At 44.9% G+C, this 69,190-nt stretch overlaps 6 protein-coding genes across 11 annotated transcripts in view; 1 reads left to right on the plus strand and 5 right to left on the minus strand.

Moving 5' to 3' along the window:
* Positions 1 to 365: 365 nt before the first annotated feature.
* On the minus strand, positions 366 to 9,840 carry LOC143315984 (calcitonin gene-related peptide type 1 receptor-like). Of its 2 annotated transcripts, none has more exons than XM_076723628.1 (13): positions 9,697 to 9,840; positions 6,123 to 6,198; positions 5,257 to 5,407; positions 5,030 to 5,140; positions 4,734 to 4,846; positions 4,556 to 4,647; positions 4,132 to 4,258; positions 3,892 to 4,045; positions 3,751 to 3,811; positions 3,571 to 3,637; positions 2,894 to 3,112; positions 2,546 to 2,587; positions 366 to 2,340 (listed from the first exon to the last, which is right to left on the minus strand). In XM_076723628.1, exons 2-13 carry the CDS (start codon positions 6,186 to 6,188, stop codon positions 2,134 to 2,136), a joined length of 1,410 nt encoding a protein of 469 aa, XP_076579743.1. In that variant the 5' UTR covers positions 6,189 to 6,198; positions 9,697 to 9,840; the 3' UTR covers positions 366 to 2,133. The 2 variants fall into 2 exon arrangements, with proteins under 2 accessions (XP_076579743.1, XP_076579742.1); XM_076723627.1 differs by having other exon boundaries at positions 5,030 to 5,143.
* Positions 9,841 to 11,653: 1,813 nt separating this feature from the next.
* Positions 11,654 to 13,091, plus strand: zswim2 (zinc finger, SWIM-type containing 2). The gene is given in 6 exon segments (XM_076722983.1): positions 11,654 to 11,779; positions 11,781 to 11,804; positions 11,853 to 11,907; positions 12,268 to 12,502; positions 12,864 to 12,979; positions 12,982 to 13,091. Coding segments are annotated over 6 exon segments (666 nt in total).
* A 688-nt stretch (positions 13,092 to 13,779) lies between these two features.
* Positions 13,780 to 22,251, minus strand: fam171b (family with sequence similarity 171 member B). 2 transcript variants are annotated; one of them, XM_076723646.1, is made up of 8 exons: positions 21,559 to 22,251; positions 20,412 to 20,645; positions 19,122 to 19,214; positions 18,729 to 18,887; positions 18,440 to 18,610; positions 18,174 to 18,290; positions 17,941 to 18,064; positions 13,780 to 17,793 (listed from the first exon to the last, which is right to left on the minus strand). In XM_076723646.1, exons 1-8 carry the CDS (start codon positions 21,770 to 21,772, stop codon positions 16,470 to 16,472), a joined length of 2,436 nt encoding a protein of 811 aa, XP_076579761.1. In that variant the 5' UTR covers positions 21,773 to 22,251; the 3' UTR covers positions 13,780 to 16,469. The 2 variants fall into 2 exon arrangements, with proteins under 2 accessions (XP_076579761.1, XP_076579762.1); XM_076723647.1 differs by having other exon boundaries at positions 18,729 to 18,883; positions 19,118 to 19,214; positions 21,559 to 21,916.
* Positions 22,252 to 25,632: 3,381 nt separating this feature from the next.
* Positions 25,633 to 38,946, minus strand: LOC143315898 (SLAIN motif-containing protein 1-like). Of its 4 annotated transcripts, none has more exons than XM_076723454.1 (10): positions 38,358 to 38,945; positions 36,686 to 36,822; positions 32,307 to 32,450; positions 32,105 to 32,218; positions 30,257 to 30,406; positions 29,282 to 29,653; positions 28,686 to 28,697; positions 27,984 to 28,133; positions 27,550 to 27,883; positions 25,633 to 26,766 (listed from the first exon to the last, which is right to left on the minus strand). In XM_076723454.1, the coding sequence occupies exons 1-10, from the start codon at positions 38,780 to 38,782 to the stop codon at positions 26,691 to 26,693; spliced, it is 1,914 nt and encodes a 637-aa protein (XP_076579569.1). In that variant the 5' UTR covers positions 38,783 to 38,945; the 3' UTR covers positions 25,633 to 26,690. The 4 variants fall into 4 exon arrangements, with proteins under 4 accessions (XP_076579569.1, XP_076579571.1, XP_076579570.1 ...); XM_076723456.1 differs by lacking the exon at positions 28,686 to 28,697 and adding an exon at positions 29,735 to 29,777 and having other exon boundaries at positions 27,984 to 28,030; XM_076723455.1 differs by lacking the exon at positions 28,686 to 28,697 and having other exon boundaries at positions 38,358 to 38,944.
* Positions 38,947 to 39,557: 611 nt separating this feature from the next.
* mrps9 (mitochondrial ribosomal protein S9) lies at positions 39,558 to 47,544 on the minus strand. Its single transcript, XM_076724150.1, has 11 exons — positions 47,427 to 47,544; positions 46,918 to 47,100; positions 44,937 to 44,999; positions 44,501 to 44,531; positions 44,329 to 44,408; positions 41,988 to 42,073; positions 41,820 to 41,895; positions 41,551 to 41,719; positions 41,333 to 41,441; positions 40,452 to 40,621; positions 39,558 to 39,936 (listed from the first exon to the last, which is right to left on the minus strand). The coding sequence occupies exons 1-11, from the start codon at positions 47,523 to 47,525 to the stop codon at positions 39,845 to 39,847; spliced, it is 1,158 nt and encodes a 385-aa protein (XP_076580265.1). The 5' UTR covers positions 47,526 to 47,544; the 3' UTR covers positions 39,558 to 39,844.
* A 19,784-nt stretch (positions 47,545 to 67,328) lies between these two features.
* The window catches only part of pou3f3b (POU class 3 homeobox 3b), a 3,458-nt gene continuing 1,596 nt past the window's right edge, over positions 67,329 to 69,190 (minus strand). Inside the window, exons 1-2 of the mRNA XM_076723984.1 lie at positions 68,902 to 69,190; positions 67,329 to 68,531 (exon numbers count right to left, since the gene is read on the minus strand). The exon at positions 68,902 to 69,190 is cut by the window's right edge and continues 1,596 nt beyond it. Coding sequence (XP_076580099.1) covers positions 68,433 to 68,531; positions 68,902 to 69,190 — 388 coding nt within the window. The 3' untranslated portion in view covers positions 67,329 to 68,432. The remainder of the gene's footprint in view (positions 68,532 to 68,901) is intronic.

Genomic DNA, 69,190 nt, shown 5'->3' on the forward strand with positions numbered 1-69,190 from the left:
ATAAATGATGCACTGAAGAGGATGGATATAGCACCTTTCCTTTGGGACTTCCTAATTGTACCTGCTCACATATATGCTTTGGACGAGGAACAGACAGTAACACGCCCTGCTTTGTCTGGAAACAATATTCATTTCAGTGGGAGACATTTTCTAAGGTCAGACAAGGAAATCCCACCCTTAATTAAATGTGGGAAAGAAAATACACTTACATATTTTCTTTCATTTGTCTTTCAGGGGAATGGAGCGGGAATGGTGAAAAAGAAACAGGCACAAATAAAGCAGCTCTTACTTCTGAATCTCATTTTAAAACAGCTTGTTTTTATTTACAGCATTATTACTTCAGTATGAACCATCATTGTCTGGATTTATTGACAAAACTATGTTACAAAAATGAAAATAAGATTCAGACTGAGACTGAAATAATCTTCAAACATGAGGAGACCTGTAAAACAGCCCAAACATGGGAAAACACACATCTGTTTTGACATCTGGGATAATATATTCAAAACTCAAGGTTCACTTACTGGGTTTTTGTAGGCCTTTGGCCTTCTTCAGCAAAGGGAATTAAAGGATTTATAACATAAATGAGCGTGTAATTCCTGTTTTGGAAGGCTGAAACCAGCAGCCCTCTGACAGGAAAGTTTTATCTGTAAGCGGAGGTGACGCATATCGAGGATTTACTGAACGCATTATGACTACAGCTAATACTTATCAGTGTAAAAGGTGTCAAATCAGTGAATCAGAATAAGTCAGTTCCTGCTGAATTTCTTTTGTAGACACCAAACTCTTTAGATAATTCATCTAAAAACACGTAACCTGGCATTTTCCCTCTTTATACTGTTAAGTAACCAGCTGCAGTTTGTGGACTTATAAGTAATATACAATGCTGTGTTCCTAGTTGACTTGAAAATTATACAAAGGACTAAAATGTCTAAATACAAAATTCATATTCTGTGCCTTGATATATGTCATATTCATACACATTCAAATATATGTACAAACATGCACTTTTCAGTCATATTTTCCTCTGTGACTATCTCACAATCATCTCTCCAGCATTTTGGAATATTCAGATGAGAAGCGACAAACACAGTGAGCCAAACGGCGCACAAGCTTAAAAGATACTGCAGCTATTGTCGAGCCAGATGTGACAATGTAAGCTTATGTTTCTGACATTTTATTGTGAAACTCATTATTTGTTTTTAACTTAGCTAAAGGAAATAATACATAAATAGAAAACTTTCTTCATTCACCCAAAATTCTGGCCTTGTGTGCCTTTAATTCAAGAATAGCTAAAGCAGGAGGACATTTAGCGAAGCGAGCTAGCTGTTTATTTCCCCTTTTTGAGTGTGTGTGTTTGTACTTTTTTCGTTATTCATGTCTAATTCTGTATGGTACTAACCACAGAAATCATTGTACTTTGTTCTTTTACATTCTTGAGGCATAAAGTTTGCACGTCTCGGCAGAAAGAGGCTAACTGCCCTCCGTTAGACCAGCTCCCGCTTTACTATTCAGGTTAGCCACTAGGCTAATGCCCAGAAACTTAAAGAAATTCTGCCACAGAGTTATGTGCCTACAACTGAATTTTGAGAGATGGTTAAACGGGGCTTTTGAGCATTTCCTTTCCACAGCACCCTTGCCAATAACTACCTATTTTTAAATTGTGTCAATACTCTCAAAATGCCCAGAAAAAAGAATCAGAGCTTCTCTCTTTGCAAAATCATATCATTCAGCTGAATAGAGCAGCTTCTTGTTCACCAAGGTCTCATCAAGTTCATTCCACACGATACAAAAAAACATTCATTCCTTGTGTTAATGTTTTACATTGAGGCTGGTCGATTCATTGGAGTTTTCCTTATATCCAGCAACAGCCCATCTGAATATTCGTGGGACGGAAATAATGATGAATAATCAGCGTCTTCACTCTCAAGCTCCTTCTGCTTTTGGAATATTCGTGAAAAAAAAGTCAATTATTTGAGTTTTTTTTGGCTGGGAGATGGAAAAAAAAACATGAAATGAAAGAAAAGTTTGTACTCAGTCGCCATGAACAGTCGCATAACTCCAAGAAAACATCAATCTTCGTAACATCTCGGAGGAGTCAAAGGTCGTAGTGCCGAATATGGAGGGCCAACCTCACACGAAGGGGCTGTCCGATCTGAATATGTCTGAGTAGCTCTTGCCGTTCATGTGCTCGGTGTGGCTTTCAATGCTGTAGCAGCGGTGGACCTCTGTGAGCGAAGACGCCACGTAGGAGGCTGACCGGAAGAAGTCAGCATTGGCGAACGTGCCGGCGAACTGCATCCGCTGCTGGTTCCAGTGTCTCCGCAGAACGCTCTGGACCTGCAAGAGGAAACACAAAGATGATCTTATTTCAAGGAAGACTGCAACTAAATGAGAAAAGATTGTATGTATGATTTGTGTTTGTCCTAAGTTGTCTGTGATCCAGCTGTGATGCATCAACTCTATCACCTAAAACTCAAATTCAACATCTCGCCTCCAAATATGATTGACGGCAATAAGTAGCCGAGTCAACCTCACGACTCACCTCCCCGTTGAAGAAGCAGAATATTGTCGAAACCAAGAGACCCTGCGTGTGAAAAACAATAGTGAGAAAATACACGACATTCGGAAATCCTTTAAGCTCAAACAGCTGCAGCAGAGCGGCAAAAATTATAGTTCACAGTGCCACATGTTCATGTTCTTATTCCAGAAATATTTGTAATATTTGCAACCACCACTGAAAAAATGATTTTGCCACTGGACAGTTATGCAACCAGTTTGCACATGCAGTAGTGAAAGTAGTGACTTTAAATGGACAAAACCAATAGAATTGTAGTATTTTAGTGTGTTTTCGCAGCTTTTTAGTGGCAGCGTTGCACATGTATGTGCTGACCTGGTAGTGCATGAGGATTTCCATGATGTACAGGTAGATCTCAGAGACCCAGTGATCTTGGGGCTTGTAGGGGAGCAGGACAAACTGGATGCCGAGCAGGGGGATGAGGATGAGGGTGGCCCTCACAGCCCTCATGTAGAGGCTGGACTCGGCCTGGTGCGTCACCCTCAGCTTGGTGATGAGAACCCGAACAATGTTCAGCAGGAAGAAAAGATTCACCTGGAATCAACATCATTTGGTCTTGGTGAGGACAGCCAGCCATTTCAAATCAAAAGCCTGCAGTCAAAATGAAATCACCAATGTGGAAGAAGTACTCAGAATACTTTTTTACTCAGTTACAAGTAAAAGTCTTGCATTCAGATCTTATGCAAGTAAGAGTACCTGAGTATGAGCATCAAAATACACTTAAAGTACCAAAACTTAAAGTACTCATTATGCAGAATGGTCCATTCAGAATCATATACTGTATATTATATCACTGCATTATAATCAATGATGCATTAATGTTGCAGGTGGGGCAAAAACGTACTTATTTGCATTACAGTACTACAGTCATGTGATACCAAGGGTCTGCTGACAACCATTGACCAAATTTTAAATATAGTAATTTAACTTTATGCTCCATTGTGGTCTCTTTAAAAGTAAATCTGGATTTCCCACAGGGGTTCAGTTCTTACCACCAAAGCAGCGCAGATGGGGCCATGGATAATGTACAGCAGGGAAGTGTCTGAGCTGACCCAGCATCTGTGAACGCATGCATCAGATCATCTTATTGCACGGAATGGAAACACGTGACTGAGGTTCAGTGATATCTTTAGACACGGTCATGCATGGAGGTGATGATCAAAAAGACCCACTTGTCGTTGTAGTAGCAGTGGCGCGCTATTGAATGTAGCACCGCTGGCACGAGTGGAAAACCTGCACAATCAATATGGAAAGTTTCAATTTGAGTGTGAGACAGTTAAGTGTGTATCGTGGAATATTTGCTCCTTACTTACCCCAACCCAGCAGATAATACCACATGAGATGTTGTTTTTCTGCAAACACTGCCACGACAATCAGAGTGTGCAGGTAGATGCCTTCGCAAAGCATCCAGAAGTAGTTACAGCTCAGCAGATACAGGTGGATGAACATGAGCAGCTTACAGCTCGCCTGGAAGGGAGAAGCAGTGTGAGAGGTCGCGGCTTTAATCGAAACTGATGAGCAGTGTCTTAATGTAAAGAGCGGCAGTGACTCACAGAATCGTTGTACGTGTGGCCCTGTTTCTTCACCACTGTCGTCAGCCAGACGACGGTGATGACTGAGTTCAGCACGAAGGAGAGGAAGAGGTTTTTGTGGAGGGTTATCCTCTGACAGCTCAGACTCCTGAGGGCAGCGGAAGGCACACATTAGACTCGCATTCTGACAAATCGGTGGACGGATTCGGTCATTTTTGCAAGATGAGCCGTGGAATTACCATTGGATTCAACAAGTAGCTCAAAACTTTCATTTGATTAAATTTAATTCAGTTATATTAGCCCCCTGAAGAAACGTTGAGTATCTGAACACAGAACTTAATTCATGGAAAAGAAATTAACATTCATGACTCCAGGCTCCAGATTTGAAAGCAGGAGCATGTAAACACTGACTTTTGTTTAAACATAAAAAGGGAACCACACTCACTTAAAATGGAAGAATATTCCTAATGATATCAGCAATGATACCAGTGACAGGCCGTGACCAATCATGACCAAGTAGAAGTGAGTCATCGCCGCCTGCAAGACAACCAAATCAATACAACTTTACAATCCAAACTATCTCATACGGTGTCTCGTTATAACCTAATGTTTTTAATTCTTACTGTTCCATGATTTGTGGTGTTGGCTTTGCAGTTTGTGAAGTTCGTCCATATCCTGTTGCTCTCTGGGTGGCGTCCCCAGTCGCCCGACTCTGTGCAGACTTTGGATGCCACCGCTGTCAAGAGATTTGTCAACTTATATTAAAGTTATAGATGAGTATTCTGGGAAATACTCTCATTCATTTCCACCGATTTCACATTCCTATTCCCGTGTGGACATGACACCAAAATATTCAAGGTTAATGAAGTTAGCGATGGTTGATGAACTGACAGACATCATAGAGGGCAAAGAAATTTACCGTGAGGGTCAAAATCGTTATAATAGTCTGGACAGCTCTGCTCGGTGGTTATCCCGGCTTCAGTTTCATCCCAGCACAGCCACCCGTCCCACGTCGTGTTGCACTCTTTCCCTGCTGACATCAAAGAACACACACACACAGTCACACGCTGCACTGGATGCACTGGAAAATGATAAAAAAAGGACAACCCCTCCACTGAGCCTTCACGGCCTTTCTAATCTTCTCACCTGCTGTTTTTGTTTTGCGGTGGGATTCTTTCACGATCCGCTGGAAACATTCGTACTGGGCCATGGCGATTTGGTTCCGTGTGGCCTGATGTTCACCCCGGTGATTCAGATGCTCCTGATAGTCGTCTTCAGGGCTTGCAGCCAGGAGCAGCTGAGATGATTGACAGGAACATGCATGAGACTGCAACTGCCAAGCAAGTTACTTAATTCCAAGCATATTCCAGTCCTTTTAAAGGGGAACTCGACTCAATATTTCACAGATGGTAGTATAATGTCCCCTGTGGCTCTGAGAGAGGTCTGAAGTTGCATTATGGGAAGTGTAGGATCAGGTTTGACCCAATCAAAGCCTAAAACTTGATATATCTCAGCCTCTGCTGATTGGATTTTGACCATTATTTCTTAAAGACTGAATCATGTTAGTACCCCTTTAAGGAGGTTCAGAGTGCTTGACGAATCAAAGAAAGAGTTTTAAATGACAGGAAGGGACTTGATCATTTACAGGTGCTGCACAGATGTAATTATGGGCTTAAATATTCTAAGAACAGGAGATCCATCAATGTGTGGCCAAAATACAGGAATCACAGAAACCCAAACAACAAAAAAAATATGTAATAGAATAAAATATCCTGCTTGTATTGACCACAATTTTATTAGAAATCCTGCAAAGAAACCTGTTGTTGTAATCATCAATGCCCTGTGGCAACAGCTGGGATCATTTCCAGCTTTAAACTGTGGATTTTATGCTTGTCATGCTTTAGAAGACAACAACAATAATGATAAATGATCAAAAGGCTGTTTGTCTGGAATCACATGAAAGTGACATATTTAGGTAAAAAAAAAAAACACATTTCAGAGGCCACAGCTACCTTATTGAGGCAGAAGAGGACCAGGAAAAACACGAGGCCGTTCAGATCCATCTGTGCTCTGATCATCACGGGGAATCTGAGGAAAGTTGACAACATATTAAAATGTATTAATCAGTTTCGCTGCAGTGAAACAATAAACACCGTATATGAATGTATGAAACCAGAAGTGCAGTCCAGCTGACTCCTATTTTTGTTTCATTTGAAGCTATTTTTGTGCGATTTGGAGGAACAGGTAAAAATGTTAGCACTATCCCAAATAGTTTCCCCCAGAGCACAATTAAAAAAAAAAAAAAAAAAAAAGAAGCTTCCTGAGCCGCAGCAGCTGCCAAAGTGATCCAGCACACGATGTGTTGACAGGCGCTGGATCCAAACTCAAGTTCACATGCTCAGCGCTGTCACGCCCATGCTGTCCGATCAAGGCTTTAAAATCATTTATTGCTTTTTGTTTTTTTGTGTGTGTCAAGTGTAATTTATCAATTTGTGCTTGCAAATTATGAAAGAAAATGCAGTGTGGTTCATTCTGTGTTCCTCAATTGGAACTCAGCAGCATTTTATTTTTACATTTGAGGTTTCGAACGGAAATGAAAATATAGTGGATGTAGGGTCAGTTTCACTCGAACTTGCATTTACTTTAAACAATATCCAGCTCCCTTGCCTTTGCCCTCATCAAAACTCATGTAAACAAGAGGACAAGCCCGTGTTTTTCATTTGTAATGGCAGGACTCCCCTTTTTGGACGTCAGGGTTACAGATTTGGCCTTTTGCTTCCTCTGCTCTCCACAGCTTCCTTCCTGCATGCTTATTATGCATGTTGAGCAAGTTTAACCAAGGTTTAGCTTGAAGACATCAACACGGCAAATGCAGCGAGGGGCATGTGCTAAAAACCCACTCAGATACAGCAAACAGATGCTTTCATTCGCTAATGAAAGGCTTCATGTGCTGATGCAAATGTTAAAATATTAAAATGGGGGGTGCAAGTAGCAACTTCCTCAACATTTGAATACTACACATTCGAATAGATGAGCGGAAACAGGAGTTATTTCATCATGAAGTGCACTTTCCAGACCGCAGATAACATGTCCTGCTTTGGTGCAAGTGGTGTGATGCTTAATGTGAAAGCAGTGGAAATTATGACAGATCTACCTGTAACGGTGATAAAAATACTAAAATTGATTCACAGCAGCATAAATAGAGATTGTGTCGGCATGAGTCATGATCATGATCTGAAGTTTTATTTTGGGGAACATTAGTGACTCATGATGAGCTACGCCCAACTGGTGATTTGTTCTTTGTTAACAGGGATGATGGCCCAATGGGAGCGCCATCATAGGAATATTATAGGAACATCACAGGAATACTACAGGCAGCAGAGTGTCACTATGATCCGCTCACTCTTCTGTGGCTGTGTGTCATCACTTTGACAGTGAATTGAGTATTTACAGTATATAATTTAGAGACTATTATAGAAAGGCGGGACTGACAGAAAAATCTGCTGCTTCAGCACCACGGACAGCAACGTGGATTTATCAATACACAGCATTAGTCAGAGTCCTGGTGATAGATTTTAACTTCCACAAACCTCAGTCAGATAAAAGATCAATGAGTCAGGCAGACTAGACACGTGAGGGGGGGTGGCAGCTTAACAAGGGGGATGCATGGTGGTCATTGTGCAAACAAGGGGGATGGCTTCACCCCTCATATCTCCTACTGGTTACACCCTGAACAGCCACTGTTATTAACAAGTGCCAATGATGAAGTCCAATAACAAACTAGTGGAGTGCACTCAGTGGAGTGCAGAGCTCCACCAGGTGTGTCTGGGGGCGTGTCGGTAAGTAAGTCAGCAGCCATTGGCGGTCCATAAAATAGGTTTTTCAAAAACCATGAGAAGTCCTCGAGCATATATAGGCATAAAAATGCACAAAAAATATGAGACACATACACACACACACTCAAATGTATGATCCCTCTAGGCTCATGCCTTTTGGAGAAATGAGCCCAAATGGAAAAGTTTCACAATACGTTCTATGAGGCAATCAATATAAGAAACAGCATAGCGAAGGTTTTATGTGTTTTGAAATGGTAATATTAGCATAGGCTCTTAGGAGTAGCACAGTCTTTTTGATTAAAGTATAGAATTTCTGTAATATTTTTCTCATAGGTACAAATATGTTGTGTCTATATCTAATGGACCTATGTCACATGTGACATCCATCCCTTGTTTGTAACATCCATCCCTAAAGGTCTTTATGCTAATACACACAGCTCAACAAAAAACACTGCAAATGAGGACAAAATACAATTAAAAAAAAAAACATTAAAGCACCATAAAAACCAATGAAACTAACCTGATCATGGCTGCGTAACTAAGCCCCCTTTTTTAACTTTAATCATGATCCCAATCATCTATTGATCCATTAAACAGAGAAAGACAAAGAGGAAGGCATTTGTGGAAAAAGCTTGACATTTGCAAATTAGCTTAACTTATTGAACAGATGTAGTTTCATAATGACATTGCAGCTGCAGAGATTTAATCTGCTTCCTATGCAAACATTTATAAAGCAATTACAGATCACCCAAGAGGCTTATTGTTTTGGGAACAAGAGGTCGCACAACAAATTAAATGTGAAAATATGCATGAAAATACTCGCAACATAGAAGAATAGAGTCGAAATGATGAGTATACTTTCTAAAATCTTTGTCCTCTCACTCATGCTACAATATCAGAGTGACACTTTTCACAAATCCTTTGCATTTGGATTAAAAAAAAAAACAGTTTGGAATACAGTGAGACAAAACAACAATCCTGATTAATATCCATCTCCCGATACTGCAAATTCAGGAAATCGTTGTCATCTTATAAGATTAATATCTTCTTGAACACACCCAAAGACACACAGTATATCTCTCTAATGACCCACAAAGACACTTAATAACTCAAAGTGAAGTTCCTCCCTTATTGTGTCGGCCATCTGTCTCAGAACACGATGATTAACACTTTTTACCATGTGAAGTTCCCCTTATTAAAAACACATTGGTCGGGAAATCCCATTTCATCACTTTGTGTCCACCATGTGAGCAGACTTTTCTTGTTAGGCGACAGAATTGCAGGTGGGTTGAGCTGATTCGTTTTATTGGAAACGTTCTTTTGTTTTTAAAGAAATCAATAAATATATCAGATCAATGCAGTTTACACCCGGAGCACCTGGAAACCTAAATATATGGTGTTATAATGGGAATTTGCTTGTGATTAACACTCACATGGAGGCAGGTATGCATTTGGAAATCATGCTCATCATCATAAACTCTTCTTCAAATAAAACTATTGCATTAATTAGAAAATCTAAAAGTTTAGATACGTTTGTACTTTTTTTGAAAAATAGATTTGAACCTATGGTTTTGTTTCCCTCCCCCTTAACACCTTCATGTGCATGTCTTCCATGTGCCTTGCAACATCAAACGTCACATTTCTAGTTTAATGTGGCATTCAAAGAGGAACATCTGACCTGTTTTCAGCACCGTGCTTGAACAGTAGTAACAGTGCATGCTCACAAACTTTAACTATTAAAGAAACTTACCTTTTGCAGCAGCAGAAAAATAATAAAACACTGTGTTTTGCCACCTCTTGAAGAGAGTAATCCTTCAGCTGATAGGTCACTGTTGCGTGAAAAGAACAATGTAACGCTGTTTTCGTGATTTCTCCAAGAGTAGTCCCTCAGTGTGTGTGTTTCACACCAGAGTCAGAAGCGACACTGAGCTGTCCTGATAAGAACTGACTGAGGCTGTGGATGACATCACATGCTTGCCTTTTGCGGAGGCAGATAGAAGGACATCCCCACATTGTAATGGACATTAAAAAGTGTCGATATGATTGATAACCATTACATTGTATGATTTAAATTATGTATAATACATAATATATGCTCAAAAAAGTCAACTTTAATGCCCTGGTTGTTGATCTTTAAGGTCTGAGTTCTGTGAATCATAAGTAACTTAATGCATGAACCTTGTTGCATAGAGGACAATCTATTACTCAGTGTGCCTGTGTAGGTCCTGCTTCTTTATCTTTTTTGTATCTACGGCTGTTCTGGTCAAATTGGGAATATTCATTAATAAAAGCTTGGATTACATGATTACATGGTAGTAACCCCCCCCCCCCCCCCCCCCCCCCCCCCCACACACACACACACACACACACTAATAATCCTATTACCTCAACAAATTGAGTTCCAGGCTTCAAAGATTGCTCTGGCTGGTAATTGTATTGAAAATATCCAGTATATTACTCAAAGAGGTCCTTTTTCATTACATAACTGTTATGAACGGGCAGAACAAAACGGACCAATCAGCGAGAGGGTTTCTATTCCTTTGCAACGGCGCCCTCTGCAGGTCGAACTCCATGACTACAGCGTTCTGGGACCTTACGCTGCCAGGTGAGTTTCTGCTTGTCTTCAGGAATTTAGTGATTGAAAAAGGCGCAGGTACTTTTTCCCAGACGTATTTATTAAAGTTTATTAAACAGATAGAATTACTGTTTGTTTTCGACGGGTCCCGATAGACATTCAGGTCACAGTACGCTGCATGAACCCGGAAGTAGTTAGAATGTCTACAGTTGGATAAATTAGCCGAATTAATATTATGCTAGCAGCGTAATGTCAACACTCAAGTTAAGCGTCGTGCTGCTCTCTTAAAATTGGATAACGTGTGGCAATGTGACAGAGGAGGAAAAAAATACACAAGGAATTCCGAACTGTTTCCGGGTACAGTAATGTTCAACATGAAATTATTAATAAAACTCAGTGGCAAGCCTTACCTGCCCAGCCTTACCACCGGAGCTAAAAGAAGCACTCAGATCCTTGACTTGGTTAAAAGTAGAAACGCCAGGGTCTGAAAATACTCCATTACATCTCAAAGTACTGAGTTCAAGTACAGAAGTGTTATCAGCAAAAAGCGCTCATAAATCAGATGGCTCCTTTCAAAGTGTTGTATCGTTATGGAATATTATACTATTGTTGTCATCAATTCACAGAAGAGTATTTTAATGTTGTAGTTCGTAACTGTGGAGCCAATTTTAGATACTTTGTGTACTGCTGGTTCGATTAGTCGTAGATTATTGCATAATGTATAAGCTTGTCATGCTTTTTAATCATATTTTTAATCTAAAAAATGTCAAATAAATGTTATGGAGTAAAAAGTACAGTATTTCTCTATGAGATGTAAGGGAGTACAAGTTTAAAGTAGTATAAGGTCGAAATACTCACAGTACACATGAGTCAAAATACAAACATCACCTGAGTAAATGTACTTAGTGTACATTCCACCACTGGTGAGAGGTGGAAATTAAGAAAAATTAAGATTTGTGCAGCAGAGATCTGTATCTGTATTTCTGCATAAACGCTTCATCCAAAGGATTATTTGCATTGATCCAAGTATTCTGAAAGCTCTAACCTCCTGGCAGTTTTAGACACTCTTTACCCTTATTTTTGTTATTACAGGGCAGATGATTGATAAATATCTTTATTCTGCACTGACAGGATGTTCAGGAAAAGCGCCTGGAGGAACACAGTCAGCAATGCGATGACTTTCCACCAAGACCAAGCCCTCAACACAACGATATTTCTCCTGAAATCCTGCAGCCCGGCAGGATATCTGCTCAGAGATGGAGGGAGAGGCCAAGGACTTCGAGGTAAATCATTCTGTGATTCATGATGCATTTTGCTCAGACGCCTGGAAGGTGTTTTGCCCACATACATGCACTTGCCCTGTGTTCACAAGAGAGCAGGAGCCATGCAAAGACATATCAAAAACACACAGGAAAAGATAAACGCACAAGGAGGTTTTAAGCAATGATATTTCTTATGGTCCCTTTTTTGTTTATGTATGAATTTTTATGGATGTGCAGCATTGTGAGGTGCACACTGGTATTTTGTTGGAGTTGAGCAGTGATAAAATTCCTTCTAAACCTGTCTTTTAATGAGCGTCACAATGCTGACAGACTAGACTTCACTTAATCGTATTTTATGCTGTGCGAGTATTTTAGGTTTAACACTGAAACATTTGCTTCGTGTAGATTTGAATTTGAAAGACCTGACCCACCTTTGCACATGTGCTCCTGTTGACATGCCGTGTTAAAAATAACTCTGCTCTAGATTCAGTTCGACATGGACTTGTGGAGAGACAGATCTTGGAGGTGCTCCATGGTTTATACCAAACCAAAGCCCACCGGACGGAAAATGATCCGTCTGCTGCTTCGAGGACCCCGAGCCAACCAGTCACGGGCCAGGAGGCTGGAAGTGTCTGCCGGAAAGTGATTCAAGCCCAGGATGCGTGTCCTATCTGTCAAGACGAGCTGCTGGAGATAAAACAGCTTGTGTCTCGCTGCAGGTGTGTGGGCGGCTGTGTTCAGACTGGGGTCGGAGTTTCACACTGTTATTGTTTCAGTACAGTCATGTTTCAGAATGGTGTAATATGTTCTCGTCAACTTTTCTTGCACTACTGCCCAGAGCATGACCCCCATACAGCATTACTGGTCCAAACACAGCACATCCAGCTGTTGACACACAGCATGTGCAGTGGAAACCACCAGCACACATTTGCGGAAGTTATAAAATTCTGCTGAAATCTCCTGGTATTTGCAGAAGAGGACGTTTCTTTCAAACAAAGAAATTATACGGAAAATCTTTATTTGCAGCATTGTGCTGACAGATTTTTATGGGCTCTCACGTGCTGTCTTTGTCTCTTCCAGGTTCTTCTGTGGCAATAGCGTCCACATCTCTGACATGAAAGTGTGGGCGGCTCACCAGAGACTCTCAGGCAGGGGAGAAACCATGAAGTGCCCTCTGTGCAGGGAGGACTTCTGCTCTTTGCAGCAAATCTCTTCACTGCCTCTGAAGGAGAGAAGCCAGACAGACACCTGGGAGTTATCCGCCACAGCTGCCAGGTCTGCCCTGTCACTGGGAAATGTTTCAAGTAAGCAAGTGGCAGCCATAACTAAGCTCAGGCGAGAAAATGTAGAAAAGCATATGTACCATGAGCAATTTTTGTCTTTGCGGCAATCTGATGTAATGAGCATATTGTTGTGTATATTAAGTAATTGCGTCGAATATTTGTACATTTAAACTGACATTTGTGTTCTTCCTCTTGTCTTCTTGATCCTCTTACCCCAGTTACTTCCATCCATGTGAGGACTGCTCAGAACGGCTGCCACCCACAGCATTCACTTGCCTCACAGACAGTAAGCTGCTTGGTTTCAGCTTCGAAATAACGCTTGTACAGCATCAGCTCGTCTCCCGCCTCAGGCTTCAAGCATTACAAATTATGACTCTTGATAAAAGAAACGAATGATTTCAGTAAGACGGCAGATGATAATAAGCAATTTTTTGCTACCTGTTTCACTACTCAGCACTATCCCTGAATCAGCAGAACCTCTACCGGAAAACATGTTTGGCTGTCTGCCTGTGGGGTCCAGCCGGGGTCTCTGCTCTTAAAATGAGGCACAGCAGTGTCAGATCTGCAGGATTTTCATCAGGGCCAGTGTGTGCAAACCCTGCCTTGCCATCAAAAGGTAACGCTTTTCACTACGTGCTTGCATTAACTTAAAGTCATCATCAAATACATACATCAAAGTTGGAAAAAAGAACGAAAACAGCTCGTAACAATAATTGGTATCAAGTAAGTTTATTAATTTAGTGCACAGAAAGGCAAGACTAATAACACTACCATCGTTACAGAGGTAAACACAAGAGGTGCCCGTTCTGGAATAAAGGAAAGCCCATGAGGTTCAATGGCTGGACACAAGAGGATCACACTATAGAACACATTAAAATCAATACAAATACATTCAGCGAGATCACTTTAAAAACGGGAGTGGCAGTAGGTTTGATTTGCTTGTCAATAATTATCAGCACAAAGTGTTCACAATCTGCTCCTCGCGTTGCCTCGCAAGCTGGAATATACCGACAATCAGGAGAGAGTCTGGTCACTTGTAAGCACACTGAATGATTAAGAGCTCGCCTTGCTGCTACACTTAAAATTACAAAGCTCAGGCTTATGATACACTCCCTTGAAAAGACACTCAACTCTTTACGCTAACCTTGAAGAAAATGAATATCAAGAACAAAGCTGCTATGACACCATTCAGCCTCTCAGTCCTTTGCTTTCAGACGGGAGGAAAAACAGCACAAAATAAATTCAATCACAGCCACAAAATACAATAAAATGTTGCTTTACTATATACATACAAAATGAACTCATCACTGAAAACGTTATCGTAGTACCATGACGGAAGACTAAATATGGCAAAATTGTGGCTGCAAAGTTTCATTCTAAATTTTGATTTATGGTACATATTGCTAGTAGAACCACTCTAGTATTTGTAGTGAGTGTTTTGCCAGACTTTGTCATGGATGATCAATGATAAAAGTATTCAGTATTGTGTCGTTGTAGTAGTATTTACACACTGAAAATTTGGGTTTCTGGGAATGGGGTGTGCCAGTGTACCAAGTGGGCTCATATTAAAGCGTGGTGTGCTTTATTTGACTCCAAACAAAAGCTGGCATGTCATTTAGTAGAGGACAGATATGAATGACAACGCCAACATGGTGTTAAGCAGGAATAATGTTTGCATCGTTTACCATCTTAGTTCAGCATGTTAGCATGCTAACATTTGCTCATTTGCACAAAACGCTAATTACAGCTGAGGCTAAAGGAAATGTAGCTTTGTCAGTATTTTGCCATATAAATTACTGGACAAATTGAAATTTTGGTGGCGGTGGGAGATGGAAAGTTTAGGGATCACCAGGGTTATTACAATTCATCAGGAGGCAATCCATCCAAAAATATTGAAACCACATGTTCAGCACCAATTTTTTAAAAAAACTTTCGACTGAAAAATCAGTTTACAACCATCTTTCTCTCTTCAGTCACATCTCTCAATTAAAAAAAAAGTAATCCCATGGTCATGTTGATCAGCCAGAAGCACGGGGAGGTTTGGAAATACGGGCCGTGAAAGCAAAACTCCAAGGCACCCAATTCATGTCGTCAAGAAAATAATTCAAAGGGATAATACTGTATGTTATTAAAACAGAAAATAAGGATAATGCTTAACTTGAGGGGCTAAGCAGAAGGTTTTGGCCTCCTTAATCCTGCAAATTGTTCACATTCATGAGTATATCAAATTGTTTCCTCAGAGCTGTGCAGTTATAATTATTTTAATAGCACCCTTCCAACCAATCAGCAACTACTCCTTTCTCAGGTTGTTAACAGGAGCAGGAATTGCTTCAGACAGGCATTCTGCATTGTCCCACACTCACTAATGAATCCAAGAAAATGAAACTTTGGCATGTTTTAGCACCAGCTATTGTGGTACCCATGGATGTCGTTTAAAAATGTATTCATAGTGTAGAAGACCTGGGGTATTATTGTCTGGACAACAAAATGAATCATTCAGTCACCAAGTCATCGAAAAGCTACTACGATGTAATGTTAGCTCTACAGTGAAACACAAGATATTTTCATACACACAAGGAAACATTCATTTTCATGCATTCTAAAATAACTGTAGGCTTAAAACCTTGAATATCAGGTGTGATTACTTCAAAAGGGCAGCTTAGCTTTACAATATACATCCGCGTTTTCCTCCGACATAAAAGAGTATTTCGTGCCATGAGTTAAAAATTTCAACTTTTCTGGCACGGCTGATTCCAATAGTGACATAACTGAGTCTTTACATGGACCCCCGAGTGTCTTTTTAAGTAAAATGAGGCAGTATGATTATAGCAAGACGTCAGCACTACAAAGTGGGAAAGCTTCTATGTCTTATTCAATTTACAGCAGGCATTTATGGTGAGGATAAGTGCACTACACATAGACCTGTATCTGTTTCCATCCTGCAAATTCACCGGATTTTACTAAATATAGACAAATACCGTGTCTTTTGTAATCATGTTTAATGATTACAGGCAGTAAGAAGGCAACCTCTATAATGCCAGTACTGGGGGCTGTGGGATATCGTGTTCACACGGACATTTTGCTGTGAAGAATCTCGCTGGTGGTCTTCAGATTCGGGGGAATATGAGAGAACACGGTGCACAAACTTGTCTAACAGCAGCTACATAATGCTTCATCGTGACTCAGATCGGGCTTTATTTCTTGAGCTAGCTCATGCATTCTTTGGCAAAGTTGTACAATCACAGAACTCAACAACAACAATGCCTGTGTGAGCACAAGTGGTAAAAAACTCATTTGGATGTTGTGATGAAAATAGCTCACTATGGGTTAAATGGATCATGGGACATTTAAATTAAGCACGGATGAAAAAATGCTTGTCTTGATGTCTGCAATGAGCCATGCTCTAACTTCGTTTGGTCAGAGGTCTCCCCTCGCGGACATGCTTGGCACTCCTCTTTTCCGTCTTCCCCTTCTCCCTCACCTTCCTCAGGCGTCGCGGAGGCGGCGTACCTCTCGACTCACTGTCCTCCTGAGCGCTGGAAGTATCCATCCCGTCTCGCTCTTCGGGAATGTTGGGAATAGCTCCGCTGCTCCCGTCTAAAATGTTCCTCAGGTAAGGGTCCTCTGGCGTACAGGTGGCTGTCGTGCCACTCTCACTACTGCTCAGGTCCTGCTCTTCACCATAACGCCCCCCTCGGCTGTGGTGCGGCAGGGAAGAGGCCCTGATCGAAGGCCTGTCGCGCTCTGTCTCGCGGATATTCTGCAGAGGCTCGTTCATGTCCACCCCTGAGTCCAGGCTGGTGTCGTTGCTGCTCGGTGGGCGGTGGCGGCTCTGGAGCTCAATAATGGAGTGGCGAACCTGGGCAGCCGGCTTCCCGTCTAAGGAGACAAACCAGGCCCTGGGGTGAGACGACAAGGGCTTGCCCCGCGTTAACTCGAGCAAGGTGCGCTCTGAAATCCCTTGCAGCTCGCTGGGTACGCCATGCCCACTGCTGAAGGCCTCCATCCCAGCTGCCTCGTTAAGGGTCCCAGGCACAGAGACGGAGGATTCGAGGAGGTTACTGTAGCGTCCCCACACAGCAGCGTTAGGGCCTTGGCCTTGGGGAGGGGTCTCCAGAGGCTGGGGCTCGTCTTGGCTGCTCTGCTGTGGGCTGCCTCCACCTTGGGAGTGGTGGTGAGGGACTTTTGGAAGTGTCTGGGTGTAGCTGTCTTTACTCGCAGGCTCTGAGTGAGCATCATATTCAACTCCATTGCGGGGGAAGGTAGCAGACTTGCAGCCAGACAGTTGCTGCTCCTGAGCACTGAAAAGCTCCGGCGCCTGAATGATAGCCACTGGCTGGTTATAGATATGCACCAACTTATCTTGAAAGAAGTTGTCAGAGTTCATGTTGGCCCGGTTCTGCTCTGACTTCTCCCGAAGCCGAGCCACCTCTTCACTGTTGATGTAGTGGGATGATGGCTGGGGGCCTTTGACCCGATCCAGAGCAATGTTCTCATAAAAAGGAGCCGCCGGGCGACTCCCTGGATCCTCCACATAGATGTTGTAGTTGGCTTTGTGCCTCGGCGTAGACAGGGGTTCACACTGGACACTGCAGGAAGCGAGGCTGTTGTCACCAGAATGGAACAAAAGACCCTCTTCCATGTGGGTGGAGGTGGTTTGGTCTTTCTTCACCACCGTGAGTTTGGAAAAGCGTGCCCTCCTTCTCCTGGGCTGTCGGTGGAAACTTCTGTATATGGAAGAAACAGAAGAGAGAGATCATAAACTTCATTCCCTCAATGTTAAAGGATGGGACAAATAATGTAGAAAATAAAAAAAAAATGCTCTATATACTTTAAATTCAAGCTGAACAATAACATTTTAGGAGATTTCTTACCCGCAGTGACACAGCAGCAAGGACAGAAATCCAATCACAATAGCTAGCGTTGCTCCCAGTATTCCCATCAACAGATAGGTGTGGTAGGATAAGAAATCGAAAGAGCTTCCATGTCCCAGGTAATCTAAAGGGTCATATTTATAGATAGATATTAAACAATTACCAGTACAAATGTCATGAGACCGCTACACAAGCTGCCTGTATGAGCTAATGAAGGCAGGGGAGTTATGTACCATTTGATGAGGGATGAGGGGCAGCGATCCAATGGCCCAGATGGGAAGCAGTGTAAGTCCAAACCAGCTCATCGCCAACCATTTTCACTATTCCCAGACCCTGATTCTCCCAGGCACCTTCAAACACCATGAAAATTGGTTTTATTGTACATTACAGCAGGTGTTGTGAATTGCAAGTACTGAGTTACCATGTTTCTCTTTCTAACTATGTGTCAGTCTTATTTTGTCAAGCAATTCAGCGGCTTTCCTCTAATCTGTATTCTTACCTGTCTTTAGGTTAAAGGCCCAGGCTGGTACAGTGTCAGCAGCCCTGAGGTGCGTGCTGTGTCCCAGGGGCAGGCTGATTTGAATGGGCCCTCGAACCTGGAGCTCCTCACCACCAGAATAAAGCAGGACGTTGACGGCTGCCACCGCCCTCAGCTCGACACGTCTGAACACTGCAGACACGAGGAGAAGTGAGGTAAAAACTGACCCTTGTGTCCTCCAAAATGTTAGATTAGACTAAGAATAAACTGCTGTAAACATTCACGAGGCCTTGCCGTATTGAACGCTCACCTGATTTGCTGCTGATGATGCCCGGAGTGCAGTTGCCGCAGTCTTTAGCCAGGTGGTGCTGTGGTACAGTCAGGTACGCCGTCAGTGAGGAGATGTTGGTCTTATCAGACATCGTGAGGAGGTTCTTTGGGAACTTAACCTTGGGTTGAGAGGAGCTGTCTGTAAAAACAAGATGGCACATGATTCATCTAAATATGGATGCATTATGCAGCATGTTTAAATATATAACATAGCTCCAGGTGTTTGTGCTTTGATGAGGTGTTTTATGACAGCATGCTAAAGGCTTAATGTCTGTAATTTATCTTCCTATCTAAAAATGAGATTTGAAGGGTGACTTCTGCTTTAAATCAACGCTCTGATTTGCTCCAGCCTCTAAAATGTGCGTGAACTTGCCAGGTAACTTCCCGGTGATGAGCACCGAGTCTTCAAACAGCCAGATGTTCCCCTGACTGTGAGGGAGCAGCAGCAGCGTCACAGAAGAGAAAACTGCGGGGAGACGAAGAAAAGGTCAGAAACAAAACTCACATACTGATATTTTTTCATCATTTCTACTCAAGTTCTTTCAATGAGACAAAAGTCACTAGTAGAGGTAGAAGTGTGAGTAATGCAAATGTGAGATTTAATGAAAAATCACTGCTTACATTTAGTTTAAAATACATGTGATTTATGATGTAATGATAGATAATAAGTGCAGAGGGAGGTCAAGCTCTTCTGCCGTGTAGGCCTGTGATGGCGCCAGCAGATGGCAGTACTACCTCAGACATCTTTTTAGGGTTCAGCTGTCTGGCTCAGCAGCACAAAAGGGAGGCGCCTCTGATAAAGCAGAGCAAAGCAGGTCTCCACAGATGACGCTCTTTCATCATCCCTCTGATTTTTTTATCCCTTGTAACACCTGCTCCACCTTTGCTTCAATACACCACCTCCCTGCGCCTGTGCCAGTCCAGCAAGAGGAGGCGGGAACACGGATAAAAAAAAAAACAAAAAAAAAACACCAACATGAGATCGGTGTAGCTAAAGAGCCCCCACCCCCCTCTGCCTTTGAGTCGGTGCAGGACAAAGACAGTTTGCTGAGGCAGGGATACGTTTCCCCCGAGCTCTCGACTCTCCGTGGCGCTGTGGAGGCAATCAATAATACGACTACGGGACACGGCGTTCAGTTACACGTGACTGTACGCTGGCAACATAAACTGCTTCATCATGAACAAACCCCGGTGACAAGTTGTGTGTTGTCGCAGACACTTCATTAATCTGTAATGACATAAATAATGCAGTCGTGTGACTACCTTGGCGGGCATTACTGAAAGTAAGTGCTTACAAATGGCTTGATTTTCCCTCAGTTTTAGCCTCCCACACCATAATTTGCAAATTTAGTTTGTTTACACGGCACATCTATGAAGAGCAATGCATGTTCTTGTGAGTGAGACTATCAGCTAAATGCCTTACTAGTGTTTGTTCCTCATGCCCCGATCAATACTCACTGGAAAATCCTCTTTACTCACCTCCTTCAAAGGGGAGGTCAGGGTCAGCTGTGACCCTGGAGCTGGTCAGGTTAACCAGCAGAGTGGAGGTCAACAATAGCTCCCCAACACAACCCAGTCTTTGCCACCCTGATGTCCATGAATATGATTAATACGAACACTTGTTGGCACCTGAATGTCACTTTGTGCTGTGGGTGTTACTCACTCGGTCTCTTGGTGGTGCTCCAGGGCAGGGGCCTGGGGACGTAGCCTTCCATGTTGCCCAGCAGAGTCAGACTGAGGCCTGGGCTGTACGCTACCGACAGCAGAACCTCACCTCTCTCCCCTGTTCGGGCAGAGCTCGTCAGGGTGTGGTTTATGTAAACATCCACAGAAGCACCTGGCAGCGGCTGACGGGTCGCCATGTCCCTCACCAGGACCTTCAGGGCAAACTGTGACTCTGGAGACAAAAGTAATATGATTGAGACTTTCAAAATGCCCCTAAAATGTAACTGAGGTTACATTTGGATCTAGTTACTAGGACGTGTGCGTGAGTTCTATCTGTATGCAGACCAGCCTCTGCCACTTCCTCTCGGCAGCACTCAGTAACCTTTCCCTCAGCATGAAAAAGTGATGAGGCGGGCACAGTCGACTCGGTGGGAGAATGAAAAATACATCAAAACCAAGTGACAGAGAAGAAAAGCTACTCTGCACGGCCGTGTTTCTTCCCCTCCAACGCTGTCACTTACATGTGCATTCTGCACATTTTACATATCTGCTTCTTTCATCTGGATCAGACAGCATAATAACTGCTCGTATCACTGCTCTATAAAGCATTCGAGGGTGCTTTTGGTGGGATGTAAAGAAACCCACCATCCATGCCCAAACAGGATGTAAACAGAGGGCCATCAATGAGCACAGGCTTACCTACTGTATCAGCAGTGCAGCACAGGATTACCATGCTCCCCATTAATACATCACGTACATACATCAGGCCAAAAAGATAAAAACCCTAATCCCCCTAACCTCTACATTATACATCTCAATCCTGTTAGTCTGCTGGGCAGACTGCCTGTGAATTATCAATGGAAACAGAGAATCATTCAGACAATAGCTTGGTGTTTAGGACAGTTAATGAGAGCAAAGGTTAGTATTAGTGAAGACAGGTTTACTTTAAACCTGGCATGTCTTCATCGTTACTAAAGACTTTTAACTTAATGGTAGAAACCAGTGTGTTTTGCTTCTGTTTAACAAAAACAAACAGTCTAATATGGGTGCACAGCACTGCCACCTGAATCCGTTATGAGTCACTTCGTTGCAGCTAATTTCCATTTTCTCTAACAATGACCGACCGAAGCGGACTGATTGTTTACCTGCTATCAGAGCGGACGGGCTGGGCGGGTCGGTGGCGATCGGGTTTCCCACCGCGACGGTGGGGCCATTGTCCCCGGGCGAAGAGGAGGACAGGCCGCCGCCCTCCTCCGCTGCTCTCACCGCCACATCCAGGCAGGAAATCAGAAGCAACGAGCGCAGAAAGAACAGCAGCAGCGGCGGCGGCGGCGGCAGGTGGCGATCAGCAGCGGGCATGGCGAGAGGGGGAGCAGGCTCAAAGACATACCGAACCGCGAGAGACGAGCTCGGGAGGAGGAGAACGAGGTCCAGCGGTGTTAGTCCGGATCACGAAGGCCTCATCCCTCTCACGGTGTCTTCTAACGTCGGTGCGCACATACGGGGGAAAAGCCCCGTGGAGAAAGGATGAGCTGGTGCTGAGGCTGGGCGTGTGGCCGAAGATCCTCTATGTGGGAGGATGTGTCACTCAGAGAGGAAAAATACAATTCCGCTTTACCTCCAAAAATATCCGTGTGCATTAAAAAGAGGATATTTCGCCATTCTTCGAACATTTCTAGACGAAACAATAATTGTTTGGAAAGAAACTGGTGCCCACAAAAAACCATAGAGTGAGTGGTCTTTCCGTCGTAATCCTCTTTGGGGAGGGACGGGAGACGCTGTTACATCATCGTGGTCTGCGTGGCCCTCTGTCGGTAAACTGAGATCCTAGGTTGCCTATTTTTATCTCCCCCCTGCTTTGTCAAAAATGTGGAAGTCCACCAATCAAGTCACATAAAGAAACCTGTTAGAATTCAGGCCAGACAATATGAAAACACAGGTTAAATAACATATACACACATATCATTTTGTGGAGTTTTACTGTTATTGGCGTTTGCATTACTCAAATATACTACCTACTACCTAAATGACTGTAGCATTTGTAAGTGGAGGAAGAGTAGACATTGTTTATTCAACATCAGTACGGTTCACAAAGTCTGGCCTCTCATCCTCTCTGTTTTTCATCCCATCCAGGTGGACCTGCTGTCGGAGCACATCATGTCACCATGAAGCCTCTACTTCATCACCTCCATGCGCCCTCCAGTGGACTTGGAATGGTACTGCTGCTACTTGCATATCCACCTGCTAACAAACTACCATCGTCTTTGCTCTGCTTTGGAATTGCCTATTAACACAACTTGCCCACTTCTTTCTTTCAGGATGCTATGGAGGATCCTCGTCGTCGTTGTCATCATGGGCCCCCCGCAACAGTGGGAGCCTCTGTGCCTTGCAATTGTTGACTAAATTAATATTCATCATGATGAATGACAGCATTGCTGCAAAAATGGCATTTTGATGTGACTTTTTGAGTGAATCAGACTGAGCTAAATGTGGTTTTACAGTGACAGTTTTTAGATGTTTAGATTCCAGATAACTGCTGTTTTGGCAGTATTTCATTGACTGTATTTAAACATGAAGCAGGTCTGAGCTGCACACTGAAACAGTTAATAAAACAGACATCTACAAAACTCAGAACGACACTGCAAAGTCAAAATAACAGCTCCCGCCATCCCCTGCCCTCGTGACCCTCCTCTTCAGTCGACACCCACAGAGCTCACAGCGTGAGGTCTGCAAATGACATGATTTTGGGGGACAAAAAAAAAAATGCATGAAACCCCCTTTGTCTTTTTTGGGGGCTGATGTGAGAATAAATAATTGAAGAGAGGCTGAATGTTGCCTTTCCTTCACTTTTGCAGGCTGGTATCCAAAAGAAGAAGTGAAAAGCACTGACAGGTATGTCAAAGCTGTCTGGTTGTATAGCTCATGCTGTAAGACAGGGGTCACTAACAGGCGGACTGCGGTCCGAGTCCGGACCCAGACACTGTCCTATACGGACCCGGACCTATAACCAGTAAATTATTAAGGGATTTCAAATTTTGACGGGACACTTATAGTGCGCAACTTTTCTAGTCTTTACGGCACCGGTTTAGCGGCTCAGGAAACGCACAAACCAATTGCATGCGAGTTAAGCCATCCCACGTGATGCTACCCAGCCAGTCGCATCTCTGCATTGCGGACGATAAACTTAGCAACTCTGACTGCAGTCAGATGAGGAGTGAGAAGCGAACGGAGAGACGATAGAAAATTAGAAAGTTAGAAAGATAGAAAAAGAAAGAAGCGATACAGGGCGAGAAGACGGAGAGGAGAGTGAGCGAAAGGCAGGGAGAAACTGAACAACAAAAAGTGTGGAGAGTGGGAAAAGAGGGAAAGAAAGAGAAACTGTATAACTGTTCAGCTGTTATTTTCAAATTAGTTGAGACTGTTAAGATGTGAAAGTTAACAAAGAAAAAGGAATATTCAAGCTGTTGCTTCACTTTTACTTTTTCTAAAATTAAACACTTTCTTTTATAATGCACAATTTTTCAAAAAACATTTTATTTTCTCTATTTCATTTTTAAATTCAAATCTGCCTGGTTTAATGTTAAGTGACAATAAATACTGTCGAAATGTTTTTGAATTGTACTTTTTTTTTTTTGATCAGATGTTGATTACATGCAGATGTTGATACAACTACTAGGCTACTTCAGTATATATATCACACAAATCATAACGTTATGACATTATGATGTTCCGGACCTTTGCTTTAGGAAATTTTCTCTAACCGGACCTCTTTGAATTATAGTTGAATACCCCTGCTGTAAGAGGAGGACTCTGGAGTCAAAGGTTGTGGATTCAAATCTTATAAATCCTGGTGGGCTCTGTTCTTTGCCCCCCCCCCCCCCCCCAAAATACCCCCCCCCCCCCCCTCCAGTGGGGAGGAAGTCCCCTTTTTTTTTGTTTTGTGTGTGTGTGTGTATGTGGGGGGGGGGGGGGGGGGGGGCAAAAGGGGGCGGGGCCACCCCCGAAAAGCCCCCCCCAACATGGGGGGGGGGGGGGAGATGCCTGTTTGCCCCCCTCCGCCCCACAACAACGAAAAAGCAAACAGGCATGCCCCCCACCGCCCCCCCCCCCACTTGGGAGCACCCCCCCTCACACTTTTGGGGGGGGGGGGGGGAATGCCTGTTTGCCCCCCTCCGCCCCACAACAACAAAAAAGCAAGTTGTGGGACGGAGGGGGGCAAGATGGATCCCCAAGTAAACCTGCAGCCTCAGGTGTAGCTCATTGACATAAGTGACCCCGCCCCTTTCCCCCCTCCCCTCACTCCCACTGGGGGGGGAGGGGGAGGGGGGGGATGCTTCTTGCCCCCCTCCGCCCCACGACTTGCTTTTTCCTTGTTGTGGGGCGGAGGGGGGCAAACAGGCATCCCCCCCCTCCCCCCCCCCCCCCAGTGGGAGTGAGGGGAGGGGGGAAAGGGGCGGGGTCACTTATGTCAATGAGCTACACCTGTGGCTGGAAGTTTCCTGCTGTGCTAGTTTACTGCTTTACTGCTATGTACTCATTTTTCTATTGATTGAGGAAAAAACTGGAAACATTATGACAGGTGGATTTGATCCTTTCTTCGTCAACCATCAGGAAACAACAACTTATCTCACCGAGCTACACTTGGTGGCTCAATACTTGGTTTACAAAAAAAAAAAAAAATTCACAATAGTTGAGACTGGATTTGATCCAGCAAACTTTTAGCATCAAGGTAGCAACACCTTACCTCACTGAGCTACAGGAAAAGCTGAGAACAGCTGGTGGGATGTTATATTTATTATTCACTTTACTGTGGAGAAAACTTTGAAAATCTCAGAACAGGTGAGCTTGGATTCAACCTCAGGTATTAGCCATATCTACCACATCAGCTGCTTATCTCACCGAGCTAATTCTGTCATTTGTTTCAGAATAATTTCACCTCTACCTTGTATAAACGTGCACTGGGACTCAAGGAGCTCCATTATACCCCACGGCAGGACTTTTGAGTTATCTCCAGCATCAAAAGAAATGCAGAGAACTAAAGAAACATCACATTATATAAACAGCTGATTATTACAGGAGGCAATAGAATACCTTCTGGCTGTGAACCACACTGAGCTGTCTGAAACTCCACCACTAGATGGCAACATCTGAACTGACCACCGCTTGCTGCCTTGTTGGCTTGTGATGTAAAATGTGCAATCACTGCATGTTTATTGAAGTCATCTTTAGTTCAGTGTGTTTTATTAAAATGCTTCACTCATTCAGTCCATCAGGGTAACAAAAGTACCAGGGTTCAATATGAAATGTGGTTGCAGTTGTTCAAAAACACAGGTGGAGTATTACAAACAAAGGGTGCTACATTACGCTGACTGTGACTGTGACATCCCCCGAAACAGTTCCTTCACTCCTTTATTCCATACACCCAGATGATAAAATGCAGAAGAAGTGCAAACATTAGTAAACAGAACATAAAAATATCAGTAAGTTCAGAGATTTATACAAAGTGCAACGAGAACGGATCCCTTAAAGGTCGTTAATCAGTTTGAAAGTGTTAATATGCACAAAGTTGAGTGACGCCATGGTGAGACAATTTTGTAAACACATTGAGACATTTTCCTTTTGGTCAAGATTCACATTTAAAATTCAATAATATTGCATCTATATATTTCTATATACTTACATGTATGCACATTTAATAGTTAAGCATTGTACACGAATACATACTTTAATGTCTTGTAAAAATTAGACCAAATGTGCCCAAACGAACAGGGACTGGTGACATTTTAGCAGCATCATTGGCGCTTGTTGCCAGAGGGAAAACACCTGATTCGTCAAAAAACTTTGTTCAAAATAATTCTATAAATAAATGCAGTATTGTGAGACTCATTTGATAAAAACTGGCAGCCCTCGTTAATAGGTTAGTGTTACTGGCACCCTACAGACGGTGGTTTATTGCACAAGAGCAGCAGGGAACAACTCCCTCTTGGCACGAACCAAACTCAGTCGAGGCGTCAGTAAAATGAGACCCAACGTGCGTTCGCTCAAATCCAGAAAGGAACAACCCGCCTTCCCCGAAGAAATTCTGCATAGAACTGAATGGACGAGTTCACGTGAAGACCCTCAACTGTTTGAACATTGGATTATTCTATGCAGGATCTCAGATTTAAGGTCAACTTAGTTACTTTTTGGTCAAACCCATTCAAACGTCTCAATTTCTGCTGAGGCGTAGTGACGAACCCCAGCCAGCAGGGGGCCACTGCACCGCTTCACCCGTTGGTCAGTAGCAGCCGTCTCTCCAGGTGCTGTCACGAAGGGCACTGAGGGTGGACAAGCTCTTTGGAGGTGTCAGTAAACTGAGGAAAACAACAAAAGAACGGCTGAAAATCAGCTGACAAGACAGACAAGAGATTATTTTCTAAACCTACGGCTTTAGTGGCATACTTACCAAGTCAAAAGCCCAGTTTTACCTGATTTGCAGGTACAGAAGCTGCTAAATAAGATCCGATGTTGCTGTTTGAGACACATTTTGTAAAAGCAATGGATCGCAAAAGAAAGCCAATTTGGAACATTAGTCGGCGGCTTCTTTAACTCCTTTGATGATTACTGTTAACACAGAAGAGTCTACAGCCATGCTAGCAGCTCTGAAAGGCTGCACCTGGGCACAGTCGCTTTGTGAGCAGGAAATATGTCAAGCTAGCATGCTAACGTTTGCCAATTAGCTGTAACACAAAGTGCACCTGAGGCTGATGGGAATGCCATCAGTTCTGCAGGTATTTGGTCAGAAACCAAAGCAGTGGACACGTTCAAAAGTTGACGTGGATCATCGCTTTTGGAACGTTTCACCCTGTGTGTTTGCATCAAATTTCATAACAATCCATCAAAGAGTCACTGAGTACTTCAGTCTCTAATTGTGTATATTTCCATTCCTTTCTTCCATCTTCCTATAAATAGGAACACCTGAAAATCTGTGTTAATAATAGTAAGAATAATAATAAAGAGGACAAGCACATCTGAAAAACTGAAAGATAGCTGTCCACTTTAGTGCATATATATTACATTGAAAACCTTTTTCTGATAATAATATTTAGTCCAGGAATGATAAATTTGTGTTTCTGGAGGAATAAAAGAGAGGTTACCTTCGTGCTGGTTGGGCCACCTTGCTGCGGGGGGTGGAGCTTGTGGTGCCAACAAAGGAGGCGGGGCGGGGCAGGCTGCTGCGGGGGGTGGTCGGGGTGGAAGTGGGCGTCCCCCCTCCACCAGCCGCTTTACTGAGAAGAGGGATCCCACTGCCCACCCCGCTGTTCCCCCCGCTGCTGCAGTTCAGAGACTGGAGGCTGGTGGAGGTTGGCATTGAGGCCGAGCCCTTGATGGTGGGACTGACGTAGGCGGTGGCTTTCAGCGGCTGCCGTGATAACGAGGCGAAGTTCCCGACGCTCTGGACCCTGTTCTGCAGCTGGCCTGGGGAGGGGACTGACAGATGTACAAGCAGAAAAGAAAGCTAGAATTAGTGATGCGTGATAATGAACTTCAATCCAAAACAACACTTGAAAGGAGAGAAGTGGCGTCTTACTGGAGGACTGCAGTCGAGTCAGCCCACTGGACGAATCAAAACTCTGGCTGTTACGAAGCAAACAAGGGGAAGCACTAGGATTGGTTGGAATGGGCACACTAGGCATGCTGGGAGCTCTGACAAGGTTAGGCATGCTCCTCCGCAGCTTATCTAACAGAGACAGAGAGACAAGCCCACACAAATGGAAACACGTGAAGTTATGAGATGCACAAGGGCTGATTTCAATGTAAAAATACACCTGTTTTCTGCCTGTAGCTGCCTGTTCTTTTATTACAGCCCCATCCCTTAAGACGGCTCGTAAAGCTGCCCGTGATCTCCTTCACCGTAACAGCAGTTTCAGATATACACTCCTAACTCTTAATCCCATCAAACTCTCTCTGGTCTCAGAGCGGAAGCACACGCCGGTCTGAGAGCTTTAAAGCGCTTGTACAAGAGGCTTAGACAGAGTTATTATTAAGTTGCGAGGACATCTGTGTGGGTCAGTCCAGGTGTCGATGGATGGTTAAAGAGCACACCTCAAAATGAGAAAAATGATGACAAAAAAAACAAAACAATAAGCTACGAATTAATGGTTTTAACGGAGGTGCTTTCACGTCGTGTTTAATCACAGAAAAGTTGGATTAATGTTCAATCGCAAACTTTCAACGCTCATGAGGTTAGAAGACTGAAATCTCATTTTAGTGTTAAACAATGTCGACTTACTCTCAAATTCGGCTGGACGCCATGACGAGGTTTCCCCAAAACAATACGGCCAACGGCATTCACATATATACAAATACACACATAAGTATTTCACGTACAAAACATATAAACAAAGAGATAACTGATTAGTACTGTTGACAGCAATCACATGGCATATTGAAAAGATAGCAAGGTCTAAGCTAGCATGGTTCTACCTCGTTTTGTTTTTCCACTAAAAATTAAAGGGAGACTCTGAAGATGCAGTCATTTAACATGCATGGAAAGTTACATTATGGGAAGTGTAGGATCAATGTTTTGTTTCGTTCTGTCCCAGGCAAAGTAAGATTTATTGTGCTCTATAGTCGCTAACATTGATTGTCTGCCTGTGGCGTCTGAAAAGGAAGCAATCGAGAGTGGTGCTAGTTAAAGGAAACAGTGAAGTTGTGGTCTATAAAACCGAAACAATGAGCTCTAAAACGACTGTGGAGCTGACAGAATATGCTGTGTTGGTGATAATTCTGCACAATCTACTATTTTAAGGTGTCTTTCAAGCCTTCTTTTCCCCTCAACTGCAGGAAGAATCTGCACCGACCAATGCCAAAAGCGTCTTCTCTCACCTGATCCTGGTCTGAAGCCCTGCGGCTCGGCTGCGCAGAGGCTGCCCAGTCCCAGTCCCAGTCCCAGTCCCGGGGACTGAGGTTGAATGGCGAACCCAGCGGAAGGGTACGGAGGGGTGGAGGGGGTGGAAGGAGGGGTGGACAGGGAACTTGTGCTTCTTCGCCAGTCTCGAATGCTGGAGAAGGTGTGGGAGTGCGGCAGCCGGGTGAGGCGTGGCTGCGGCGGGGGCAGGAGGCCGTAGTCTTCGTCGTCCTCCTCGTCTTCCTCCTCCAGGTCGGGGCCGGCGCTGAGCTGGCTGAGCTGGAAGGTGAAGCTCTGGCTGCGGCGGTTGGCCAGGACTGATGATGTGCTGGCGTAGTCCTGTCTTAGACCTGAGGGAGCGAGATATGAGGACCAGCGTGCACACCCACACATGGCCAGAACAAACACACGCACACACACACAATCATCACCTCCTGGGGTTAATGAAGCTGAAGTAGCGATGAGCTCTGAGATCTGGTGCCATATGTTAAAATATTAGAAAGGAGGGAACAATAGAGACAGATGGACAGCAGAGGAAATGAGACACACGCGTACTGACAGTAAGTACACATTTGAGGTACGTGTACTACACTCGAGTATTTATGTTTCATGCCTGCCTATGAAACACAGCGATGACACGCAGCTTAAAACACAGAACTCCAATTTCATTTTACGCCACTTCAGTTCAGCCTTTTGTTGCTTCCTCTGTTTCTCTATTCATTTTATTTCTGCAATGAACACTTGTCTGCTTTCAGCGAACGCTTTTTGCAACCATCTGCAACTGCAGTCCCTACAATTTGGAGTTTTAATTACACACCATTTCTCAGAGCAAGAGCTGCTCTGCGGGCAGAAATACTGTCATTAGGGGTGACAGATCTCAATAGGCAGAGCTAAAGCATTGCATTGTTTTCCTGCCTGGTGTTGTCTGAAAGCCAGCTGAGTCAATAACTCACTCTCCTCCTGCAGTCGGGCCATAACCTGGACGTCAGTGAGGTCTTGCAGTTTGTATCCCAGAGCGATGGAGTCGTCCTCCACCTCTGAGGCACCGAGGTCGCTGTCCACGGACGACTGGGGACTGAGGGTCGAGCGCCGGAGGCCGCGGTCTTCAAGGGAAAGCAAAAACCGGTGTGAGAAAACAGAATCGGCCGGCTTTCCTCACCGACGACTTCCCCTTGATCTCGTCTTACCTTTCCGGCCCGTTTGCGACACAACCGCCGGTGTTAAACAAATGAGGCCGGCGCCGTTTTGGCAGCACAGTGATGAGAAAAGCACCCTCGAGTCTTCTGAGTGTCCTCTACACAAAGATGGAGGATCCAAACTAATGGAGGATGACACTTGGCTCTGAGAATTAGAGCCTATTAAGCACCAGCGAGGCAGGAATATTATGACAGAGGTTATATCAACCTCTCCCCAGTTAATGATATTCCTGATATCTGCACACTGCGGCTGCTCGCTAAAATAATCCTTTCCATCATTTGAATTATTCTAATGACTTTTTTTTTTTTTTGCTCTTATGTTGTCACTCAGGCAAAGATTTTGGGTCATTTTTCACCCAAATTTTACAGAACGCATGTTCTCACTGAACTCTAATGGTGCTTCACTTGATCTGCTTTCCAGTGAAGAAACAGTCTCTCCAGTATTAAAACTGTTTACGGCGAGGCAAACAGGGTTTCTGTCCTGCTGAATCTTTCTCATACTGGATTTTTTCAAGACTATAAGCACCTCGAAGTAAAAGCCATATATCAAATCCTGGACAGAGAAACCAAGAAAAATATAAAAGATGACTTGAAACCATGAAAGGCGTCTTTCTTTCTTGATGTGCGTGAATCAAACTCACTGTTTAATCTTTGCAGCTCAAAATGTACCATCAGACTCACGGGTGATGCAATCCCTCATTCATTTCTGGGACTTTGAGGAGTTTTTATTCTGTGCTTTGGGTAGCAGGGAAATGAATATTATCTAACGAAGGTCCGAGGACCAGAAACTTTGGCTGGCTTGAAGATGTTCCGCATTGCAAGGCCTTTGTAGTAAGACTAATCTCACCGTTTTAGGTAAAAAAAAAATGGCCATAATTATGTGCCTGGCAGCATAAAGACGGCTTTGAAACATGATGACAATCTTCACAAATACTATTTCCAGAAAATATAACACTAGTTAAATGAATTGTGTGGTTTTTTTTTAAATACTCAAAAATCTTTATGGAGTTTGGTTGGTGGAATTTGGACTTGGTATTTCTAAAGATCCTAACTATGGCTCTAAATAACACAACATCTTCCTGATGAAACACAAGTGTGGCAAAGAGAGTTTCATGTTTGGAACGACGGCAGAATATGTAAAAAGAAAACGCCACGTTGCTGTTTGGACTCGCACCGTCATGGAACTGAGCCCGGGGCTGAAAAGCCACCAGCGAGTCCCCGTGGCAGTTCGTTTCTGCTGCTCCGTGAAGGCTGAACAGCCCTCCAATGTGGCCTCACTCTCTCCCTGCAGCTTTGCCCTCTGCTTTGTCTGGAACATTATTTTTTTTTTCCATCACGAATAATGCACAAAAAAAAAGGCTGTGGCACAGTTTAATTTCTGCGAGCGGAGCGTCGCTCGAAGGCTGCGGGGAAAATATATTCTCTTCACTCCCACGACTTCCATGAGCTGAAATAGTATCTAAAAAGCTTGTGGCTGACCCAGTTCCATAAGGCGTCTTCACCTACACATTAGTATTCTGATTACGAGAAGCATATTCAGTTTCGTGTCCTGCTCCATATGAGGCAGGAAGTGAGGTGTGTTGATATGAAAGCGCTGAGGCTTACTGCGGTGGTGAGGGAGGAACGTGGGAGTCCTTTCAGCTACAGGGGAGAGCTCCTTCCCTACGGGACTCAGCGTGCGATGGAGGACCGGGTGGAGCGGGGAGGAGAGGGACGGAGCTGAGGGAGGAGAGGAGGAATATGAAGCTCTAAAGGTTCACTCTTAAGTATCATCTCCACTACAATCATGCATATGCTGTGTGGTTACCGTGTCTTTCAGAAGACTGGGGGGTGGAGCAGGGTTTGGCTGGAGGTGAAGCACTGACGGTTGACACTCCGGCCACCCGGCTCAGAGGAGGGCCAGGGGAGGAGGAGGGAGAAGGGCTAGAGAGGGAGCTACGCCACCTGGAGACTGAGGAGGGGGTGCAGAGGACAAGCAGAGGGGATATTAACAACAAGGTACCCTCAGTTTAACATTTATACATCAGTTTATGGGAGAAGGATCGGAAAAGAAATCTGAAAAGTAACGAGTAGCTAAACCTGTTCGACTAATGTAGTGGAGTAAAAAGTACATTTGCCTCTGAGGTGTAGTGCAGTAAATGTACAAAGCTGAAGTAAAATGTAATCAGTACTCAAATACAGTACAAGTGCTCCAGTAAACGTGCTTCGTTCAATGCAAATGAGTCAATGAAGAAGGATTTTTATGTCAAAATAACTACTCTACCACCATATTCTTCCTAAAGATACTCGCTTCCTTGGTTGGATGTTTCGTTCTGTTTCTCTACCGTCTGCGCCTCCGCTGACATGAAGTGCGACCGTCTCCATATTAACACCACCCGCCTCATGCACCACCTTTCTTCTTGCCACTAAGAAAAATGTCGTCTCCCGCTGTGCTGTTAAAGCAGTGCAACAGACCAAATTTCCTTCTTCTCCTTATTTCAAAGTAAAAGATTCTTCTTCTTTGGTTGTGTTGCACAGCTCAGCTCTCACACCTCCATGCATATTAACACGCTCCTGTTTTTCACACCGATAACTCCATTGTTTACTTTGCCCATCATAGCAGGCTCTCTTTTCCCCTTTTGTCCTTCTCGCTCTCATTTTGTCTTTTTATTTCCTTTGTGTTCTTTGATATCTCACCTTTTATGTCGTACTTTCCATCAAATTTAAATAACAAAAAGGTGGCAAAAAGCCTCGAAATGCATGTGTCGAATCATGTTTGTCTTTGATGGTGGGCCCTCACACAAATCATTTGGCGTGTTAACCGTTTCGTCTCTCACAGCTAAAATGGGGATTTTCTTCACTGAGAGCGCAGAGTGTGTGCAGCCTCTGCAGACTGCATCCTCGCACACAGGATCTGAACACAAGTCTTAAAATAGACCTCAAAACAGACCCTTTTCTCATCTCAGAGCTCCACGAGCAGAAGCTGGCTCCGGCAACGACAATGCGAAGACAGAAATATTCGTGCACGGCGCGCAGTCTTTGAAGAGGGGGCAGCACTGTGCAGCCGTTACCTCAGCAGCGCTGCGACTGCCACCGGCCGCTCTATTCAGCAGCCCCACAACAAAGCTGCATTCAACACAACAAGAGCTGCTCACACTGCAGCTGTACCTGGCGCTGAGCGTCTCCGACAAACACGGTCACTATTCACAGATGCAGGGGAGAAACTTCGACTTGCTTTGCAGCACCTGTGATGTGAATACTGAGGCAATAAGGGAACAAAGATGAATAAAAATGTGCTGCATTGTGCAAGATCCAGGAGGAGGATTTCTCTCTGTTACCTGTCAGCGTGAATGTAAGCCACTTAGTGATGAAGCAGGGGGTGCGCTTCTTTCATGTAAACGGTTGCCACGGCAACAGCTCTCCATTTCACTGCGCTCATCCCGAGGCGGCGAGGGAGGCAGCGGGGCCGAGCTGGTGGGAGGACTCCTCCGCCGCTCGCAGTGATGCTCGGGCTCCGGCGGAGGACCATTAGCGCTGTGGAGGGAAGGCTCAGCGCCTCTGATGCAACAAACCGCACAGCCGGTGCAACTTCGGAGGACTCAGCCAAGTCAAAAGGCCGAGTACCGTGACCCCGCGTACCGGCAGAGGCCGCTACGTCAGAGCTCGCCAAAAAGTATGTGGACGCCAGTGCAATTTAACGTCCAATCAGTCCATTGTCAATCTGTCAGATCGGCGCTTGTTTCACGTGTGTTGTGAGCATCCTTGGTGCATTTCATCATCGTTCATGCATCTGAAAATGACAAATTTCGGGCTACAATCATACAGCACCCTCTGTTTTCACATCCTTGATTCAAACAGGGAACCAAAAAAAGGCTCAGTGGGGAAAGATGGATACATTTCTGCACTTCCGTGTTGCACTTCCTGGACATTTCCTATTATTGTTGCTGAAACTCAAGTCTCTATAAGTGGCAGCAAGATAACTCACAAAACACTGCTGTTATTGAAAAAGCAACATTTTGCTCATTTTATCAGGCGTTACACCAACTCTCTTTTTAATAAAGGTGGCGGTGACAGTGAGTGGAGTTCCTTCACGACACCAGAAAATATTCAATTACAGCTAATGGAGACTCTTTGGTGAGCCGGCCGCTGACTGAAGGCAAAAGAGCAGTGGAGCACAGACGCGCTCCTTTGAAAGCGCCGCAGATAATGACTTTATTTTCAAAGTGTGGGGAGGCAGAGCGGCCTCGCACGCAGGCACGAGCGCGCCCACGCAGGTGAGTCGAGCGCCGTCTCCTCTCATTAAAGGCTTTGAGGTGTTAAGCTGCCGAGGCCGTGGGAGCTGTCGCCTCCATTCACACTCCACAGCCGCAGCCCTCTGCTCTGCCCCCTCTCCATCACACGACGATCCCTTCAGCGTCCCGACTCAAAACCCCGATCTGCTTTTCCCACGTCAGCTGCCCATTATCTCAAGACATGAAATCTATCTTTCAAGAGTCGATATTCAGGTGTGTGAGGTGATTGATTTTTTTCCAGATATCCCGTCAGCTGCCGAGACAGGAAGCGCAGTCGCTGCTCTTCCTGCTTTACTTCCTCAATGCTGTTCTTCAGTATCATTGCAACTTCCTCTTCCTCAGTGTTGCATGATGTTAAGTGATGCCTGTAATCAGCAGACATGTAGGTCAGGTGATCCGGGCCTGATCTGCTTAATGCTGTGAGGTGTGGATGGATTACAGCCTGGAAGGTCCTGCTGAGGCCCGTTAGCCGCAGGGAAATGATGACGGTGATCCAGCTTCGACCTGCTTATTGTGACCATGAAGGAAAACTTTCTGTGAATAGTCACTTTTTGTCATTACCTGGCTGAAGACGGGCTTGCTCATAAGCCAATCAAAGTTGACATTGTGGAGATACGTGGATGCCGAGCAAAAGTATCAGTACCACGACGCGAATGTGATGTACTCCACTACAAACGCAGGTCCTGCAAGTAGACGTAGAAGTGCTGTATTTCCAACAAAACAGTGAAAGGAATGCACGAATGTAGAGCTTTTATCCAAAGTGCTGACCTGCAGAGCCACAGCCGCCTCTAAATGTGCTTAAATAACACGAATAAAAGCACAGATCGTGCACAATGGCTCCTTTGCACTTTGGGAAATCACAGTTAATCCTTTTTAAAATGAGCCTTTTAAGACAGAGCGAATGCACATGAGGGCTGACTGATTTTTGGGATATTCTTCTGGTATTGACATGAATCTCCATATAACAACACATGCAAAAATCACGTTTAAATTGTCTTCCATGAAGAACCCTTCACATGTCTAAAACAAAACCTTTAATAATAAATACGCAATTCAACACCCTGAACTACTTCTTCTTCTGCAAAAAGCCTCCCAAAGGCTCACTGACGTGCTTGGTAGTTTAGTCTCAAATGCATCCATTGTAGTAGCAGCTCCATAGCTGCTGTAAGATGATCAATACAGACCCGGACAGATTACCCACCCAGCGATCTGAAACTCAAGATAATTACATTCATTTTGGTGCCAGACGGCTTCCTTCCCAAGCCGGCGAGAGCATCTCGCAGTAAAGTCTAGACGAGAAGCGCTTTAGCACTTCTCCTCGGCCAAGATTTGAGTTGTGTGAGTCAGCGCGCTCCTGTGTTTTTGGCACGACACCTAGAAGCTGCGTACATCAGTTTAAAATAGCCTGGAGGAGAACAGCAGCCTGCAAACTAATCCTCAGCTTCAGCCTTTGCTTCAGTCTCTAACGTTTGACTGACGAAACAAAAAAACTGAGGGTGGGTGAATGACGACGTGTGACACTGAAAGACAATAAGGCCTCATCTAGTGACGCTGATGAGGCCTACGATGGTTAAAATGAAACAATAGCGACCAGCTGGACAGAGTCTGTCGGTCCAAAACATAAAATACTCCTCTAATCTTAGTAAAGGAAAAGCGACAAATCTGAAATTAGCAACAGCCTGAGACTGAACTCTGCCTGAACTTCGCCGAGATGTTTCAGCATCGCTCATGAGACGGCGAGGAGCTCCTCCAAACAACCACACACACATGCAGAAACAGACATTTCTGCCGTGCCATCAGTGGTGATACGAGCAAAGACAGAAACTCTTCCTCTTTAACAGCTGAAGTTTGCTGATGGTCAAGAATCAGCAGACTCACAGCTCCTGCAACAACAAGCATTCTGGACCAAACCTACCTTGTTCCAGTCGGAGGGACAGCGATCGCCTGGCGGCCTCCACCTCGGATTTGGGGCCGTCCAGACCCTGCCGGCACCACTGCAGAGGTGTGAGGGAGTCGCCCGTGGACTCTCGAGCTTTTGAGGACACGTACAACCTGGAAAGAGACCCAGATGAAAATGCTGAGCGGCAGAGTTTGGGTGAGACTTGGCGCTCATGCATGAAGTCTGCAGCCATTTGAGCTAAATGCTCACTTCAGCATGCTAACACACACACTGCCAACATGTGGATGTCAATTAATCCAGATTTTTAGGACAGATTCGCTTTTGTTCCACCTGTTCTGCAAGCACAAGACCTCTCTGGATAAAAAAAGTACAACAAAATCACCCAGTTGGGACAACTCCTCCTCGCAGTTCCTGACAGACTCGGAGGAACCTCAGCCCCTGGCTCAAGGTGACGCTAAGCTTTTTAGATGTGAGGAAGAGGAGCAGCTCTGTTCAAACGGAGCAGATCTGATTATTCTGACAGCCCTCAACTCCTCCACCATTCTGCTCTGCGGGGCCCACATGCAGGGAGCTGAATTATAGATTAAAACGCTGGCTGGCATCAGGTGAGTCCGACCTGGAGGGGACACAGGAAACTCACCTCAGCTGCTATTCCTGGACACGGGGACGGGAAACGCCTGCGACACGAATACAGTCAATAAAAGATGAATCTGACTGCGCTGCCGTGCAGAATCAGTTACTCTCTTCACTCCTCTGGTCTCCTGTGTTTCGACTGGTATAAATGGGGTGGACAAAATATTAGAGGCTGAACGTTGTATCCTTCGTGACTGTGGGGAATGACTGAACTGGCCCTTAAAGATCCAAGTTATTTAATGAGATTTACAGCAATGTTTGCTGCAATTAAGTGATAAATCAATTAATCTACTGACAGATAATTAACCACTGGCCAGTGAGTTAAAGATGTGTGCAGATTACTAACTGTTTCCAAAGCTCATTGACTGAATATGCTGAAGTTTTTTTTATTATTAGACTGAAAAATAAGCTATTTGCAGACGTCACTGGTTCTGGTGACACCCCTTGTACTAACCAACTTATTACCTGACAGAGCTAAATCAATTAGTCGGTAATGAAGGCAGCCTTAGTTAAAGCCCTGTTACACAACAAAAGCAGTCAGTTCTTCAAACCAAGAGGCTTCCTGTTGTCGTTTCATCCTGCAAATCAGCAACATTTCAGTTCCTGCTTTTGATTTGGCCTCTTTGCAACAACCTCACATGTGTTTTTCAATGGAGAGAGAGTCAATAAATAACAGATCATAATGGCTCACATTAGGATTGAAGTGCCTTTCTGCAGATTTTTGGAGAGATTTAAGTCTAACAGCCACACTGTCTCATTGAGATTGTGGTTTTAAAGCATGGCACTGGCGTGGTTTAGGATTTGAGCGTCTGCTGCACAGAGGAGGACTGGCAGCTTGGTGCGGCCCTGATGACAGGCCTGATCTCAGCTGCCTAATTCTCTCCTGAGGTGTGCTGCTTTGTCTCGTTTTTTTTTTGCAGGAGTCTGGACAGGCTGGTGCCACAGCTCACGCCCACTAACAGTGAGGAGAAATCACCTCTGCACGCAGGAGCCATGACTTCAGGCAAGAAACGCAACAAATGGTTGAAAATGAATGCAAGCACTGGATAGTTACCATGTTTCCTCGGAGTCGTCTGAGCAGGACAAAGAATTCAAGTCCAAAAGTTCCAGCTCATCCAGAACCGACGGCTCGGATCCGTCCTCCGCTTCCGCCGCCTCTGCCCCTCCATCGCCGCCGGTGTGCGGGAGGAAATAGTCAAAAGGCTCCTCGGGGGGCGCGAAGGACGAGTGACACAGCAGGGTGGGCAGCGGGCTGGGGAGGCAGTATCCACCGGCGCCGCCGAGCACGTACGCCGAGGATGGAGGCAGCGCATGCGGCCCGCCTGAGCAGCCGCTCGCCCGCGTCCGCAGCTGCTCGTTCTGCCGCTCCAGTTTCCGCACCAGCTCCTGCAGCTTCTTCACCTCCAGCTCGGCGTTCAGGGTGTTGCTGTTGCAGTCCACCTCGGTCATCATCGCGGGGTTCAGTACCGCTGCCTCCATTGGATCATAACACAGTAGAACGCGCGTAATTTCAGCCGCTACCGCACCTCCAATTGGGATGAGGGATGGAGGACAGGTAGGGCCCAGCTGCTTGCGACGCTGCCGGTTCACGCGTCGCCCTTAGAGTGGTTTCTGTATTCTGGAAGCGGGAGTAATCTGTCTAGTACGCCTGTCTGGACCGTCGCCCAATGGGAGACTATGAGACTCCACCTCTCCACCATACACACACACACAGCCCAGCCTCCGCCTTCCTAACCCACGAGCCTGATTACAGGTGGACGGCGCACCTGTCAGGCTAAATTGTGGGCAAAAATCCAAAACTATTATTGACTTTTACACTGTAAATCTCAAACATTTAATTACAACCACAACCACATATTTGACCACGTGGCCATGTTTCAAGCACTCACCACATCAGACATTATTTATTTACTGATCAACGTCCATTCAAACGATGACTTTATCAATCTCAGCTGTTAGAAGGTTTATAATCACCAGAGGCGCCCCTGCAAACATTTACGGTCATTAGGCGACATCTTGTGGCCAAAGCTGGTTACTACACGAGGCGGACAATGTCGTGCATGACATTGGTTTGGAAACGTTTAGCGTAGTGAAAAGACTGAACAATCAATCAGTAATTTAAACCGTAAAATAATCAGAAGAAAATAAACTTGTGACATTGTGATATCAGAAAACGTGTAGAAAACATGTAAAATGGTTAAACTCCCTGATTCTGACAGACAGAAAAATGCTTAAAATATACCAAGAAAAGGTGTATTTTGTGAAAAACCTCATTTATTGTTTGATATCCTGATAAATACAGTCAGCCTTTTCATTGATTCCTTGACAAACACCTCCATCTGGTGGCTGAACGGGCTCACTGCAGCTTACTTGGCTGCAGCGTGAAACATGGCGACCTGCTTAGACATTCGAGCTGTTCCTTCTTCCAAGAGCTTAAATAAAGTGAGGAGGGGTTACGGTGGGAAGGGAACCTGTTCACGGGAGCGCATTAATACCACGGACCAGCTTCACATTTGAGTTCAGGCGAGTTGATTCTCCTCCTCAGCGTTTCTTCCAGGTGAACTTCTTTCGCGCTCCCTCCTGGCCCGGCTTCTTCCTCTCCGTCACTCTCGGGTCAGAGGTCAGCAGGCCAGCTGGGAGGAAGAAAAAAAGGATGAAATTGGATGGAAATTTTTGGCACAATGCATCTCGGTCTGTCGCCGTGAGAGGAACGATTTCCAAAAGTCTGTCTTTCAGCTCTTAGGGAACCATTTATTGATGGTGAACCTACTGAAATTCTGATCATGTGGATGAAGAAATGATCATTTTGGCATTTTTTTTTTGCACATTACCTCCAAATAGTGTCATATGCATTGCTTCCACTGCTGCACAGTGTCAGTTTTTACTTTAGCTTGACTTCATTCATACTAAAATCATTCTGCAGTGGCTTCAAACTTCCTCGTGCAGTTTGTTTTTGCAGAGCGGTGTTTGAAAATCGTCCTTTCAGAGCCATCGGCTGGTTTTAAATTAGTAATAGAAATAATAGTAAACTTTAGTTATAAGCTATAAAATGCCTTAAAAGAAAAGGAAAAAAAGAATTAAAGCAAACAGGTGAAAACAGGAAATGAAATCATTAAACAAGCAGAACCGCCAGTGTAAAAGCACCCACCCTGTCTCATGTTCTCCATCTCCCCCTCAGACAGGAAGCTGAGCAGGGCCCGAGAGATGGCGAGCCGCAGCGCCCCCGCCTGGCTGGACCGCCCACCGCCGCTCACTTGGCACTCCAGGTCGAAGCGTCCCAGCACGCCGTTGAACTGCAGCGGGAACATCAGCTGCGCTCTGAGAGGTGAGGGGATAAACAGAGAGATAATAGTAGAGAAGAAGAAGAAGAAGAAGAGGTGGAGGAATGAAGTGTGGTTGAATAGGCAGAGCGGGAGCGCGTGCTATTTAACAGATAGCGGTATCAACGGCGGAGGCTTAGCTAATTTAATGTCTGCTTGGGTGACTTTTCAGACAAGCGCAGAGGATCCCGGCGCTGTGAAAAGCTTTCTTTCACAATCTCACCACCACATATTACAGAGCAACTTCTGACTCAGCAGGAATGGGATAAGACCGTGTCTGTGTGTGAGTGTGTGTGTGTGAGAAAAGAAAGTGTGTTCTGGATGGCGTCTCAGGCTGAATGGCCTATGGCTGCTGACAAAGTCAATTGTCACCTCTCTGCTCCAATTACAGCCCGTCCTCACACTGCGTGACAACACCAGCTCTGGACATTCTCTCACACACACACACACACACACACGCGCACACACACACACTCACTCAACTGTGTAATTAACTTACTACAAGGAGATAAATAAAAAACGAGGCGATGCTGTGAAGAGTGAAAAAGCTGCTTTTTAATTTTTTTTTTTTTTTTTTTTTTGGGGGGGGGGGGGGGGGAGCGGGGGAGTCAAACACATCGCACTTTGCATTTTAAAGGGAGACCGTGTCCGTGAATGAAGCAGCCTGCCATGTGGAAAGGGTCTGTCTGTCTGTGCGCACCTGTCCTACCTGTCTTGTAGCACGGGGAAGTAGTGCAGGTAGTCCTGGCCGTTGATGGTGACGCGTCCGGAGCCGCAGTCTCGAAGAACCACGGAGCAGGTGGACGTCTTCCTGCGACCTGAGAGGAAGCACACCTTTATATCTGTTTCCTTATCGTGCAGGCTGACGAATGACACCAAACTAAAAAAAAATCACGGTTTTGCTTTGAGGAGAAGCAAGTTCTCTACCCTCTGCGGTGCTGAAGGCCACCCCCCCGTCGTCCCTCTCCAGTGCCGGCATCATTTGCTTCGGCGACTGGCCCTCCAGTTGCTGGCGGTAACGCAGGACAAACTCCTCCTCTGTGGCGCAGTGGGGCATGGCCAGCAGGCGTCCCATCAGCTGCAGGAAGCGATCGTACTGAAGAAGACAACAAATTCTCTGGTGTAAGTCTGCAAAACTCCACCTCGGCTGTCTTTCGTTACTCCAAAAAGACCGGACAGACGAGGACAGAACCTACATCGTGAGTGGAGATGGTCTCGACCAGCAGCGCCTCCAGCTCCTCCTTCGTGAGCCACCTGCTTGTGCTGAGCGAGCTGATGGAGACAGACACGAGTCCACAGAGGTTAAGAGCTGAGGAAGACAAATACAGCGCTGACAGAAGTCGGACAGCGTTACCCCGACTTACATCTGCTTGACGTCCTGGTTTAAGAGACCCTTGGCTCTCAGGCGATCTTGGTGTTTCTCGACCTTCAGGATTGTGCTGTATGTTTCCTGCAACGCAAAACAAAGTTCGTGTTCACTTCCTGGCTGTCGTGAACCCTGTCCAAAACCCTCAGGACACTCTGGAGCGAGCCAGGCCTGATCACCCGACATCAGAGCTGGGCCTCGCAAGCTATCATGCAGCTGAATGGGAGCAAACTCCTGCAGCCAGGGTGGAAAGCATCAAAGCAGACGGGTGGAGGATGTGACAGCAGCAGTTCAGTGTCCACGTTTATGGAGCTGAACACTTTCTAATCACGTGTGTGTGTGTCATGTTTGGGTGTTCATACACTAAAAGCCTCAGATGCACATCCTGAACCAGGTTTATATCTTCATAAAGTGAAAATCTTTCCATTTTGAACAGTATCTGGGTGTCACTTTGGCCTTTAGGGACTTCAGGGAAACGCCCCTTTGCATGGAACAAACTGATCATTTAAGAGAGCTAATTCTCTATGAAGCAGTTCAATAAAATCCTGAAATATTCTGGTGTCCAGATGATCAAAAAAACATTCATTTTCATGTGTTAAATGTTGCTAATGTTGCTAATGTTGCCCTCTGGATCTGCGGATCACTTCCTGGACGCAGGAAGAAAAACTTCACTCGCTCATGTTCTACTTTTTCTGGATTGAACTGATCCAGACACCTGCGGCCATGTTTGGCCTGAAGTGAAGCTGGAAGGAAAGAGCCTCAATAAATGGCAGGACAGCGTTGGGGCTCACTCGTCATTAGATCGCTCTCGCTCTGGGAATAACCCGAGGGCGAGTGCGCCACAGTGACGGGCACAGCTGGAGACAGACGGAGAATTGGGGGAGGGGGTGGGGGGGTGGTGGGCATGCTGGTCACGTCCCGGAGGCAGACACCCCACCTCAGCCACCCAGCGCCTGGGTGAGAACTCATTTCCCCGTCAATTATTCACCAGATGTTTGTTTAATTCCTTCTTGATAGAGTGTGCCTAATCCGCTGCCACTCCGACCAGCGACAGAGGGGTGCAGGAGGAGCAGGAGGGAGGAGGAGGAGGAGGAGGGGTGTACAAAAAAAGCAAACATCAAGCGAAAACCAATTTTCTGAGCAAAAGAGAAAAAAAAAAGCTTAATAGAAAATCAGAAAAAAAGAGAAGGGGGGGGCGCGTTACACGTTTGCAAACACAGGGTGCTACAATGGCGAGGAATAATTTGCATGGATTGGCTGGATGAGAGAGGAAGAGGGCCAATATCTGGACAGGTTTAAGTCGAGGTTGTCACAGAGACGGACTATTCAATAAGTCTTTACATGCACAGCGAGGCCCTCCAGTTCAAGCTTTCGCTGCGAGAGAAGCCCTTAAATACGACTAAAAGAGGCTCTGGTGTCGCGCGTTTGTTTGCACGCGGGTTAAAGTGAAGGGGGAAGGTGTGTTGGGTGAGTGGGGAGGGGGGGGGGGGGGGGGTCTCAGCTCCCCGGGGGTTGTGGCCATAAAGGGCTCAGCGGAGCAGCGAGCAGGTTAATGCACGACGCTGGCTGAGCCCGACGAGCAGCCGAGCAGGAAGGCTGCTTTACACGCCACTGCCCCCTCCTGGCAACACTCCTGAGGTGTGTGTGTGTGTGTGTGTGTGTGTGTGTGTGTGTGTGTGTGTGTGTGTGAGGGACGGCTGGTGATAACGGTTAAAAAAAATGAAAAATAAAACCCTGGAATGGACACAAGAGGAGTGAAAGGAGGAGGAAGAAGAGGGGAAAATCAGGATAGAAGAGAGCTGCAGACAGACAGCACGAGCCCTCAGACATGTCTGACATACCTATTTAAACCGACAGCAGGGGGTGCAGATTGCAGCTGCAGGGCACAATGCTCCGTGTGTGTGTGTGTGTGTGTGAGCCTGGCCCAACATTCAGACATCACACATCTCTGTGTTCTCGATACAGACGCACCCCTCTTACACGTGAAATGTCTTTGAACAAGGTCGGCAGAAGACGGGAAGCCAAGTGTGTGAAAGCGACAAAAGACGGAGGGAGGAAGAGGAGCTCAGAGGTGAGGATCCACCTTTAAACCGGACCACCTCTGACCCCTCCACCCTGCTCGCCTCGCTCCTCCCTCCCTCCCTCCACCCTTGCTCTGCTCAGGTGCAGCTCTCTGTGTAGAAGAGGATCTGATGCTGCCTCCCCTCAGGGACCCCCCCCCCCCCCCCACCCTCTCCATCTGAATAGGAGATGACCCGAGGGTGCAGGGGGAGGCAGGTGAGGAAGAACCAGGGAGCTGGATGAAGATTTAACTCCACCTCAGGGACAGCAGTACTCACATGCATCAGGGAGTAGTAGGACTGTTTGCCGGTGTAAAACAGGAAGTGGAACGGCCGTCTGTCTTCCCCCCATTGGACAGCTTTAAAGACAGGACAGAGGACCAGCCGTGAAGCACTTGACACAAAACTCACAATCCTGGAACCATTTCAAGGCAAACAAATAAAAACATACCCCTCTGCTTCGGAAAGATCTCCTCTGGATGCTGGGAACGAAAGCAGAGGAGATTTCGAAGTCAAACGTGCACACGAGCCAACAACGTACTATTTTTTGCTCTCTTTAAGCGTGAAAAATCAACGCCGTCACGGCCCAACGAGCAGTAAATGTGTGAAGAGTGACGCCCGAGTTACTGAAGTGATTCATCCACTGAGGTCAGCGGGTCCAGCTGCTGTGAGTTATTCACACCAACGGTAAATACTGGCTCACATATTCCACATGTTTATGCAATTTGTGATCGATTTGATACCCAGAATTCATGCACTTGTGTCATCGCTCACTTCCGCACCCCCGTGCAGCACAAAACAGCTGGATAATAACACAAATATCATACTTCCAGCACTATTTCCACGTCGTTTATGTCGAAGCGCTGTGGTCAGCTGCACAGACGTACCTTCATGAGGGGCTGGGCCTTCTTCTCGAACAGGCCGGAGGGGAAGAGGTAGGCGATGCTCCTCTGTGGGCGAGAAAAAAAAGATGAGGTAAACAACAAGAGAAGAACCGGCAGTTTGAGAGACGCGTCAGCGGCAGATTGTGACAACGGCGACACGTCCGAACAACAGAGGTCGCACCGACGGATGACAGCGAAAGTGACAGAAGAGGAGGCACAAGCTGCTGGCGGGTTCAAGGAAAGGCGAGCGTGGTGTGTGTGTGTGTGTGTGTGCGTGTGTGTATGTGACTGCAGAGTTCGAGGAGGAAACAAGCAGAAAAAGGCACAAGTTTATGGCTGACAGTGAGCAGAGGACACCGTGGACGTCCAACAGTTCACTCCAAGTTCATCCTCTACTCGGTGTGTGCGTGTTGTTAGCAGGGCTACAGATGGCACTGGAGATGTGTGTGTGTGAGTGTGTGTGCGTGTGATAGGAATAGAGCGAGACAGGGAGTGTGTTGGCCCCCGCCACACTCATCAAGACAGTCTGTTCATCTCTCCATTCCTCCATCCCACCATCTCTCCTCTTCCTCTGTCGTTTGTTCCTCCTCTCCGGCGGTTCAATTAGCGAGGCAGCAGGTGCTGCACGCAGGTTGCTGCCTTTAAGGCTGTCAAACGACGGAGAGCCGGAGGAAAAGGGCCGGCCCGAGAACTGTGTGTCCGTGCGTGTGTGTGTGTGTGTGTGAGAGACAGGAAGAGGAAGAAGTTAAAGGGTACAAAGAAAAGGGGGAAAGGGAGAGACAGGCAGGGAACAGATGAAGACACACCTGTGTGTCCCCTGAGCCTCAGCACAATATGGCTGAGATCCCCCGAGAGGGCAAAGACGGACTGATTTTTAAGCCAAAAAAAAAAAAAAAGCATTTGCAGGTTCCAGCTTCTCAAATATAAGGAGAAGAAACTACAAGGAGACAATCAAATCAAGCAAATCCTAATATGTAAAAAGCAGCAAATAGACAGTAATTGATAGCAACATATCTGCAATGACATCACAGAAAAACAAATGCAGGACATTCTGTCCTTTGAGAAGCTGGAACCAGAGAATGTTTGGAATGAGGCTCCATAGATGACATTAATAATTCATTTCTGTCAATCAGCTGATCGATTAATCAACAAACTGTCCCAGAACGAGCCAAAAGGAAGCTCAAACTAACAGTTAACGACCAGTCATGAGAGATATTTATGCTTCTTTTGCCAGAAGAAATTTGGCTGTGAATGTCAGATTTTTCCTCGCTCTTTCTCTCCGTCACACCTGAAGAGTCTGGACTCCAAACCACAGTGGAGGGATTTATCCAGTCCTCCCGAATTTTCCTCTTTGCCTCCGCACATCTGAGTTTGTGCTGCTAGCCGTCGCTTCGGTTTTCACAGCCTGGCGCCAACAGCTCTCTTCATTATTTGTGAGGGACACCGGGGACCGCGCGATGGGGGAGGTGGGAAATCAAGCTAAGTGAGTGGAGCAGTGAGGGCCAATGCGCTGCCAAAATCTGAGATCTGCGTGTGGGTGTGTGTTTGAGGGCGTTGCTAATATTCCTGATGTGGTGGATTAGCCAGAGGTGGCCCCACCTGCCTGCTGCTGGTGAAAGATGGAGACTAATCAATGCTTAAAATGCTTTAACTGCTTGTGGCTTTAAAGCTCTGGAGAACACACTGAGCGGATATTCAATTCGTCCATTTCATTGCTTAAAAAACAAGGCAGACTTTGCACTTTCTACCTTGAAGTATTATTCAGAGAAGTTCAACTTTGCTGAAACCAAATTCTCATTAAATTATGAGAAGCTGTCTGAACGAATGTAACTTTCTAAATCTGGGCTTTTGTTTCTGCAGCCACAAAAATGGAAGATGAGCGGAAAGGATGCACAACGAACACATAACTCTTCCTGAAAGTGTAGAACAGCAAATAAAAGGTCTCATGAAATGAATACAAAGCACAATGCCCTCTGTCTCTTACATCTATGTCCTCCTGTGTGAAGTTCTCGGGGTCCTCTCCCATCATGTTAGCCAGGTGCCGTTTCCCGATGTTAAACTCCTCTATCTGCTTCTCGATGAACTCCATCGTGAACTTTTCTGGCCCTGCAGCCGCCAGGTTCTTTCTGTGCAGGGCAGAGCTCACACATATCTGCCTCCTCTGCACCTGAAGTTATGTAGAGATGTGTCACGTTAGCCAAAACATGACACCCTGCGAAATATCTGGAGCAGCTACTAAAGCCGAACTCTAGTTAAGGGTCCAATCATTTAATTCATGATATCCCAAAGATTATCACACCACGCTAAAACCAAATGTAGCGCTGGTTGATTATTATTTCACATATCGGTCAATCCAGATTTGGTTAGCAGAAGCTGCAACAGGATGCTAACTCAAGGACGTCAGTGCTTGCGCACTGTGATAAATCTCTACGAGTTAATGATTATTTTACGTACACAACAGGCACAGGTCTTAAAAACAAGATCGCACTTCACCTGTCGGCTTAACTGCGACGTGACTATGTTGAAATTCCAGCTGCAGTTCCCACATTTTCCGAAAAACAATCCCACGGTTCGCGCACAGGACGCCGCCATCTTTGCTGGCAGCACTGGCGTCATCGGCGGAAGTAGCAGTACGTCAGAGACACGTGAGATGAATTTCATAATAAAAATGGCAACAAATATTTTGAATATCCTGCAATAATTGTTCACAACCGAATGAAGATTTATTTATTTTTTTTACTGCTCCATTACAGCTTTTATTGGTCGTCATGTCAGATATGTAAATAAAAAACTACAGTCTGACAAAAACGCACAAACATGATTTCTCAGCTTTCGTGGTCAGCGTGGTGAAAAAATATTATTTTACTTCGTTTTCAAAACCCAGAAATTTAGTGTATTATAGGTTATTAGCACGTTTTTCAACTCTTATTGTAAAACAAATTGAACCAGTTGCCTCTGAAGCAGCACAGATGTTGCATTTGAGTGCCTCTCAAAAGCGTTGACTTCTGTGAATCCTGCTGTATGTATTCAAGAATTCTTCAATGAGCATAGAAAACGGACATTCCCTCCACAGCCACTTCATAGATTTCACCACATTGACTTTAAACTATAAGTGTGTTTACAAGTTATATTTCTTACAGATACAGACACAGCAGACAATGCAGTTTTATTGAATCTATTGTACATTCAGACTGTGACAACTCAAATAAGGGACTGATAAAAACTGTGGTAAAATATTCAGATTTAAAAAACCGATTGATTTAAAAAATCAGGAATGTAAAGGGAATGTGGAAATGTATGCAGATTAAATTTAAAAAAGGTTTAAAACATCTCTCCAAAAAAACGAAGTGATGAGGATGATCCAAGCCACATGACAGCTGACCGCAAAATTACATAATCTGCACGAAATGACAAATGAGATGAATAAAAATGTTTAAATTCCAACAAGGACAGTACATTTTAAAACAATTGGGTACAGTGACTTACATCGGCTGCTTCAATCACTCATCTTTTGTTTTTAATCTCTCAGACGTCAGTCCACATCACATCACAACGTCCCAGCTCATTGAAAACTTGTGTTCAGTGTGATCCTGGAAATTCAAAACATGCTGACCGCATGGTGCAGCTAAAAGCAAAATCTGCAGCGATCCAGCAGACTAAAGCTTTTCCTCATGTCTTTGTCTGCGGCTGTAAATTAACACCAGCCATCGCCTTAATCTTCAATGCTAAAACCACTTAAAACGTGTGCCTGCACTTAAAAAAAAATGTGTCACTTTGACTCCTTTACCTTTAAATATTTGCAGAATATGACAGAAATTGAATATAACATTTACATGTATGTTTCCATTCACGTACAAAAGAATCTTTGCGCTTTTGTTATGTTTGAATGAGCATTTCATATTTAAAGATGGAGCAGGTCCTCTTCCATGGAGTCCACCATGTTTCTACAGTGGCCCAAAATGGACAATGGACATGTTTTCACATTTTTAGCACGTTTTTTAGTGCTAGCTGTAATCTGCAGCCTCACCACTAGATGCCACTAAATTTTCCACACTGGACCATTAACCAAAGTTTGAAAGTCACGTTGCACAGAGGAGGAAGTCTCGGCGTGGACATCCGTTATCTGGATGCAGATGGGTTCCAAGATCGACTCTGCATTGCTCAGAGACCAGCGATTTAATGAAGAGTTTGTTGGTTCAAAGATCATTTTGGTTTCTATACTTGCACATCCTTTTTTTCTGCCACTGTTTCAGACTTACACAGCAAACGGTCACCAGTTTTTTTTCTTTTGCATATAAACAATTCCTGCCAACACACACAATGATCAGAAATCACTCCGACCCAAGGCATCCACTCGCACTTTTAAAGGCTCTGATGCTCCGTCCGGTTTTAACGCGACCTGATGTGAGCACCATCTGTCCTCCGTGTGAAATCACTGACAATAGGAGCGGCGCTGTAAATGTCACGCCACAGGATTTAAAGCAGCCGATCCACATGAGTTATCAGAAATAACACAATAAAAAATGCTCAGTCACTGTCTGCCAAACACGCTGGCAAGGCGACACGTAAAACAGATTGTTTTGCATATGTGGTGCAGTCGGTGCTGGGCAGTGCAGAAATGGATTAGCACAACATTTTGTGGGGGGGTTCCTTGAATAGATGAGCACAATCTGCCACCTTAATCAAACTTTACAGATCGGGATGGAGATGATCTTCATTTCTTGCGGCTCGGCAGGTTTTTTTATTTGCCTTCGCGGCCAGTTTGAGACACATGTACAGTCGCGTCATGCTTTCTCTCACCTCCGAGTCAACGCTGCCGATAGGTGAGGAGGAGAAGCATCTATTAATTATGTCTGATGAATTCTTGATTTCTTTTCCTCCAGAAATCAAGGGATAAGACAAGTGCGTAGCTGTGTTTTGGCTTTGCAGGGAACCATTATGCACTTAGCATGTAGCGCTTTTAGCTATTACTATGCAGGTGATGCCTTTTTTTTTTTTGTCATCACTTGTGTCATTCTGTCTTTTAATGGGGCACTAAGACCTTTATGTGTGCAACACTGTCACAATTTTTCAGTGACCTCCATCAAATATGATAACCATATCCAGGAATGAGCACACATGACATTTTCCACTGTTAAAGACGTGCTGGCGTGTTATTATCCATTCAAATAGGACTTCCTTTGGTTAATGTTACCTTGAGAGGCTCACCTCCAGTAATTGTGGCTCTCAGTGTGTGTGTGCGTTTTCAGTACAGTAGTGTGCTGTGTTTACAGATCAATGCTGTGTGTCTTCACTTAGATCACTTTGATAGAGTTGGAACAGGAACACGGGGAGATTAATCAAAGTGAAGGGGCACTGACTCCTGGCCCGTGCCAGTCGATACGGCCGCGTGGTTAATTTGCCCCGAGGAGGGCTGTCGTCGGGCAGATGATAAACAGTGTTTGCCCTCCTTTTTAGCCACAAGCGTGCTCCTGCTCACCAAGAAAAATTGTTTCGACCCATGGTCTCTAATTTACAGTGGGGGGTGAGAGGTGGGACATAAATCATCCTTCTGCCGTGGCCCTTCTCTGACAGGCGAGCCACCGTGGGTGGATTGGGTGGAGACGTTCGTTTTGGTGAGCTCACTGTGGAGTTGGGTAAACTTCCTTTGACACTGCGGCGACTGCAAACTTTTTGTGAATGAGAGCCAAACAATGACAGTTGCTGTGAGGATGGCAAATTCACACTGAGAACAGTGACGTAGATTCATTTAGGGAACCCTGTGGGCGTCTCTTTTCATGCTTGGCATGTCCCATCAGTGCTTCATATGAGGCTGTAGCTCAGTGCCAGGCATCAGAGAGTTGGCTCTCATCCAGCTCTTCCAACAGATCTCCATATGGACGACAGGGATTCCAGCATCGTCTTGAAAAGGAAACACCACAATAGGCGACACTGACCTCCTCTGAATTTGTCCCGTCCCCAGATTGGGTGACATCCTTTTAATCGTACGGCTAAAACAGAGATGGAGCAAGAAATAATGGAGGATATCACGCCATGGAGCTGTGCCAAGTCCGCTCCTTCCCTCTCTTTTTCCCAAGGATGGAGTGCTGGAGAATTGAGGGCTTATAATACCAGCGAGCTGAGGCTTTGCTCCAGTCATCATTTCCATGCTGCTTTACGCTGATTCCCTAATATCCTTAGCGCCTTGCGTAGGGATAAGCCCATCGTGCTGAAACATGGCTGTCATGCCTATAAACCGTTCACGGCTCTAAAGAATCCATTATGGTTGCTCCACAAACATGGGGGCTCAAAGGGCCACTTTGCTCAAGCTCATTTACTCTTTTAAAGCATATTTATTTACCCTTAGTGCTGTGGCGGAAGGGATCTCCAGTATTCCACAATGCATCACAGCAGGTTGTAATGGCGTGTTGAAGCGTAAGTGGTCATTTATAGCATGAATCACACATCTTTACGATACCGAGCTGCATATCTTTATGAAGCACATGTTTGCGTAGAACACAGCAAACACGGAAATCTAAATATATCAAGGGCTCCTGAAGGATGGGAAGTCATGATGTAAGATTTAACTGATTGTCATCTTTTGTTGTATTCAGAAAACAAAGGCCTCGAGATGCAGTAACAAAAGAGGAAGTGGGCTTTGAATGCAGTTTAACCATTTAATGCTGTTCAGAACGCAAAGTCCACAGATTTCATGGAATGTGCCGATGCGAAATAAAGGCAAACTAGAAAACGCGTCGTCCCTCATATCCACCTGTTACCATCACATGCATCGCTCCGCTCCGTTCGTGTATTGATCCACGTCACCGATGCTGATTGGCTTCCGCTCCTTTAGAAATGGAGCCCGTGATTGAAGAAGGTGGTCTGGAGGACATGCAGAGTCATTGTGGAGCCTCAGCATGGGAGCAGCAAAAAAGGGCCAGAGGTACTCTGACTTCACTCTGGAGCCTCCTCAGTCTGGATGTACCCTGCACACACACACACACACACACACACACACACACACACACACACACACAACCAGCACCATTTGCTTGTGTAAGTGAATCACATGAAACATTTAATCCCCCCGTTTTATTCTCTTTCCCATTTCTAACCCTCCTTTTTTGTATCTTATTCCTATTTCTATTGCCATTTCCACTCCTATTCCAACTCCAGTTTCAATTCTTATTCCTCTTTTTAGTTCCATTCCTTTACCTTTCTGATCATCCTCTTTTATATTGTTATTCCTATTCATATTTCTATTCCTGTTCCCATTCACACTTCCAGATCAATTCTTAATTGTGTTTTTATTCCTATTCCATTTCTATGATTATTCACACCATCATTCCCATTCTTTCCTCATTTGTATTCTTATTCATATTCCCATTTATATACTTACGATACTTCCCTTTCTATCACACCAGTATTGTTACGCCAATTCAGTCATCCCATTTCCCGTTTGTTATTCCAATTAATATTTGTATTCCCATTCCTACTCCTACTCCTACTTCCATCTTCATATCAATTTCCCTTGACATTTCTATTCTTATTCCTCCCTCAACTTCAATTTCTTTTACATTTTACTCCCATTTCTATCACACATCCTCATTCTTATTCCTATTTCATTTCTTGATCTTGCTCCAGTTTCTATTCACATTTCCACGTCCATTTCTTTTCCTATTCCTGTTTCTTTCCTTATTCTTTTGCTGTTGATAGTAACTTCTACAGTGTCCACTGCTACAAGGCCATTGCTATTATATGACAGTACATAGAATGCTGCCACTACTACTCTTAGGCCAATAAAAGTATATATACATATATATACACAATATATATACTACATATAGTAATACTGAGACGTGCAGCATTGTGCTGCGGCCCATTGCGTCAACACCCACAGTTATCTTTGTTCGAGGCAAACCAAGTTATATGCTATGGTTCAGAGCTCTGTCAGGGATTTCTCATCCCCCTTCACACACACACACACTCACTCACACACACACACCAATGCGTAGTTTATCAACAAGTATGGTCATTGAGTGGAAATTAATTTGCCACTGGTAATGGATAGAGACATTTTGCTGAGATGCGTAAAAACAGCTGAACTGCCAGCGATTACCTGCTGGAATCAGCCTTCATCAATATCAGGATAATTACAAAGCACTTCTGGCAGTGCGTGAAATGAATGGAGCGTGCAACAGATTGGGCGGTGGCCATAGATGTCTGCAGATATTAGGCCTCCTCCTCAGAGCGGCTCCACGGGGGAGGAAGCTACCTGAACAGACTGGAGCTGCTGCTGCTGCTGCTGCTGCTTCTGCTGCTTCTGTTGCACCAGCAGGTTCAGGAGGCAAGTCTGAGAGGGCTTCATATTAAAACAGAATCGAACAGAGCTGACTGTGACTGAGCCTAACAGAATTGCACAGGCTTGAATGGAAGAAAATGGAGCGCAGAAATTAGATAGAACAGCGCACAATGCAAATAAACAGAATATAATGCAGAGAGCAAAGTGCACAGAGCAGAAATGAGACATAAATAGACCATGAAGATGAAACAAAAGAAAGATCGCGTCAGAGGGGCGGGAGAGTGGAGAAGAGGATAAAACAGGAGCAAAGGCTGGTGAAGAAATCAACCAGTGGGGAAGAGCACAGAAAAGGAAAAGTAGAGCAGAATAGAACAGGATGGATGCACATTTCAGAGAAATGGGATGCAAATAAAACAAATCAAAGAAAAAAAGCACAGACAAGACAAAATAAAGGCAATTTCAAGTGTTTTAAATTAGCTAAAAGAATCCACTTGACAATTAAAATAAAAACAGGACAATTAAATAATTCACACTGGTTCATTCATTCATGCTTTCGATCACATCCCATGATCTTCTTCGGTGGATTTGCCCTTTTGTCATGATGTAGATGTCCAAATGTTCAGTTTCCTCAGCACTGAAAGTGAGTCGTGTCCATGTTGGCTGAAGGGTTGAGGCTAAAGAGGGTTTCATTTAGATATGAAGGAAGGTTGCATCCATGCGTGGAGTCGTCGTCGCTGCTTCTTGGTTCTGATTGGAGGCAGCAGCAGCAGCTGAGAGCTTCCTGAAACTCTGATCAGGCCTTGTCCAGACCAGAGGATGGGACTCTGTGAGGTGGTTAGAGTTGGGGGTGAAAAGGAGGGGGTGTTCACGGTGTCAATCCCTGTCTTTCCCAGACTTCACTTCCACCTCTCACATGGAACCACTTTGGTCCCCCCCCCCTCTCTCCTTGCCCTCTCCTCTCTGTCCTCTCAGACTGCGACCTGGAGGCAGTATTGGGTTTCCTCTCCAGCTGAAGGGTTACTTCAGTCCATCCCCGGGATGAAAAGATGACTATTTCCCTCCCCGTCTCCCATCCGACTCTTTTTTCAGGTGAGAGGCTCGGGGAGGAAGGAAACCATTACATGAGGGGTGAAAGGGGGCCTGGAGACGCAACCCTGCCCTGCCTGTCGGGGAGGAAGAGGATCTGGATCCGAAGCTGGACGGGGAGAAACCCGAGATCTCTGGAAAGGGCTGGGAACGACCCAAGAAAAACTTCCGCCACCTCTACGCCATCCTCGTCCCGTCCCGTCCTGTCCGAAAGTGTTTCCCATAATGGCCTCAGTCTGCAAGAAATCCCCAAAGGCCCACAGACTCAGACAAGCATGTGTGAAAGCTTGAATACACAGAAACCAGACTTGGGAACGTACACTTTCCACACTGTAGAAGTTCTGAGGTTATGCTGCATGCAACATTAGAAATAAGAAGGTTACTGTACTGTAGGCAGAGATGGAGGTTTATGTTAATTGGTCCAGTGTCTGCGACCTCCTCCACTTTCTGTTTTGGCTGCGTCGCCGCCGACAGGTTCTTGAAGCATGATCGAAACCAGACACAGCTGTTCGGCCTGCGGTGGAGGGAGATTTACATATCTGGGTGAATTTTTTAAATGCCGTGCTGGATCTGAAAAGTCGGGGGAAATTCCACCCGTCAGAGAGCGTTTTCATACTGTTTCCATTTTCATCTGGACGGACGCTCCGAGCGAGCTCTCGCATGCAGTCGCACATCAATCACCGCCTTATTACAGAGAGGGATTTGGCGGAAAATAATGCTTTGTATCCGAGGAATGGGACTGTATAATTGTATCTTGCTTGTCCTGAGAGCTGGAGTGTGAGGCAGTTTGAGAGCATCGACACCCTGCTGCCATGTCTGCAATTTGTTGTTGTCTTTGCGCTGCAGAGTTGCTTTCTTACAGGAGAATCTTCCCTCTGTGCGGGGCCGGACGACCGAAAGGAACGAATGAACTTCACTGGTTTCAGCAGAGGGCGGGTGCTATCAAAATTTAACCACAGAGGTCTTGGCAGTCTTTTGGTTGAAATGTAATGATTTTAGCTGGGGAAAGGAATCTAACAATAAGAGCAGTTGCCGTTTTCCTCCAAAATTAAACATTCAGATCTCTTTTTGAACAAACTGCAAGAACATTTTGAGATTCTCTGTGTGTAAAAATGTCCGATTTTTTCCCCTCATAGCATTTGGAGGAAGACCTGCTCAAGTGGAGGCGTTGCACCTCACCAGGTGACAAATTGCTGGCCTGATTGAACTGAGGGACTACTTGCGAGGTTAATATCTACCATTGATCTTTTCATTGATCATTTGTCCCCCCGCTAATGACTGTGACTGGACTGATTTTAAATAATATGCCTCACTTGTAACCTGACATCAGACGATGGGATAAGGATCGGGGAATGACCACTTCTCGGGGAAGGAAACCGCTGCGAAAAATCAGCTTGAAAGGCCAGAGGAAATTGAGACAATATTCAAAAGAAAAGGCTCAATCTGCGAGCTTTTTTCCCTGCTGATCAGAAGCGCTGCGGACTACCACTGGGCTCCTTAACATCTGGTTGGGCAATTTACCCCGCTCTGACGACTGGAAAGGTTAAACCACTAAAATCTAATATTTGCCTAGAGGGGGTCAAGGCACTGCAATTACAAGGTACAATCGGCAGGGCTAATCAGCTAGTAGCGCATACCAGGGGCTCGGCTGGGCAAATAAGCCCTGATCAGAAGCACTGTTCTCTGCCTCTCCTGTTTACTTATTAAACCCTGTTCTCATGTTCAAGGGCCCCACTGCAGCCTCTGGCCCCACACACCCCAAGGCACAAGGGAGTAAATTTAGCTCCTGACGCTTTTTAAATGGGACCACGCCACTTGGCTGGAGAGTAGCCCCTGTGTTAATCAGTATCTGCGGCCTTTGTTGCAAAATGATCTCAAATTACTTTCCTCCAATCTGGCAGGCATTAACACCTTGGGAAGGAACGGGATAGGTCGGGATTTTGTACCCTGAGGAGGGAAACAAAGTGCAGAGCAGTGAGACAGATGTGTGTGTGTGTGTGTGTGTGTGTGTGTGTGTGTGTGTGTGTGTGTGTGTGAGGACACCGGCGAAGGCCCACATAGGCGTCATGTCTCAGAAGGATGTGTGTGTTCCACTATGCTGTTTACATGATTGCTCTTTGACACACATTTCCTAATTGACTGAGTATCAAGTGCAGGATTAGTGTATAATATATCAGAACTGTCTGGCGCGCAACACTTTTGAACAAGGCTCGGGGAACAATTACTGGTAATTAAATATGTGCCAGTTACTGGAAAAGATAATTATGTCCTTGGTGTATAACACCAATTAATTACTTTTATTTCAGCGAGCAAAGCTTTTAAACGGCAGCGGAAGCCAGCCGAATGGCGCCCGTGTTTGAGTACAAGCAACCTCTGTGTTTGCTAATGTGGAAGTCGTGTTCTGCCGCCGCACAGACAGAGCGTTTAGGCGCCCCGCACGTGAAATTGTTTAAGTCAGAATCTGCTCGAAAGCTCGCTTTTATTGTGGAGGAAGAGGGCAAATTGCGGCAGATGCAGACGTTTCAAAAACAAGCCTGAGAAATTGACAGGAGCGGTTCGGCGCTGCGGCATTAGCTGCAAACAAGCTCTGCCAAGGCTACAGTCATAATGCTTTCACCTCTCTGCTCTCCCTCCTTAGGCATTAAACATTGACATAATAGGTTGAATGGAAAAGAGACTTCTCTGGGGAGGGCAGAGCTCAACTCTCTCTTGCTAAGAGGATTGGTCAGATTGGATATAGAGCCGACGAGGAACCGTGAGCGCTCCGCACATCCTCACACCTTCTCCCTCTGTGCTTACAACACCTCACCACACCAAGATAGCGGCGCCAGATTAGCCCGTAAACCTTTCCCTCCCCTATACATTCCAACACTAACTGCTTTGAATCCCAACATGCACACCCTGCTCCTGTTCACATATCAAAGCGCAGTTCAAGAATCACAGAGGTGGAAATGCGCGGATTAGCGAATGATCTCATTTTGGACGTCCGCCTCTAATGTCTAACTTGGAAATACCTGTGGCTGATCATTAGTAATCTATTAAATCCACGGCCTAGAAATGGTTACACTGCGAGTCCCTCTGAGGCGAACGTGGCTGGTGCTGCTTTTCCAATCCCCCTCTCGCTTTGGTTAATGAGATACAGAGTCAGACGGCCCGAGCGTGCTTTCTCTTCCTTCACCTCGCTCTCTTTCTCTCTGGTCCTGCAGCACACTGTACACTCGTTTTTATCTGCCAGCTCGCTCTCGTCGACTCCTGCACCAACAGCTTAATCCACGCATCCAGCCTCCTCCAACAATCACTCAGTCAGGAGTGTACGGCTGCGTGTGTGTTCGTGCTAAATGTCGACGTGTTCAGAAGAGCGCGGCAAAATTATTCTGCTGTATCCTGCCGTGTAGGTGTGTGTGCGTACAGGCGGCACGCCTATGTGTTTGCAGGTGTGCCTCTATTAATCACACTGTGGGGACAAAAATCTGTCAGCACGCTGCATTGTGAGGACTTATTTTCCTTTTGGTATAAAATAAAAAAACAAATCCTCATGAGGTCAGCCATTAAATTTCAGGATTAAGACATGAGCTGCATCCCAATTCCATGCTGCACATTACAGCATGCATATATATGTGTACACTACTCTTTATAGTGTATCGCTTTGCACTTAGCGTACAAGAAATCGACATGCTTTACTGTTTTATGCTAACAGGAAATGATGCAACGTGCGCACCATCTGGCAGCAATAACATTGTGACATTACAACGACAGCGACCGTGAAACTTCACAAATTAAAGCAAAATGGTTTTTTTTTTTTTTGTTTTTTAAACAAATATTCAATATGTCTAGTTTCGTGAAGTCTTTCTCTGTCTCACCGGCATTTGCAATTTATTTAAACCTTTCGCAGCTGTGAGTAAAACCTCCGTTTCCTTTCTGTGCATTGCTCTGGGGGACAGTAGTTGACATCAACAGTAAGCTTTTTGGGGGTAGGTATGTGTATTTTTTTTTTCAGTTTTTCAGTATGAACATACTCCAGACTCAAAACCTGCTTGGAGTATCTTTTTGGTTAAGGTCAGACTGATTTTAGGGTTGGGTCAGGTTGGTATGTTGTGGTCTCCAGGGAATGAAAGCATATGTACTTGAATCTGTTGATGAATGGGAGTGAATGCACGTGATTCACTTCCTGCTTTTCTTGTGCTTCATGCTAAAATATCAGCATGCAACACGATATCTGTGTGTGCATCCTTTAACGTGTGTGCATGTGCGAATGTGCGATGTGTGTTTGTTCGCCAAAACACTAATGTGAATGCTTGCAGGTGGACTGTATTCCTGTAATAACATTGCGGGGACTCACCTCCTATTTGGGGATTATTAGGCGTGTAGCGGTGATGGTTAAGGTTAGCTCTCGAGGGAATTAATTATGTCCTCCTAAATTACAAAAAGAAGTTTGTGAGCACCTGTGTGTGTGTGTGTTCATGTATCTGTTTCGTCTCTTTCTTGTATTTTGAGACGAAAATGTGACCAAATAATGTGAGCAAATAAGACCCCAACACAATATCTGTGTGTATCCTTCACCATGCCTGTGTGACTGTTCATGTGCATGTAATGTACAGGATGTGTGTGTTTGCAAGGGTACTTCTATTAATCATAGGGACAAAAAAAAAAAAAAAAAAAAAAAATGCGTTCGCACAAGGTCACATAGTGGAGACTCACTGCCCATTTAGAGGTAAAAAGCAGGTCCCCACAAGGTAAACCATTACAGTTTAGTGCTAAGTCGGTTTTTCAGGGTTAGACGTGGAGTGGTTGAAGTTAAAGTTTCAAGTCTCGAGGAAATTTATTCAATTCACTGCATCGTCCTCCTAAATGGGGCAAGTTTGTGCAAATGCATGTATGAAAATAAGGCTACAGCTCAAAATTGGTGGGTGTATCCTGGTATGCCTGTGCAGCTGTTTCTTAGCCAAAAAGCATATGTTACACATATAGTGTGCACATGTGGATGCTCATTTTTGTGCATGCTGGTTTGTATGTGTTTTGCGTGTGTTTGCAGGTCATGTGTCTGTGTGTGTGTGTGTGTGTGTGTGTGTGTGTGCTGGCTCTCTGGAGGGGCCCGGTGTGTGTCACCACGGACCCGGCTCCCCCTGGATCTAAGCAGTATTGACAAACCTATCAGAGCCGGTGATGCATCGGGCTCCCTGCTCGCTCCCCTCCGCCTCACCCTCCTGCCCTCAGCGGCGCTGCGGGGCTGTGCTGACATGCTGTCACCTTGGTAACTGCTGCCAGAGAGAACGGCCTGCTGGGATAGCTGACCCGAGCTGGCGGCCGGCCGGCGAGCTGCAGCAGGAGATGTCACCGGCGGACCCCTGAGGACCGGCTGACCCCTGCCTCTGTCCCCGACCATCGATCCGTCTGCTGCTGAGATCCGTCACCACCCGGGACGCTCGCTGGCGTAGGACAGGGCACACACACACACACAAAGAAAACACACACATCCATGCTTTAAAGGGTAATTCTATTAGTTTTAAACATCTACTTTTACAGATTTTGCCATCTAAATGACTAAGAGCAGCCTACAATGTCTGCAACGCAATCCCTGTGGACAAATACACCCGTCAAAGTACGTACATCCACTGAAAGTTTGTTTTTGCGACTGACAGGCTCAGACTGTCACTCCAAGTGTCTGAAAACACTGTGTCCCTACAGAGACAGACCTTCCTGTTGAAGAGTAAGATCCTTTTTGTTTAACCCGAAACAGCCGTGACATGGCTCTCCTCAAAGCCACCAGACTCCATTGACAAAAACAGCCAATTTACCTCGCAGAACGTGGGCGTCGCTGGTCGGCCTCTGCCTCCGTCGGTTAAGTCGGTTTGTGGTGTTGTGTTGCTTTGGGGTTTTAGTCGTAGTTCGGAAACAGGTGTGTCTTCGTTGGGATCCTTTCCATAATGTTGTCAGACACAATCTGAGCCTGTCAGTGGCAAAACAAACACTTGCAGAGGACGTACTTTGATGGGTACATTTGGCCCCCAAGGATTACGTTGCAGCCATCGCAGCCCATTTTGTGGCTGCTGGCCGAGATGATCTACTGGACTAATCCCAAAACTTCTTGTACGTATAAATCATTTAGACCCCAAAATATATAAAATAGGGACTGGGTTGAAAAATACTGGATAACTTGGGAAGGATTTGTCAACTAACCCAGAAAGCCAAAGCCGATTCTGATCTTATTGTTCTCAGATGATTTCGAGATGTGACTGTCTTCATCCAACTCAACAGCAAAGCTGCCAAATGCCAAAAAATGTCCCTCAAAAGCTTTACCTCAAAGCCTGAACTACAAAAACATCTGCCTCCCAACCTCTCTGTTCAAGAAAGAAGTCATCCTCCATGTGATGCTTGTGCTCATAAGCAGAGAGTCCTGGCACGTCTTCGGAGAATCGCTTCTTCTCTTCTACTTTTTCGACGTTACCAAGTCATTACTTGGCAACTTCTGAATCCCTCTCTCTGTACGATGGCTCCCAGAGCCAACACAAACAGCGATTGTTGGCACCGGCCCGTCGGCGGCTGTGGGCGTCAGTCTCTGCGAATGTTCGGAGTCCTTTGAAATGCTGACCAGCTTTTTGACACGAGGCTCTGGAAGCAGCCGAGCTCACGCTGCGAGATGCGGGGCCCGGCTGGACGCGGGATGGAGCTGGGTTCAGTTCTGGGTTGAGAGGGATTGTGGGTAGGGACCAAGACATTTTACATCACAGGCTGTGCTAACCCTCACTGGGCAATTTGTTCAAAGATAACTTTATGGACACACGCCACTCATGCTGCCAGGTCCTGAGAAGATTGTTCTGAGGAGATTTCCATTAGATGCATCTCTTTTTTTTTTGCTGGATTTCTAAAGGACATATAGCTAGAAATGCACCATCTTGCCAGATTTAGCGATACAACTGCTCAGATTAATGCATAACTTCACAATTCAAGGCTTTTACTTTTGATGCATTTGTTGCACATACTTATACTTCATGTTTGATTATAAGTGTCCCATTTTTTCTGCTTTTACCTAATTAAGCAATATCATTTCTTCCTCTACAACTGAATTATAGCATGTAAGACTTAACAAGATGCTCCCCTGCAGCAATGACACCCATGGGAGTGATTACGGATACCGTCAGCACCAACAAAGTAGCCCAAATCACAATAGTCCTCAAAAGGTATTATGGCTTTTTGCACAATGCTCTTCCAACACATGTGCGCAGACTGAAAAGCTGTCTCTCACGTCACACGAATAAACAACAGGGGGAGATGTGAAAGATCACTAACTAGCTTCCTGGCTTCCATGGCAACTGATAAAGCAGGGTCGGCCGTCTTTTATGGGGGATCATCAGCGCGGGTGGAGCACGTGTTGAACCCGGGCTGAAACAAGACGCTGCATGTGTGAGACTGAATTAATTTTAGACACAAAACTGCATAAAAAAAAACAGAAAAGTTGCACGACAGAGTTCTGCAGGAAGCCAGTGAAGGTTTAAAAATGGTGCGTGAGCCCGAGCATGCTGTAGCTGTCGAGGAAAACTAGAAAAGCAGCTTTGTTTTCATCTTTTTTTTTTTTTTTTTTAACTTTTAAGCTTCTGAAGTAGATTTTTCAAATTCAAACTCACAAAATTTGGAGATTTGGAGACTTCCATCTTTGATGAAGCTGATTCTTTCACATGAAGTGATGGATTAAAACCCACTGAATCATCTGAGATGCTCACAAAGTTGAAAACTTAAATAAAAAAAACATGTATACAAATACATGAACATGATATTCATCCACTTGTCTAAGATCATCTGCACCGTTTCACACGACAGTGAGGGAAAGTGCAGCGGGGCAGTTTTAAATGATGGTAAATAGACTTGATTGAATTAATGAAGCAACATTTTCAATCAAATACTTTTAAAATAGACTTCCTGGAAAATTAACATACAAGCCCTGAAAAGGACAAACAGAGCCTTAAAAAAAGCAGGCAAAGCGGCTACAAACTCTCCCAAAACCTAAGTCCTCATAATCCAAACTCCATCAAAATGTCATCTTCATCAATTAGCTTTGATTAAGGCAGCTGATTCTGGTGGAGATAATGACAGAAGCGTTTGAACTGTGGAAGCGGCTCAGACGGCCACTGGGTGGCGCTGCAAGGTCAGGGAAACTGGAGAGGAGCGCTTCTCTGCTGTGCATTTCATTACGAAGGACAGGGGGGTTTTCTGGAGTGAATGTGGATTAGAATGAAGTATTTTATTCTGGAAATAACATCATAGGAATTATTGATTCAATCGTTTTAATTCTAATGATAGAAAACATTAATAAACCGTTTTTTTTAAGGATTTTAACCAAGTGATTCTACTATTTTTGAACTGTTTCTTTGCCACAAGAAGAAAATAAGAGACTAAACTATTTCTTCAGGATGTATTTTGTGAGAGAAATAATGCGTTCAGCTAAACACGAACCATGAAGGAACTCCTCCATTCAGTTCAGGTGTGTGTGCGTGCGTGCGTGCGTGCGTGTGTGTGTGTGTGTGTGTGTGTGTGTGTGTGTGTGTGTGTGTGGGCTTGACCTACAGCAGAGACCAAACCGCTATTATTTCTACTTCCAACAGTACTACAGTGTGTGCGTGTGTGTGTGTGTGTGTGTGTGTGTGTGTGTGTGTGTGTGTGTGTGTGTGTGGGAAAAGTGAAATAATAAATGCAATCAGGTGCCCATAAAGTCCGCACAGTGTCCGCGCGCGCATACAAACAGACAAGAAATTAAAGGATGGACAGTGTATAAAAAGTCTGAAAGTTGTAAAAATCAATATTAATGGAAAATTATTGTTTATTATTGTACGAGAAATTTTATATATATATATATATATATAAAAGAGAAGAGGACTATAACGGTGAAACGTCACTACTAACTTAAAAAAAAAAAAAAACATTTTGGAGCGACATTAAACCAAAATATTATAAGTCATTCTAAACTCCTGCAGGAATATTATGTTTTTCCCTCCATCACTGTGGCCGCAGTTTAAAAGCACCAATGTGATTTTTGCAGTCACGTTTCTTCCTTTACTTTAAATACCTAAGTAGAAAATAGTCGATATTTGCACAAGAAGTCTGTGGGACGTGGAAATTGAATCTAACAAAATCACTCATGTTGCCGAATTACAGGCGTTAAATCCGCATTTGGAAAGAAGAAGAAGAAGACGAAGAAGAAGAGGAGAAACATTAGACTCCAGCATGAAGGCTTTTGAAATGCAGACAGGCAGATGAGATGCTGAAGCACATTACCTCTGTGTGGCTGAGCTGCCTTGCAGACTCCATTCACCCCTCCTCTACCTATCCATCCTGCCTGCTCACAAAACCATGACCTTCACAATTTATAGAGAGGAAACCCCCGAGAGTCACGTCATATTTGAAAACGTCCTCCTCGTCTTTCTCTCCTCTTTTTCTTTTCCTTCTTCTTCCTCCTCCTCCTCCTCTTCTTCTGCTGTTGCTGCCACGAAAACGACTTGATAAGCCACATTTACATGGAGGCCGGTTATGATCCTTTCTTTAGATGTTCTATTAAATTTCAGGGCTTTTTGTAGAGAGAAAGTGCCCTGGAAATATCGTACACAATTATATATATATAAATAATAATAATAATAATGATAATAATAACAATAGTGCACAAGTTAAACACTAATGAATGGCTAATTTGTGTATATATGCATTAACTCCAACATGTGGCAAGAAACAAAACAACTGGGAAATTTACATTTTCATTAAATTGAATAAAATTAAGCCGAATAAAGACGCTGATTTCGGAGATAAAATAAAATAATGTAAACCGGAATAATCTTTATCTTAAAAAAAAAAAAAAATGCAAGCATCTTATTGCGTTGCCACGATGACAACAACACAAACAAGGGATGAATCCAAGAAACACTCCACCACGCTTACTGTAAAATAACAGCAGTAATGGTGATCAAAAGTCAGCAGTCACCAACCAGACAGGAGATTTTCTGAGCGTCTTTTTTTTTTTCCTGCAGCACAGATAAATCCATGTGGACGTGGAAGAGGAAGGCTCCCTGTGGAGAACAGCTCAGAATAATCCATATTCATGCGCTCGACACGTGGAGTAAATACAGTATGAGGGGGGGTGGGGGGGTGGGGGGGGGGGGCATTGTGTGGATGCACAGTTTCAGCAGGTTGGAAAAGAGCCTGACGCCATACATTCAGCGTGTTTCAGTGACACAGAGGAACTGCAGCGGATGATGGAGCACAAAATATCTCCAATATAAACAGCCTATTTTCAGACGGCTCGAAGTACACACAGATCATAAGCCTCAGCCTGTGTGTGTGTAATTAAAAAGTGCGCGTTATATTGGAAAATGCAACTGTAAAGGTGTAGCCTTCTAATAAAACATGATGCTTACAAGCATGAAAAAGGTATTTATGAAGTAATATGACGAGTATAAAAGCTATTAATTAAATGTACTTAAGTTGGGCCCGAAGCTACAATCGTGCCACGGTGTAAAGTGGAACAGAGGTTTATTTTCTGATTAGAATCCGCTCTGATTTCTATATAAAATATAAATCTGTGTCATTAGACATTATGTGCGTTAGACTTCTGTGGCTCCAACACTGTCAGAGGCAGGGACTGACAGAAGGGCGCTGCTTGCTGACAGCACAGCTGAAATATTCATAACAACAAGGCATTAAAAGTTTGCTTTTACGGGACCGATCCGGAGTCCCTGCACTCCACGTCCCCGCTGAAGTCTTGTTTTAAAGAGCAGAGTGGTGTGACAACGAGCGGCTTTAATTAGCGCCAATGGGCGCGACGAGCCTGTTGGGCCACTGGCGTCCTAAATCAATAGCAGGGAAAGCAAAAGTGCTCCTAAGGCCTGAACGTGTCGGTGCACGCACACACACACACACACACACACACACACACACACACACGCTGCTGCCAACATGGTTTTTGAAGACCCATGAAAAAGGCAAAGCTTTTGGAGAATAGGCGCACCAAAACCCATTATAAGATTTGAAACTCTTTTTTTTTTTTCCTCCTGTGTCGCCTTTGGTTAAAAAAAATAAAAGAAATCTCTCACTACAAGATTTGGGATATTTCTGCACGAGCTGTGTTGCGGGATGTAAATGCTCAGGTCTGCTGTGTACGGAAGCCTCGAAGCTTTCCCTCTGTGCGGTGAAAGTCTTGTGCGTTGGCTTATCTTTGGCGCGTCATGTGACTTTGCATCGGGTTTTATAGCAGAGGGGCGCGGGAGCCGCATGCTTAATGAGCGGGTGCACAGGTAGGCAGCACGAGGCCACAGTGGAGCCTCACTGCACGCGGGCTTTATTTTCCACACTTTTTCTGCCTTGCTCCATCAGCACGCGCCAAATACTTAAGATAAATGCAATTAAATAAAGAGAGCCTTATGTTGCCTCATAATTAGTCTGTCTTTAAGCAGCCTTTAACGTTGCAAAACACCGCACGTGCTTGCAACACGCGCACAAATAAATCACAAAATACAAAGTTTTGGGGGTGGGGTGGGGTGGGGGTGGGGGGGTGCTGCACATACAGCGCGTCTCTGCTGCCACTTTTCCTAATGGAGACAAAGAAAAATGATGCCTACTTCTCTATATCATTGAATTCAGTTGCTAAGCAACTAGTATGGGAAATCATCCGCGAAATTCAAATCCTGCAGCGCGAGGACACGTTTTGTTGAGTTTTGCTGAATAGGCGAGCAAGACAACTCCAGAAAAAAGAAAGTTGGAATCCCGGGAAACACACTGGCCTCGTGCAGCCGTGGCGACAAGTAGTCCTGTTGTAAAATAAAATAAAGAATAATCATGACACCACAGCTAAAGCATCGAGGAAAAACCCCATTTAGAATCATGGAGGAAATTAAATAACACAACTCATCAGGAATAGTGTTTTTTCTGCACCTGCCCCGCAAACACAACAACCGCTCTGAGTCCTGAAACAACATCCCTGATATGAACCTGCAGCCTCCGACCCGTCAAACAGTCACTTCACCGTCTCATCCTCGGTAAACTGCAGCGGAGAGGCAGCTGAGCCTGTGGGCTGCTCAGCTTTGGACAGACGGGATCGATAAGCTCTGTGACCCAGTGCCCCCGCATCCGAAAACAGCGCGTCAGGCTCCGCCGGGTCTACCTGAGAAACGCACCTGGCGAGCCTGCGCCGGCCCCCTTTTCGAGGTGGACCTGGATATGAGGCGCATCCGGTCGTAGTCTCACAAGCAGCCAGCTGTAAATTCAATTTGGACTATTTGACTGAGTGTAAATCAATTATTTTGCAGATTGCAGCGCGTGGATCAGGCGCTCGTAAAGCGGCCTAATAATGATGTGTTTATCGCTGCTCTGTCTGGACTGTAAGCTGCAACCTAAATATTACATAACATGCAAGGCAGGACATGAGGACGCGCGCATTCTGGACGCGTCTGGCTGGTGTCCGGTTTGATTTTCTTCCTCGAACAATCCCCGATGCTCTCCCTCTCTCCCCCCCTCTCTCTCTCTGTGTCTTTTTTACACCAAATCTAAATTTCCATCCTGCAGGCTGAGGCTGGGGCTCCTGCCTTTTGCCCAAGGCCTCAAGAGGCAGCAGATGTAAACAAACAGTCGAGCCATTGTGCAGGCCTGCAAGTGACCGCGATGCTTCATTTAAATGGTAATATACAGTTATGGGATGATGATAACAGCGCTGGTGGACATTTATTTAAGCCTACAGGCGATAAATTACGAGCTCTTGAAGCGCTAAACGCTGGATTAATACGCCGACTTCTCTGTTTTATATTTTTAGTAAATGAAAACCCCGTTTTTCTTTTACTTTTAAAGGAGTATTTTCATGTTTCAGTCTACAAAGAGCCTTTGGTCTGCATTATTCTAATGGAGGTTATTCTTAGCTCGCAGCTTCATCTGGGACAAAATAGTCCACCATTTTCTTCATTAGCTGCTGCTGTGCATGCAAAACATAGCACACAGGGTAATTCCACAAACAGCCCAGAATATACGAGGAGAATATAAATGTCAGAACACAAGATGATTGCATTTCATTCTAACAAATTTATTGTGTCTCAATCAGCTCGTACGGAACCACTACTGAAATTAAATTACAATCAAATTATCACATCAAAATATACCCTTATTACCTAACAACGGTCAATGTCAGCTTATGGTGATTTGTGCTCCTTTAAGAAACGAGAATACAAAATTAAACAAATAAGGGCAACAACAAAAAAAAAATATAAGAAAAAATATGGAAATAAAACAAGGAGGGGGAGGAAAGCATCTTACACAAGTTCCTGGGGGAGGAGGGGAAATAAATTACCGTTTGGAATAATTCATATGTATTCCGAATAAAATATTAAAACAAGTAATTCTGATGAAAAATATAAAGTAAATAAGTCAGATCAGTATCTGATCTAGTGATCTATATTGCCGGCTTTACAGAGTTTTGTTTATTAAAACCTACCAAAGAACACTGCTTAGAAAGGGCAGCATTAATAGTATATCCACAGCACCCACTCAGTCACACTTGGCAACAGATTTTCAGATTTTTTTTCTCAAATAAGTGCAGTTGAAGTCTTTTTCAAATGTCTTATGCTCTATTTGTTGAAAAAAAAGGGAGAAAAATCCACTCACGGTGTCAAAGTCCATTAAATAATAATAATTAAAAAAAAAAAAAGAGGAGGAGAAGAAGAAGAAGAAGGTGATCTTTGAGATCAAGTCCTGGTCCTGGTTGTCTTTTCTTTCTGGGCTCGTGAGGGCCTCCAACGTGAGAAGAAAAAAAAAAGAAGAAGAAGAAGAAGAAATCCCCAAATCCTCCGTGCGCGCGCGTGTGAATGAAACCATGCAGTCCACCTCAGAGGAAAATCAAAGAGCTGGAAATCATGATGGAAGCGTCGTGGATGTCACTCTTATTCATAGTGTTGCAGTTTTTCCCCCCTCTGTTATTGTTAGGCTTGGAGAGGAGGGGAAGGCGGATCAGTCCCATTTCGAAATATACAAAATGCCTGCTCCTTTGTTTCTTCAATCAAACACAGGATAATGAGGGGGGTATTTTTTTTTTTTTGTCTTTTTGCTTTTTTTTTTTTGGAAAGGGGGAAGAGAAATAAAAACAATACTTGGGGTTTTCCTCTTGATGTGTTTTAATGCGCCAAAATTACCTGGTGGAATGAACTTGTGGTTGTCACCCTCTGGTCGCTCGCTTCACTTGCATCTTTTAAGTAATCTACTAAAAAATGCCCCTGAAAGAAAAAAGCAGAAGGAACCTTTTAGGTTAAGACATTTCAGGGCCTGGAAGAAGGTTAACGGTGCGTTTTTGTTTTTTTGTTTTTTTTTTGTTTGTTCTGAGGGGGGGTTGGGAGGAAAAAGGGGATGGAAAAGGTTGCTGTTTTTTTTTCTCTTTCTCTTTTCTGGTGAAAAATAGATAACACATTTTGCAGTCTCATTCATATTCCCTCACAATCACAGTATCAAAAAATTTGGCTATCTTGGCGATAGTCTGTGTGTTTTTTAATCAGTTTAATTTCATATAAAATATTCTGGTGTGCTGTTCTATGTTTCACTGAACATTCTTTTGCAGTCCATGGAGGGGGGCGGTGTTTCTGCACTCACATTGCCGACCTGAGAGTACACATCCTCCGGCGTCTGTGCCACTCCTGGGGGCGTCATCCGTTTTTCCTTCTGTCTCCTATTGCAAAACCACACTCTAACCACCTCCTTCTCCAGCTGCAAGTTGTCCGCCAGGGTGCTGATCTCCTGGGCCGAGGGTTTGGGGCATTTTAAGAAGTGGCTCTCCAAAGCCCCTTTGACGCTCACTTCGATGGATGTGCGCTTCTTTCGCTTCCTCCCTTGCGCCGCGATCTTGTCGATGCTGGTGGGGCTGCCGGTGGACGAGTCGGCC

This window comes from Chaetodon auriga, chromosome 23 (genome assembly GCF_051107435.1).
Source record: "Chaetodon auriga isolate fChaAug3 chromosome 23, fChaAug3.hap1, whole genome shotgun sequence".
Lineage (NCBI taxonomy): Eukaryota > Metazoa > Chordata > Actinopteri > Chaetodontiformes > Chaetodontidae > Chaetodon > Chaetodon auriga.

What these genes read in the sequence shown, in the direction of transcription:
- LOC143315984 (XM_076723627.1), bottom strand. Translation starts at nt 6,188, where the DNA reads ATGATCAGAGCACAGATGGATCTGAACGGCCTCGTGTTTTTCCTGGTC. An exon ending in GCCACACGTACAACGATTCT is followed by an intron (nt 4,046 to 4,131) that starts GTGAGTCACTGC and finishes TCTCCCTTCCAG; the next exon opens with GCGAGCTGTAAGCTGCTCAT. An exon ending in AAATCCTCATGCACTACCAG is followed by an intron (nt 2,588 to 2,893) that starts GTCAGCACATAC and finishes TTTCACACGCAG; the next exon opens with GGTCTCTTGGTTTCGACAAT.
- fam171b (XM_076723646.1), bottom strand. Translation starts at nt 21,772, where the DNA reads ATGCCCGCTGCTGATCGCCACCTGCCGCCGCCGCCGCCGCTGCTGCTG. An exon ending in GAGCACCACCAAGAGACCGA is followed by an intron (nt 19,215 to 20,411) that starts GTGAGTAACACC and finishes GTCTCCCCGCAG; the next exon opens with TTTTCTCTTCTGTGACGCTG. An exon ending in TTGCTGCTGTGTCACTGCGG is followed by an intron (nt 17,794 to 17,940) that starts GTAAGAAATCTC and finishes TTCCATATACAG; the next exon opens with AAGTTTCCACCGACAGCCCA.
- mrps9 (XM_076724150.1), bottom strand. Translation starts at nt 47,525, where the DNA reads ATGGCGGCGTCCTGTGCGCGAACCGTGGGATTGTTTTTCGGAAAATGT. An exon ending in AGGCCCAGCCCCTCATGAAG is followed by an intron (nt 44,532 to 44,936) that starts GTACGTCTGTGC and finishes TTTCGTTCCCAG; the next exon opens with CATCCAGAGGAGATCTTTCC. An exon ending in CCTACTACTCCCTGATGCAT is followed by an intron (nt 42,074 to 44,328) that starts GTGAGTACTGCT and finishes TTTGCGTTGCAG; the next exon opens with GAAACATACAGCACAATCCT.
- LOC143315898 (XM_076723454.1), bottom strand. Translation starts at nt 38,782, where the DNA reads ATGGAGGCAGCGGTACTGAACCCCGCGATGATGACCGAGGTGGACTGC. An exon ending in GTCCCTCCGACTGGAACAAG is followed by an intron (nt 32,451 to 36,685) that starts GTAGGTTTGGTC and finishes CCCCCTCCTCAG; the next exon opens with TCTCCAGGTGGCGTAGCTCC. An exon ending in CCAGTCTTCTGAAAGACACG is followed by an intron (nt 32,219 to 32,306) that starts GTAACCACACAG and finishes CTCCTCCCTCAG; the next exon opens with CTCCGTCCCTCTCCTCCCCG.